Raw genomic sequence first — 72,089 nt, 5'->3', positions numbered from 1 at the left:
CTAATTTCCTATCTATAATCTCTTGCATAGCTAGAGTTAAGGAAACATTTTTTGAAATATCATTGACATATTGAGTGGTATGTACTTGTCGAGTCAAGGATATCGCTGCCACAGTGACAGAGGTAATTGCTGTTATCAAAGCTGAAATCCCTAGAATAAGTAGTCCTACAAACCGTTGGGAACACATTAAATCTTGTAGGTGTTGCAGAACGGCTAAACCACAATTGTCATACCAATAGGCGTTCACTCTGACAGGCACCATAAGATAAGGTGGACGTTGCAGTACCACAAAAGAACAAATATTACATTGAGGGGTTAAACAGGATGAAAGCATGCATTGTTCACAGTAGACTATATTTGGTCCACCTGAATGATTCATTTGTATATGAAGTCTTTTTGAATCATTAGTAAACAAAAAAACCTAAGGGGAGGGTAAAGAAGCCAGCACAGAATAGGTGGAATTGTTTTCTGGTCGAGTTAAAGTAACAATGGTGGTGGCAGCAAGGGCTCTCCAAATTTCTGGCTGTCAAAAAGTTTTACCCTTAGTTGTATAGGACAACATGGGGGGAACAAATTGATTATAATGCCATCTGCTGGGCACCAATGGCCAAGGGAGGGAATCATTATTTTAATTGCTAAGCCTACTGACAGCTCCTAGATTCTGACTTGGATTTGGATTGCTCCAGTCTTGTACCGAATAGTTTCCACCTCCCGGTATTCTATAATCTATGTTTGAATTATAAGTACAAGATTTCCATACTGGGTATCCCAGGCGGTTGTCTATAGTTTTCCATATGACATCTGACGGAGCAACATCAATACAATTTGGATATTTTGGTGGAGCATTAAGGAACAAAGATTTATAGGGGTCAAGGACCCCAGGCATATGAGCCTGTAATATCCAAACCAGCCGATCTCCTGTATTGTCTGAAAATTTTGATGCTGGAGAATCTGTCAGAATTGTTTTGGAGGCTCCAACACGTCCCTCCTTAGAGGGAGTGATGAGATCACTTGTATGACTATGGGGGAAGTTAAAGCAAAGGGGAAGGTCATCTGTTAATCCCCTAAAAGTATAGTTAAAATTGATGGGATAATGATCTTTATCATAAGAACTATAGGATCCTCCCAAGAGATGAGGCTGGTCTGTGTTGACCCGTATAGGGTCGCTGTTCCAAGTAACTACTTGGAAGGTCAGGGGACCAGGGAAATATGCCCAGTATTTTTCTCAAGTAGAGGAGGTAGCACTTGCCTGACAAGACAGTAAAGCAAGCATAGCAATAAAAACCCTTTCGGGAGAGGCTGAAGATCCCTGCAGGGAAGCTATTCCCTGTGCTTGATGACAGAGTGACTTAATTTGTCCCCATGTGGGTATGGAGGCTTGTTGAGTTGTCCGCGCAGGACGTCCTGGTGGTCTTCTGCGACGTGAAGGAGTAGGAGGCTGGGCGCCATCTTTCATGCAAAGCCATGACATCTGTTTAGTGGGTGGATCCGCCGTTGGTTCCTCCGGGATCTCTGTTGCCGGTCATTTCCAAGTCTGCTGGACTTCCCGGGTGAGTGACCGAGGCGAGGGCAGAGGAGTGCTCTTCCTCTTTTGTGGCTGAGGCTGCGAGGGAACCGGAGGTCTGGGGGACTTCGACATGGCAAATCAGTCTGTCTGGGATCTAAATTGGCGAGTCAGCACCCTGTGGGAAAATACAAGCATACCCTCGCCCACTGGTTAGCAAGGGATCAGGTCCCTTCCATAGTCCGGAAAGGAGGTCTTTCCACTTTACTAAAGGTTTCATATCTTTTTGTTCTGGGTTCCAGTGACGGAACATAGCTGTTAAACCGGCTTGATCAGCGTTAAGGTTATTGAGCACAAAGAGGGCGTGCTGCAAAACGTGGTGTGGAGAACTGTATTTGAACTGCCCTTCTTGTAATTTAGAAATTTGTGTTTTAAGTGTCTGATGTGCCCTTTCTACAATTGCTTGTCCCTGGGGATTGTAAGGAATTCCTGTAGAGTGGGATATACCGAATTGGGCACAGAAATTTTTAAAGGACTTAGATGTATAAACTGGAGCATTGTCTGTCTTAATTGATTTTGGCATTCCTAAATAGGAAAAACAGGCAAAAAGATGTTGAACTACATCTTTATAGGCTTCTCCCATTCTGGCAGTAGCCACAATGACATGGGAGAAGGTATCTACAGTAACATACACAAAGGATAGTTTTCCAAAAGAAGGAACATGTGTTACATCCATCTGCCAAAGCACATTAGGTAGTAAGCCACGGGGATTTACCCCAAAAAGCAAAGCGGGAACTGAAGTAGGGCAAAGTTGACATGTTCTAACAATCTCGAGTGCAGATTCCCTAGGAATGTGGAACTGGTATTGAAGGGCAGTTGCATTTTGATGATGCATAGCATGTGAGGCTTTAGCATCTTCAAAATCACTGGCCACTATGGTTCGGGTTAGCAAATCTGCCTCTTGGTTAAACGTATGGAGGGGTCCAGGTAAATTAGAATGAGCTCTTATATGTCCAACATAGAATTGTTTTGACCTTTTCCAAATTTGCTGTTGAAGGGTAGATAACAATATAAAAATTGTGGTTTTATTTTCCGGTAAAACAGCCGTTTCAATTTGAGGGAACAACCTAACTACATACTGTGAGTCAGAAAATAAATTAAAAGCCTGGTCTAAAAACTCTTTGAACGCCTCTATCACGGCTGTTAATTCTGCCTTCTGGGCTGATGTTTCCCCAGTATTTAAAACCCTTTTTGAAGTCTGGGTGACAATAGCAGCCTTTCCATTAGAAGACCCATCTGTAAACACCAACATTGCCCCCTCGATAGGGGAAACTTGACACCTTTCTTGAAATATCACCGGATGTCGTGAGAGGAAATTTAATAAAGGACTAGCAAGTAAATGGTGTAAAATTTGTCCTGGATAATTACCAATGACAATCGGCCAGTCTTCATTTAATGATAGAAGGGCATTTAGTTGCTCTTTATTATAAGGCACTATGATTTCAGATGGTTCTTTTCCAAACATTTCAATGCTTCTATGTCTCCCTTTAATTATTAAAGTAGCCACTAGTCCTGGATAACAGGCCACAACCTTTTTGGCCGTGACAGGTAAATGCAACCATTCTAGGGGACCCTCTTGCCAAAGCACCCCTGTAGGGGCCACAGCTGTGGGCAACACTATAAATTGCCATGCCATACTATAATCAAGTCTCTTAATATAATTTTTATCTAAAGCTTCTTCTACCTTCATTAAGGCTTCCCTGGCTGCAGGTGTCAGCATTCTAGCAGAGGTGGGGTCTGGATCCCCTTGAAGAATGTCAAAGAAAGGCTTAAGATCAGAAGTAGTCAACTTTAAAAAGGGCCGAATCCAATTTATATCCCCTAACAACTTTTGATAATCATCTAAAGTAACCAAATTATCTTTTCTAAGCTGCAAAGGTACATGAGTAACTGTTTCATTATTTAGGATTCTTCTCACATATGTTATAGGCATATTCACTTGGATTTTTTCAGGGGCCACCTTTAGGCCCCAGCGATTCAAAGTCTCTTGCAATTTAATCAAAACTTACTGTAAATAAACCCTATCCGGGTGTGCTAGCAATATATCATCCATATAGTGGACTAGATAGACATCCCGATGTTTCTCCCTGATACCTTGTAGGGCAGCGTCCACAAACTTTTGACACAATGTGGGACTATTTTTCATACCCTGGGGAAGAACCTTCCATTGAAATCTCTGATGAGGTTGTCTAAAATTTTCTGAGGGAAGACTAAAGGCAAATCTCTTTTTATCTTGAGGGTCTAAGGGAATAGTAAAGAAGCAATCTTGAAGATCAATCACTATAACATTGTAGCCTTGGGGAACAGCCACAGGGGAGGGAAGGCCAGGCTGTAAGGCTCCCATATCTTACATAGTGGCATTTATTGCTCTTAGATCTTGCAAGAGTCTCCATTTCCCCGATTTTTTTTTTTATTACAAAAACTGGCATGTTCCATGGACTATTTGAAGACTCTATATGTCCAGCCTTTAATTGTTCTCTCACTAACTGTCGTGCTGCTGAAAGTTTTTCTGAATTTAAGGGCCATTGTTCCACCCACACCGGATCAGGAGATTTCCAGACTATGGGGTCAGCAGCGAGAACAATGGCCTCTCTTATAAATTTGGATATCTTAAGCCTTGTCTCTCTCTTCTTATTTTTGGGACAACTGGCTCAATTTGTCTCTCTTGATCTTTACTCAGACCCATAAAAGGATTATAACTTATCTGCGACATCTGTGCAGCCACCTCTTCATCTGGGCAATACAGCAAAACTCCCATCTGAGCAAAAATATCTCTCCCAATGAAGGAATTACATAAGGTTGAAAATGTCCCTGGCAGTCTTTATCTACATACCAAAGTAAAATTTGTGAGCTCTTTGTCACTGAAGGTGCTCTACCAATGCCAACCAACTCATTAGCTGTGGTTTGAGTTGGCCAAGCACTGGGCCAGTCACTGCCCGCAATACAGGAAACGTCTGCTCCCGTGTCTAGCAGGCCAGTCACCTTTTTACCATTAACTAGAATTGTCTTCATAGGTCTTTTTTGAGTAACTTGTGTAACCCAAAAGGCATAATCACTTGAATCAGACCCCCTGTCCCAACACTTGGCAGCTGAAGCTGCTTTTCTTGTGTCAGCATGACAAGGTAGCATCAGCAACTGAGTTATTTTCTGTCCTTTATAGATTTGAATAGTCTTAGTGGGGGGAGACACCATTATTTGAATTTCACCAGTATAGTCTGAGTCTATGACTTCTGGAATCACTGTGATCCCATGTAAGGATGTGGGGCTCCTGCCTATTAATAGTCCCATCGTTTCTCTAGGCAAAGGGCCATGAACACCAGTGGGAACTTTCACAGCGGTGGAGTCAGGTGTTAGTATTGTTGTGACGGTGGAACAGAGGTCCAGTCCTGCACTGCTTGGGGTTGCTCTGATGAGTTCTGTGACGGGACGAAGGGTATGAATGGGTTTAATGTCGTTGCCCCAATATTCAAGCTTGAAAAGGTTTAGAAGTGTAAGCAGGGGCGTTGTCAGTTTTAAGACATTAAGATAGCACAAGTCTAACAGTGAGGGGTTATTTTTGGTAGAAGCAGAATGAGCTTTTATATGTACCATAATCTTAAATAACACTTATTTATTGAAAGATTCATTCTAAGAAAACTTTTTTCTCTTAACATAGAGAGTAGACTAAATTCCAGTCTGTTACCAATTTACTGGATAGCAAACAAACAAATTGTTTTAGTTAATCTTAGAAAAGTCTTTTTATAAATCTTGAAGAACTAGCAGTATTTTTTTAAAAGGCATGAGAGTGAAACCATACAAGGCATGTTTAAAATCTAATTAAATTGTAGCCTGGTCATTGCTGTGACTTCTAACACTTTAACGTGATAGCTAAAATTATAACTGACAATATTTTACCAGGACATATCAGATTTTCATGAATTTCACATAATTTCTAGGATATCTATATAAGTAACATCAACCATACAATATAACCTGAAGATTTATCACTCCTCCAACAGTAATTCCCATGCAATTTAACAGGTCAAATGAACTCAGGTAGTTTAATAGCTCTTTGGGATGTCTCAGGGGCCCTCTGAAGCATCCCAAAGTCAGCTAGAAGTCAAGTTATTTAGGCAGTTTTGTCAATAAATATCAAAAGGGTTTATAGTATTCTGTCAGGTAGAATCATATAGATCACTGTGAAATAATATATTTACTTAGCCAAAGTAAAAAAGATTTTAAAGGTAAACATAGAACAGACCACTTTAGAGGTAAAGAAACTTAAAATCCATTATCAAAGGCAGTTCAACGTCTCAAGAAAACTTGTATTTATGCACAAAACTCTTCCCTTGGAGTGTACTTTCCATCAAGCCTTCTTAACACTTTTTGTACCCATTACTTTGTTCTCCCATCCTGAAACAGCCACCTGTAAGTCAGACTTACTTTCTTTTCCCTTCATAAAATGTAACTTTATTTTTTATACCTTTTTTACTGAACACACACATCCTACTTTCTTTAAGCAACCAAGAATTTACCTTTATATTAGCACTCTATAGATTGGTGAACATAAATACCAGTGATAATTTCTAAAAAATTTCTAATGAACATCTCAGGATGGCATCAAACATTATTTATTAATAGTCTAAAATCTTTAGTTTCTCTGTAAGTTAGTATTCAGTAATGAATGTTTCAGAATCTTATTTTATTTGGAAATGACCAAGCTATTTAATAAACTTCTGCTATTAGTTTAGCACAACTTTAGAAATTTAGGTTACCAAAACCTAGAGAAACTGTTTTAGACAGATATTTTTAATCTTAATAAAGTTTAAAAGCTCATATCTCACTTACCTTCTTTTTTTTTAAGTTTCTGACTTGAGGTACTTTCCTTGCTGACAAACTTGTAACAGATATTACAGTATAACAACATTTAACTTATAATAAACCTAGGCATAATGAAAATATTTTACTAGATGTTAATTACTCTAAGACATGTCTATATTAGATAGGTCAACAAACAAACATTAATATCAGGTATTTAATATTGAATATTTTTTAGTTTACCTGAACCTGGAATTTATTGTTTAATTTAGAATTATTTGATTTGTAAGCACTTACCTTTTTTTTTTAAAGCCAATTAAATAGAGCTCTTTTACAAATTAATCTAAAAAATACTACCCAAAGACAAAGATATACCAAGACATATTTAGACAGACACAGTGCGAGATCTAGCTTCATATTTTAAGTTTGGTGATGAATTAGATATTATAATATAAAATTTACTAGTTTATAAAAAAGTTGAAATAAATAAAAATTTTTAAAGGCTTTTCCCCTTTTTCTCTCAGTCTCAGGAGTTAGAGATGGTCTAGATAAGTGTTCCCTGGTCTCAAGGCACAGGGAAAGAAAATCAAGTTCTAACAAAAAGCAAAATAGCCATCAAAAATCACAACACAGAACACAGAGTTAAAACACACACATATAAACCTGGCAGTCCTCATCAGACACTCCCTTAAATACAAGAATACAGTCTCTCAGAAAACCTTCTAGATAGACACAGAACTTCAGATGTCTTCAAAGATTTTAAGGAGGAAAGGAAAAGGAGAAGGAGGAGGAGGCGGGAAAGAGGGGGGCAAAAAGGGTGGCCTTACAGACGTCTCCTGCCACCTGCAGGTACCCAGGCATCCAGAGAAGGGAGGACTGGAACTCGGCCCTACCGGAATTCGAGTTCTCTGCCAAGAGGAGGTGATCAGTCTCCAATCCTCAGCTCAAGCTGAGGCCCTTCAACCAAATTACTGGGGGATTAGAAAAACGGGAGGGATAGGAAGGGCTAAGGAGAGGACAGAGAGAGGGAAGGGGAAAGAGGTCAATAAAGTCTCTTGTTCCTTACTAGTCGGGGCACTCTGGCCAGTTGTCTGTGTCAGGAGGAGACCAGGGACAAAAGGGTCCCAGTTGCGGCCGCTGGGTCTGGTCCATTGGCAGGCAAGCTGGCCTCTGAGTACCCTGAGTGGTCAGGATGTCAGTCTCAGGGAAGAAGAGTTCCCACCAGTTGCAGGAAGGGGGACCCCTTCTAGGGCCCGTAACTGAGCTCTTATAAATGAATTGTCGGAGGAGACACATGTGCTGAGAAAGCAAGAGATCTCATTGGAAAGAGCACCGGGGTGGAGGGCAGGAGGGTAAGGGAACCCAGGAGAACTGCTGTCTTCTGGAAAACAAGGACATTGCTCTTGGACAAAGGGGGAAAAGGACTGAACACTGGTCTTTTTAACTTTAATTCCTCTGTAGTTAAGAAGTTGCATTATGATTCCAATAAAAAGTTGTCTTTCTTTTAACTCACTGTTACCCATTTTTGTTGCTAATTAGAAGAAGAAAAAAAGAGAAAAAAGGAAGAGGCTTAGAGAAGAAGGAAACTGAAACGTACCCACTTTTCTTACCCTACCTTTCTTATGTAGGGGGGCCTGTAGCGCCCTAGTAGGGTTTTAAAGAAGAAACCTAAAGCCTACCCACTTTCCTCACCCTACCTATCTTATGCAGGGGGCCCTGCAGCACCCTAGTGGGGTCCTAGCCGTCCTGAAAACTGAACAATGGGGGGGGGGCTTACCTTCGGGTTCCCGGTTCGTGGTGCCACTTGCCGGGATCCAGCCTCGACATGATCCAGGGGGTACCCTCAGGATGAACGGCGTCGGCGAGAGAGAGAGAGACGTGAGACTAGCCTTGATAGGCCCAAGTCTGTGTTTTACTTTCTGACAACCGGTTTTATACCCTTTCACAGAATGTTTTTAAGGTACAAGATGTTTACTCATGATTTCACAGGATTAGCATTACATCATTTTGAATTTTAGGAAAAGCAGGATTTTTTTGCTTTCTAATTCTATAGTAATTTTTAGCACATGATCCTCTGGCCTTGAGGCTATTAACATTTTATGCAGGTCAAGTGATTGTAAACCTATTTTCCGTTTTTATGGTGACCTTAACTGAAAGGTAACAGGGTCATAGGGAAACAGTACAGAGTAGAATTATATTCTTGTTAATACAAAAAATTAATCTTAGTGCAAAAGTTGTCAGTTGCATTTATCTAAGTTTACCCCATACAGACTCTGCGGCTTCAGTGAGGCAACTTCTGCCTAGTATTCCTGGCTAACAATTAACAACCGTCTCATTGTTACCACACTAGGGCTAAGTTCTTATTTGTCTAGATCTTTAACTATATTAACAATGGTTTTTATAACACAACCTTAGCACATTAAAGGCAAAAATACAGCAAGCAAAACACAGCAAGCAAATCACAACCCAATAACCACTTATAGAATAATTTTCTTATGTTTTCTAATAGGACTCCTTTACCCCTTAAAAGGGCTCTATGTCTATTAGGGCTTTTATATAATCAGGTTCTTCATGCTATTTTATGATTAGGATATTATAAGCAATCATGCATATTAGTACCAAGCGCATAAATGCATTTGGCTAACAAAACTACCAGCAGAGGTGTTTGAATTAAAACACTCCTTTCACCCTGAATAATCTCATAAAAAACTACCACCTGGGAAACTTATTGATTAAAGTTCTAAATTGATTCTTATTTGGGAAGAGATCAGGGAAGCCCTTCCTGTCTGTGTCAGAGAAATTAGGGAGTAGTCCATTGAGGCAGGCATCAGAAAGACAGATATCATCTTTAAGGTTAGAGCCGGGGGCAGCTTTTCAAAATTCCTGAAAACCTGATCTGCCTTGCCTGTCAGGCTTTCTCCTCGTGACCTTGTCATGGGTGGGATCTTGTGAACTAGCCTTTTCGAAAACCCCTGAAAACCTGATTCGTCTTGCCCGTCAGGTTTTCTCCCTCATGGCCTTGTTAGGGGTAGGGTTTCGTGAGCTGACTTTTTCGAAACCCCTGAAAACCTGATTCGCCTTGCCTGTCAGGATTTCTCCCCTATGGCCTTTTTAGGGGTAGGGTCTCATGTGTTGGCTCCCGGCAACAGGCGGTGCTGCTGGGCTTGCCCAGGAGCTGCCTGACAGACTCTGGCTCACCCGAGCTCTCTGACGGTGCAGGGGGCAGGAACAGACGTGTGCATGTGGTTCTGCCTTGGCCTGGGAGTGTGGAGCCCCTCGCTGGCCCCCAGGCTCAGGGGCAAGGACCCTGAGAGAGGACCACCCTGAGGCGTTTTTTCTTAATAGAAAAATACTGCAAAAATTGTTTAAAGTATCTAGAAATATAGGCAGGGCCAGTGTCTGTTTTAACAGAACTAGGAGTTTATGGTGGAGTTTTCTGTATCTAGGAATACAAAAACTCAATATTTAGAATCAGAGACTATATTAATGGGGTAAGGATATAGGCAAATAACTTGAATAAGAGCATATAATTTATTTCATTGAGCAGAATGAAATTTAGTGTAAAAGACTTGTATTTTTCAACAGACCAGAAAGAAGCTTCGGCGTTTTTTAGTCCCATTTATATAAAAAAACCTCAGCTTGTGGTATAGGCTGTGAGTTGATAATGCGAGAAATAATAAATCTAGTGTTTTTGAAGAAATTTCACAGCTTACCAGAAGGATAATGATATGAAATTTTTCTACAGGATTTTAGAAAAGTTATTTGGAAACCAGTATATGTTGGTAATGTGTTCTCAAATCGAGACTTATTCGTAATAAGGTTTTATTAAAGTATAAAGGAGATAGAGAAAGCCTCTGACATAGGCATCAGAAGGGGGCAGAAAGAGTGTCCCCCTGCTAGTCTTTGGCCAGATGTCATATAACTACCAGCAGTCTGTTAATTAGAGAAAGGAAATGTCTCAAAACTGAAGAGAATAGCACCAGGCCCCTCACCTACAACATGTACTCTGCGAAAACCTAAGCACCGGGTGAGTTGTCTCCGGCCACAAAATGATTGACATGAATCTTGAAGAAAGGCAGGTTTTCTAGCAAATACACTTTCATTCACATAACTTAAGAGAACATTTGCATGAGTAAACATACCAGTTTGTCAAGTCTGAATATGAGTCTTAGGCAGAACCAACTTGAAGACAGAGTCTGGGGTAAATGTATAGCACATTAACACAGTATTTTAAGAGAAACCTCTTTGCAAATTCATATAGAGAAGAAGAAAAATTATACATACATACATATATATATATATATATATATATATATATATATATATATATATACACACTTACTACAACTGACTTCCAGTTAGCTGTGGTAGAACAGGAAAAAGAATATCCAACTCTGTATTCTTAACATTATGAAAATATTATTCGTTTTATTGTTTACAGTCATCCAATTCTAACTTTCTGAAGTAAGCATTCAGAAAAATCAAAAAACTGTCTAACTACTAGGCGGTCTCCCATCCAAGTACTAACCAGGCCCGAACCTGCTCAGCTTCCCAGATCAGAGGAGACAGGGCACGTTCAGGGTGGTATGTCCTTAGACCGAGGCAGCTGCCAGGCACCCTAAGAGCCCTGCATTGCACCTCCCTTTTTGTTCTGACCTGCTGGTCGGGCCTTGAACCGCAGCTCTCCACGGGGGGCGCGCGCTGCACTTGAGCCAGCCGCACGACCCGTGACTGGACTCCGGCCGGCCAGGCCCTGCAGCTCGGAGAGCAGCCGACGCCGCCCCAGCCCCGCACACCGCCACCCCCAGCCAGCACCCGCCTGGCCCGGCCCGGGGGCTTCTGGGAACCTGAGCGGCCTTGCGAGCCTGCGGGAGCTGGGTGGGGCAGCGAGCGGCGCCGCACCGCTCCCCCCCCACCGCCCCCCACCATCCCGTTTGCTACTCAGGGTTCACGTGGCTCCGGAGGTGTGTCGCTTTGGCCCGGGGCCGCGGTCCTCGGAGCCTCCTGCGGGACACATTTTCGGGATGGGTAGAAGCATTTCCCACTACAGACAAAAGAGCCCACACAGTGGCCCAAATCCTCCTCACAGAAATTATCCCCAGGTTTGGCCTGCCTTCATCCCTACAGTCTGATAATGGCCCAGAATTTACATCCAAGGGCACCCAACAACTTCCTCAATTCTTACACACACCCTGGAAATTTCACATTCCATACCCTCCCCGGTCCTCAGGAAAGGTAGAAAGGATGAGTAGAACAATCAAAAAAACCCTTACCAAACTAACCCTCGAGGTACATCTGAATTGGAGTAAACTTTTACCAATTGTTTTCCTCAGAATACAGGCTTTGCCCAGAAAGCCCCTGGGGCTGAGCCCCTTTGAGGTGATGTATGGAAGGCCCATGCTCCCTCCTGGACTCCCCCCTGAGCCTCCTCCCATACCAAGCTTCCTACACTCCCCCCTCTGCTGACGCAACTCCGCAATGCCCTCTGGAAATACATCAGTCACAATCTGCCTGCCCCTGACCCCCAAGCCTCCCTGCCCCCTTTACAAATTGGGGACATGGTCTATCTGTCTGATCATCCCCAGGGTGACCTAACCCCACAGTGGCAGGGACCATTCAAAGTCATCCTCCTTGCCCCAACTGCAGCTAAACTCAAAAAGGTCGCCTCCTGGGTACACCTCTCTCGTCTAAAATGGGTCACCTCCAATCCTGCGCTGCCCTCCTTAAATGACACCTATCAGGTCTCCCGCACAGCACCCACCTCCTTAAAATTCACCCAGCGACAACCCCTGCCAACTATCGGAGAGGACACTGAATGACCTGGACTCTCTTCAACCTACAACTGCTCCTGACCCAACTACTACAAGACCTCTGGATCAGCGCCCCAACAGGAACTTCCTTCAAAGACCTGACTGCACTGGTGTCTCAACTGTGGCTCCAGGGAACCTTCTACAACCTGACTCCAGACGAAATTGATTTCTTTACTCTCATTCTCTACATCATTCTACATCCTAATGAGCACTGTTCCTCCTCAGATTCAAATCACCACCAACTTGGGGCCTTCTGCCCCTCACCCTGACTGACCTCTCCCTGTCTCTCTAACTATAGCTGCACTCCTAATCTTAATCCTTGCTGTAGGCCTAGTAACTGTCTCCCCTCAGGACTGGCCACCTGTTCTTCATCTTTCCGTGGGTATCGCCTACATTGCTAGCTGGGTTCTACTCCTAGGGTGCTATTTCCTCTGTACTGTCTAACTAACAGCCCCATGACTCCCCTGCTCCTTATCCTTGCTGCACTCCCCAGCCTCCTGGCTACTCCCTGCCCCAGCTCAGACATTTATTCCTACGTACATTCCTCATGTTACAATACAGCTCCAAAACCATGCACCATGACATGAACCTCAGGGGCGGGAAGTCCAAATCCCTACTCACTGTCAAAGTACAAAAGAGAGGGAGTTTCATGAGTACCTGCCATAAGCCAAATGGAAGAAACATATGTTTCTATCCCATTACCCACTGGGGGTACTCAGACGGGGGTGGGGTACTAGATCAAAATCGGGAAAAGAAACAAGAACAAGTTACAAAGAACATAATTTCCCGGTTACAGTTGACCCCTGAGCCTTACAAACACCTAGACCTCCTTTCCCAATTACGGCCTCTCCTAAAACCTACCTCTGGCAACCAACACCTTCCCCGCCTTCTCAACTCTTCCTTTCAATTCTTCCAGTACACACCACACACATCCCAGTGTTGGATATGCATGTCACTCTCTCCCTCACCACACAGAGCCATTCCCTTACCCTCAACCTGGCTGTCACAGGGCAACTGTACTTCCCCTTCCCAACAGAAAACCACACAACTCATTGGGCCAGCCTCTGACAATGTCCTTACTCTCAGCCTCTTCAAACCTAACCTGTATTGACTACTCTAGTCCCAACTGCACTGGTCTTACAAACTCCACTCCCTCCTTCTGTTCCACTTGGGTTCTCTGGAACAGCACAAATAATTGCACCAATCCAGGAATCTTCATTCTCTGTGGGACCTATGCATATTCATGCCTCCCCTTAGAACCCCCTGGACCCTGCATCTTGGTCTTCCTGACCCCAGGCCTAACATTCCTCGAAGAGGGAGAGCTAGAACAAAGAGTTTACCCCCCAAGGGGAACTTTCCCACAGAAAAAGATGAGCTGTCATCGCCACCCCCCCCTCCTGGTTGGGACTGGCATAGATAGCAGCAGCCCTAAGGCACCGGGATGGGAGGCATCTCGACCTCTGCCCATTTCTATTACAAGCTGTCCCAAGAATTTAGTGAAGACATGGAGCAGGTAGTAGAGTCCTTCGTTTCAATCCCAAAACAAATTAACTCATTAGCTTCTGTGGCCCTACAAAATAGGCGAGCCCTGGACCTTCTCACTGCAGAAAAGGGAGGGACCTGCCTTTTCCTAGGAGAGGACTGCTGCTATTTTGCTAATGAAATGGGGATAGTCCAGGGTCGAGTCAGAGAACTTAGAGACAGAACTGAATGCCGCAGAAAGAGTTACAAAACCTTTACATTCCCCAAAACCTGTTCCCACAGATCCTCCCTTGGCTGCTCCTTTTCTGGGGCCATTAGTATTTATCATTCTATTCCTCTTATCTGGACCCTGTCTCTTTAATCTCTTTCAAAGGTTTCTCCAAGAATGGATTCGGGCCATCTCTTGAGATCAGGTCAAGACTGTTTTCTTCTTCTCGAAAACCTCACCTCAAGCTCAGAAAAAAGGAGACTGTGGGCCCTAGGATGATCCTCCATTCCAGACCCAAAACCGTCGCACCATCCAGCAGGAAGTAGCCAGAGAGATAAGGCGCCCTTCTCCCCCCCCCCCCCTTTTTTTTTAATGATTTCAGGGTCTGGAATGAAGGAGTCTTTTGGGCCTAGAAAAGAGAGTAACAGTCTCAAAGGCCCCTTGCTGAATCATCTAACTTTGGAGAAAACAAAGCATAATTTCAGTTCCATCCTGATGCTCCAGGCCAGTTGCATCTATCTGGGACTTATCACCCCCTGTCCGGAAACCTACCACCCCCTACACCCGCCCAGAAGACTTATCACCCTCTGCCCAACTATAGAGTGTCATCTCAACAAAAGAATACTTAAAATATCCCGCCTGATTGACGTTTCCCTTATTGCTTCCACAAACCTCCCTATAAGTATGAAGCCTCCCTGATCCCTCTCGGTGCTCAGCCTTGTCGTTAGGCCGACTGTCGCCCCTCCTTGCCTGAACAAAGGCAACCTACTTCTGTTGAGGTCGGCTCTCCTTTTCTGCCTGGCCGGAACTATGCCTTACAGATGTCACTGAGGGTGGTGCTTTCTGGAGATCTTTAGCGCAGCCATGGCCTGTATTGGAACGTCTTCCTCTTGGGGCTTTTGTTGTTTCCATTTTGAATGTCGGGGGCCCCCTTGGGTCGAATTTTCCGAGGAAAAAGTTTGTTGGATCCACCTGGGGAAATACAAGCATATCCTTTTCCCTGTAAGATTAGTTTCCCAGATTTCCATTGTTTCATTAACCCGTCTTGGTACCAAATGGGCAGGGGAAGAGACGTGTCCTTCAGTTCCTCAAAATGCCTTTCTGCCCTGGTTAAAATATTTCCCTGTGGCAGGTTTAAAAAATTTAAAACGAATAAAGCTGTATTAACAATAGTGATGGGTTGAGAAAATATCTTATGTTGGAATCTAGTAAAGTCTGCTCTGGATAAGGAAGACAGCAGTGTTCCTGTGTATTCCCCTTTCTTTAAGTTCTTTTTATTTGTAACTTTAGTGTGTGAGGTGCTCGTTCGACTATGTCTCGTGTCTGTGGATTATAAGGAGCACTTATAATATGTTTAATAGAAAAAGATTGTAAAAATTGTTTAAAGTATCTAGAAATATAGGCAGGGCCAGTGTCTGTTTTAATAGAACTAGGAGTTTATGGTGGAGGTTTCTGTATCTAGTAAAACAAAAACTGAATATTTAGCACCAGAGACTCTATTAATCGGGTAAGGATATAAGCAAATAACTTGAATAAGAGCATATAATTTATTTTGTTGAGCAGAATGAAATTTAGTGTAAAAGACTTTGTATTTTTTAAGAGGCCAGAAAGAAAGAAGCTTTGGCATTTTTAGTCCCATAAGAATCACCTGGGCCACTTACTGGATTTCATTTTGTTATCTAGTGCCTAGCACAGTTTCTAGGACAGAGTTGGAAATTAATAAATGTGTACATTCCTGGTATTATAGTCTAAAACTTGCAACACTAATAGTTGCAAACTTAAATGACCCTAATGGTTGTAGAATTTTCTTGCATCTACAAAAGACAGTCCTAGCTGACTGGGCTTAGGAATTTTTCTTCATCTACTTGGGACTTCTTTCCTCCTATCCCTCACTGTCAGATCCCTTGTGCTACCTGACTGCATCTATCCACAGTCTACACACCTAGTTTCTTCTTTGGCTCCAACGCAAAGTCAGAGGCTAGGAGTGAGAAGGTAATCCCCTGTGGCTACATCCCCACAGTAACACCCCCATAGGCCCCATCCTGCTCCTCACCTGAAAGCCCCTGCCATAGCTCCTGGGATGAAATGCCCCGGGTAGCCTTCCTACCTGAAGAAGGAAGAGGAACAAATACTGAGTCTAGATTTCACTTGGAAATTCAGATGATTAATGTGGGTCAGTCCTAGTCTACAGTTCATTGGAACACAGGGACATTTAGAGAAAACATTTGTGGGAGCTTAAAACTGGATTAGTTTTCCTGTTTGTTCATTATTTTTCTCATTATTATGAGTGTTAAAAAAACCCAAAAAAACCACCCAAACTTGAAATTTCACCAATGCTGGATTGTATTGAGGAGGGGAGAACTCACAAGTGCATACTCAATTTCACAGGAACCTGGGGAGCAAGGGAAGAGAATCAAGTGGGCTAGGGCCTGTGGGGAGAAACGTGCAGCTGGGGGCCGGCGGAGACCAAGTACACACAGCCTCCCAAAATGACGGTCTCAAGGGGACAGCACTCATTCTCAGCCGTTCAGGTTCTCTGCGTCTTAAGAAACTCACAACTTTGTCACTTTTAAGATAAATGATGAATGAAAATGGTAAGGGTGGCAGAGATGCAAAGCGGGGCCTGGAATGAAAGGTAACATAAACAGCACAGAAAGCAAGGGCACAGCTACACCAAGATGGAGACTCAGTGCGTGCTTCTTGCTTGTGGCACGACTACAGCTATCCAGGTTCACATGAGATGGCTCAGCATGATGCAACTTACAAATACCACATGTGCAAAATGAACCTAGAAACCAAAGAGAAACCATCACATGAAAAATGGGGGCCACAGAGGCAGGTTCTGTAAGGTTCAGAGTATGTGAGAATACATACTGAGAGTAATCCTTCCAAAATTAATGGAATGCTTTCTAACATAAATTAGAGAATAATGCTTTTTCCATTATTGACGAGTTTCAGAGATACCAAACACACTGCTTATCATGAAAATCCAGTAAAGTACGGATGACCATGAAGATAAATGAGAATCTTAATAATAATTCCTTCCTGTGTCCATCAGAAGTGACTGAGTTCAAAAATAATTACAAAGCTCCACATCATCACATCTCAAAACGATTCAAATTACGCTCCCACCAACTGTCACCCAGAGTCTACCTTGACAATATTGGCAGGAGTGGCCCATTTATTTATTTATTTTCGCCCATCTCTGGCTAAGATTTTAAAAACCCAAGTTAGGCTATAAAAGGGTAGCAGTTTCTGTCACTTAGGACATTGTCTTCTCTTGAAACCAGTCACTTGCTACAAGGAAGAAACAGATGGTAATAGAAGTTAGTGACCTTATATCCTAATTCAACAATGACAAAAAATCTTCAGGATTCTTCTATGGCATTAAGAAACATTTTTATCTTACCGAGTTCATTCATTGCATGTCTATGCTCTTCATCAAATGAAAGTTTCATTAGAACACACACAGCAGGACAGATCTGATGTTCAACAGGAGCTGGCACTGAAAAATAAAGTTGACATAAACCATAATGCTTTGTTTTCTCAAAGTAGTGATGTTTATTATACCTAAAAAATACTGAGTTTGCAGATATACTTCTCATGCATGGTAGCTTAGTGAATCAACAAGTATTTGCTGAAGAGATGAATAACTACTATACACATGGAAAGGAAAATACAGGTAAAGGGCTTTCCTTGGTTCTGTAAAAATGTTTACCCCTCACCAGCCTTTCACCAAGTCTGCTGGACTAACTCCCATGTAGGTTTATGCTATAATTCAACTAATAACTTAAAAATTATACTGGTTATTTGAAATAATAAAAACATTTTGGTATAAAACTATTTATTTATAATTTATATTTTCAAAGCTGAAAGGCACATGGCTGTATAGAAATGTATAGAGAAACCTAGTGCAACTCTAGTAGAGAAAGTTTATTATATAGACACCAGATAGTAAATAAAAATTTAAAGGAAAAGTGTCTAAGAAAATGTACTTACACATTTAGTGCTATACATAAAGTTTCAAAACTGTTACTTGAAATAAAAATTGAAACACCAAGTCTATTTTTCAGAAGTAATAGTATTTATTCTATTTAACTTGTCTGAGAACAGGTATTAAGAGCACACAATACAAGTCATTACATAATTGTGGACAGCCAAAGAAAACAATCCAGAAAGATAATGTTCTCCCAGTAAAGCAACTTATTAATTCTCCCTAGCCCTAGGACAAACAGAAAGGACATTTCTGCTATATTCTTACTGTTGAAAATTTTTTAATTTTAAATAAATTCACCTTTATACCTAACCCTAAGAGAAATCTACTAAATCTTTATAGATCAAGTTCTCATCATCAGTCTTTCTCCTGCTCCCCCAATCAAGATACTGACTCGATAGTCCTTTGCTGTGTGTATGTCTATGTGTGGGTTCTTACCAGGTGAAAGGAGGTCTTCCCTTATATACTTACTGCTTTTGGTTCTTCCTATAGGAATGAAGTAACTTATCTCCTCAAGGGTCCCAACTCCCATGATCCCTGCTCCTGGGGGAGAGGGTTTCTCCCTGAGAAAAGAGCTGGGTGGCTGATCACCCCAGCAGCTGGGGCCCCAAGGCCTGAAGACAGGCAGTGAAGTGGGAAGGACACTGGGCTGAGGGTCAGGGGGTCTGGCCTCTGGCCCTGGATCCCCCACCCACTACCTGTGAAGCCACAGGCAAGTCTTTTGGCCTCTCTGAACCTCAGTCTCTTCATCTGTAAAATGAAGATGATAATATCTTCTCTTCCTACTTCACAAGGCTGTTCTAAGGATCAAATAACAGATATAACACAGCTCTGCATCCACTGAGTAAAGCGATATGCAAATATAAGAGAATGGCTTGGTCACTCACAGCTGAAGGAACTTACGTAAAGTCACTTTCCTGAGCTTAATCTCAAGAGAAGGAGAACATAATCGCTCAAGTTCTTTCTAGATCAACTATGCTATGACTGTTTAAGTCTACTTTGATTTTCTGTTATTTTCTGGTTGTACTGTAGTGCACACAACATTTCCCTTTGCTAACTTTTTTTCCTAGGGAAATAGAGAAATTAAGCTTTAAACTATGTGAGCGGTGCAGGTGGCTAATATGAATTTCCCACTCTGATTCATAAAGACACCGTCCTAATTAAAAAACTTTTCATTTCAAAAACTTTTACATTTGCTTTGTCACATGCACCATATGGAACATACTTGGATTTTTGTCCTGGTCCATGCCTTGTTCATGGGCTTCTTGCCACTCCCAACAGGTTTCACAGTAAGCTCGTATCTGTTCCAAAAGATGAAGGACTCGGATTTCACGCCTGCCCCTCTTGTCATCAGGCTGTGAGTGAATGATGTTGTGGAGTGCTGCACTGGCCCTGGCCAGAGCCTCTTTACCGCCCCAGGAATTGCTCAACAACACAGAGTCTTTGTCATTGCCATGTAAAAGCTGGATGAGGAGAGGAAGACATCCAGACTGTCGCATGGATATACAGCTGTCTTGGGAGCTAGACATAGCTAGCAAAGTTCACGACATATCATCCTTATCATGAGTACCAAGCATTGACAACAATGAATACACCATTTCCACCTGTGGGCCAAATGAGTTTAGAAACAAAATTATGACTTTAATAGCCAAAAGCCAACACCAATGAAGTGATGAATGGGATATTAGCTGTAACTCAAACAAAAACAGAAACAAAAACAAAAATCTCTTTCCAGGATGAAGTAATGAGCGTTATTTCAAAATCCATATTGCTATAATCATTATCACCATCTTCTTTATGAGTAAATATTAGTAGTGGTAGTATATAGTTATAAGGAGACAGTAGGTTCTTGCATACCTAAACTGCTATTATCTGGATCAGTGGGTGAAAATCTGTTATCATAATGAAAGACAGTCAACTGATTTTTCTCTTTCTCACATCTCCCCCACCCACCACACACACACACACCTACCAACACATACAGAGCAAGAAATGTGGTTTATCTAAAATTCTTTACACAATTAAAAATTTTACTTTTTAAAATCTACAACCATAATCAGTAAAGAGAAAATGTTTTTTAGCAATTACTATTTACTAAGTACTGGTTCTAAGCAATTGCTAACCGTCACCAGATTATAATATTGTTAAAATTATGATATCTCCCTTATACATGTAAAAGTATTTTGTCATAAAGGGATCATATAGGGATGATCCCTGATCATATAGAGATACAAAGTCAATATTCTTATTTAATTTTTTTTTAAGCAGCTGGTAAGCATCATTACTCCCTTCCTGTAAATTCCAAGAATTTACTCAGAAGCAGATCAGAAACAGGAAATAGCACCCAGTCATCCTGTCCTGTGATCAACCGCATTTTTTAAAAGCAAGAGCTACTGTGTGAAAGTTGAGGCTATTATAGAAATGCATCATATCTATAAATTAGTGGTTCCAAACCAGGGGCAACTTTAGCCACCTTGAGACTCTTCTGGTAATGTCCTACTATTTGCAAGTGAGCTGTGTGACACAAGCAAGTTACCAGAGTTTTCTGAGGTCCAGCTGTCTCAGCTGCCAAATGGAGTAATTTACCTAATAGGGTTTTCTTTGTGAAGATTAACTAAAGTCACACATGTATACAGGACAGTAGCTGGCATTCAAAAATGTAGTAAGGTCTTAATATTATCATGCAAAAATCACTCCAAAAGGAAATGGTATTCAAGCTGCCAGTTTTCAAGCAATAGTACTCTTATATATTAAAGGTTTTCTTTACAGTAAAAACTACTCATGTTGGACAGACTGGGGTGGAATTCTAATTTAATTACCATCTTTTTGGCTTTAGTATTCTCACTTAAAAGAGGGGCAAGAATAATACATTCAAAGGGTTTTGGAAAAGATCAGAGATAGTTTACGTACAAGTCTTAGCAGTTACTGGCATATTAGTGATCCCAAGTAGTAACTATTGTGAGTTACTAAAAGGATTAAGTTTTATATTAATAATATCACTGCTACTCTAAAACTCATTTCTAATATCGACATTAGTTATGTAATGCTTTTCCTCAGAGCCATTATATTACTAAAGTAAAGAAAGAGTATGTAGAATATGCTATGAAAACAAGGAAGTATTTAGATGTAATGGAAAATATACTGTTTAAAAAATAGTCCCCGTGCTCCAAATGTAGTGCTTCAAAGGAGGCAGACACAGACTGCATGGGCAGGCGCGAGGGCCCTGGGTCAGAAAACGCTCTGTAAAGAAGGAAAGCCCAAGAAGAGCTCTGCAGGCTGGCGAGGACCCTGAGGGTCACTGTGCAGCAGGGTGGGAAGTGGAGGGCTGCACCACTGCAGCCAGGGCAGCCAGGCAGAAAGTCACGGGGAGGGGAGAGCTCAGGGGGGCGAGCCAGCTGTGGGCTGCACCTCAGGATGCTTGCAGAGACCTGGCTGTCATTTCTTTAAGAGACTGCGATGATGGAAACAAAAGAATACTTAAGCCAAAATTAAAAGAAGCATGAAGAATGTTTTAGTAGACCACTCAGAGTTCTAGCGACAAGACTCTATAATCCGTTACCTTGGTTCCCAGATGACTGGTCAGCCTTCAAGGAGCTTAATGTGTGCTACTAGAGCTCAAAACACTGGCTGTTTCATGATCTATTCGTGTACTTGACCCCTAGAAATTAAGCAAATTATAGACAGTATAATTTAGATTATAGATAAATATAGCTAGCTTCATGCTAAGATACTCCAAATGAACTGTCTTTAGGGTAAATAGCTAAATATACCATTAAAGTGTGAACATTTATAACTGCTCAAAATGAGTATTTTTATCTATAAACTTGAGTAGAATTTTAGAAAGACTGAAGGAGGAAAAAAAAAAAACTGTTGTAAAAGACAAAGTACAATGTAGAAGAAACCAAACACTGAAGACATTCTAAGAGTAATATTCTTTCCCAAATCAAAAGGCATAAAACCATATTCAGCTAAATATACACTGGCTGGAAGAAAGCCCCATTGAGTGATGAAATGCTTCCCAAGGCCCACTAGACTTCACACTCCAGGATGTCTGGCTCTAGGTGAGTGACCACACCATCGTGGTCATCTGGGTCATGAAGGTCTTTTTTGTGCACTTCTTCTGTGTATTCTTGCCACCTCTTCTTAGCATCTTCTGCTTGTTATGTCCATACCATTTCTGTCCTTTCTTGGTGCAATGCTAGTCTGTAGGAATGTAAGTGAGTAAGACACCCCCACCCTCGCTGCATATGGAACCTGGACAGGTTGCTCAACATGTAAACACACAGTGCCGTGACGAGCGCAGGTGTGCAGACAGGAGTGGCGGGCACTCAGCTCGGGATTGTAGAGTAAAGGGCTGTCTGACTGTGAACGACAGAGAGGTGTCTCCTTAAAAAAGAGGAGGGTCAGCCACACAGCAGCTCAGATGAGGCAGAGGCCCTAAGCACAGGTCACAAAGAATGTGTACGTGTGTGTGTGCCTGTGAGAGAGAGAGAGAGAGAGAGAGAGAGAGAGAGAGAGAGAGAGAGAGAGAGAGAGAGAGAGAGAGAGACACAGAGAAACTGACTCACTTGGAGATTAAGAGCTTCTTCTGATTGCAATAAGGAGGATGGAGTTGAGGGACCAAGACTCAAGATAAAGAGAGCAGGTGGGAGACTTTTAAGGAAATTTTGGCAAAGGGCTGCTTTTGATCTACAGGAGGAAATGAATGACTCCTTATGCTGAAGCAAGCATACTGTCTTTAAGGATATCTAAATACTTTGACTGTTTCTGGTAGTGAGGATGTAACACAACCCGTAAGGAGCCTTGTCTTCTAGAATTCACCACCTTGTGAACTACTCCTGTGGTTAAGTGTAGGCCAGATTTTGTGTAAGGCTTTTAGCGAACAGACTGCTATAGATATGATGAGAAGTCACTCTCAAGATAAGTTTACAAAAACTGTGGCTTCCATCCTGGACACCCTCTCTTGTTCTTCTCTGAGGGATTGCCAGATACTACACTATGAACTGCTCTTTGCAGAGGCCTTGGTGGCAAGAAATGATACCACTGGCCGACAGCCTGGACATCTCAGGCCTGCTAACAGTCATATGGTGAGTTTAGAAGCAGATCCTCCCCTCATCAAATCTTGAAATGACTGTGGCCCCAGCCAACATGGTGACTGCAGCCTATGAGAGACCCTGAACCAGAGGCACTCAGCTAAGCTGCACCAGGATTCCTGACCTACAAAGACAATAAATGGTTGCTGATTTAAGCTGCTAAATTTGTCAGGCAGCAATAGATAACTAACATATTGTTTGAAACAGAAGAGAAACAAGAGGTTACATTACAAAGCAAGGAAAAACCCATGTCTACGATGAAACATGTTCTGACATTCATTTCAGTGTAGACATCAATCACCTTTAAGCTTCAGACTTAGTATCTTTCTATATAGATTCTTGATTTTGGGACACTCTCCACTCTGCTCTCCCAAACTCTCTAGCTAGAAACCTAGATGGATTTATTATAAGGAGATTCCAAGAGAACATTCCCATACCCATACTACCTATAAGCCAGAACTTGAGTCTTGAGAATCTTTCCTGGGCCTTTTTATTATGATTAAGTCTGCACCAACATCCTTCAGAGGGACCAGAGAAGCAGTAACCTGTAAGAAATGGTTATCGTTGTTCGGTCGCTAAGCCAAGTCTGACTCTCTGTGACCCCATGGACTGCAGCATGCCAAGCTGTCCTTCACTATCTCCTGGAGTTTACTCAAACTCATGTCCTTTGAGTTGGTGATGCCATCCAACAATCTCATCCTCCTTTGCCCCCTTCTCCTCTTGCGCTCAATCTTTCCCAGCATCAGGGTCTTTTTCAATGACTTGCCTCTTTGCATCAGGTGGCCAAAGTATTGGAGCTTCCGGATCAGTTCTTCCAATGAATATTCAGGGTTGATTTCATTTACTATTGACTGGTTTGATCTCCCTGTAGTCCATGGGACTCTCAAGAGTCCTCTCCAACACCACAGTTCAAAAGCATCAATTCTTCACTGCTCAGCCTTCTTTACAGTCCAAATCTCTCATCCGTATATGACTACTAGAAAAACCATAGCTTTGACTATATGAACCTTTGTCAGCAAAGTGACACCTCTGCTTTTTAATATGCTGTCTAGGTTGGTCATAGCTTTTCACCCAAGGAGCAAGTGTCTTTTAATTTCATGGCTGCAGTCACCATTCGCAGTGATTTTGGAACCCAAGAAAATAACATCTGCCACTGTTCCCACTTTTCCCATCGACTTGCCATGAAATGATAAGACAGGATGCCATGATCTTCATTCTTTGAATGTTGAATTTTAAGCCAGCCTTTTCACTCTCCTCTTTCACCCTCATCAAGCGGTTCTTTAGTTCCTCTTCACTTTCAGCCATTAGAGTGGTATCATCTGCATATCTGAGGTTGCTGATATTCCTTCCAACAATCCTGATTCCAGCTTGTGAGTCTCCTAGCCTGGCATTTCTCATGATGTACTCTGCATATAAGTTAAATAAGCAGGGTGACAATATACAGCCTTGATGTACTCCTTTCTAGATTTTTAACCAGTCTGTTGTTTCATGTCTGGTTCTAACTGTTGCTTCTGACCTGCATCTCCTTTTCAACACACATTAGAATCAAGCACTTCTCTATCTTCTGGTCCTCCTTTATCCACCTTTCAATATCCACTGCCATCAGAGGCACTCAAATGTGTGCCGAGGGGCCCAAGAAGGACTATGCCTGGCAGTTCAATCAGTACAGCTGGGACACAGTCAATTTCAACTACACTTGCTGGGTACAAATCCCTCTTCTATTATCTACTTGCTCACTTTAGGAAGGGACTCAAAAAACAGTATTTTTCTGAGAAAACAAAACAAAACAAAGTGACTCTAAGAAGTTCACCATAAAGGTAGCAACAGTCTCCAACTCTCTGTGAAACTGTGTAAGAGGGAGAAGAAGCAAAAGAAGCAAGCACCCTCCTCACCTTGCCTTTTTTCATACAGATGGTACACGGAAGTGGCCCAACAGTAGATGAGAAGTTTCTCTTTATTAAAGTACTACAGCTAATTCTACAACCCTTAGTGAATTAATAAAGGTAGACATTAAGTATAAATGCTGTGAATATCACAAAAAGATGTTATGTGCTTTCTGGTGGAAGACCACTATGCTACCTATGAAAGTCTCAGGCATAGAATGAGGGCCTGAGACCAAATCTGATCACATTGCTAGACCCAATACCAATTTACAGGGAATACAGAAGACAGAGAGATAGGTCAAACTTCACCATGCAGATGTTCCTAGCAAAATTCAGACTATGGAAAACTTGAGAAGACAAATAACTTTGGTTAGTCAACAAATATACAGCAAAAATCTAAGAGACAAAGAAGAAATCTATAGATTAAAAGAAACTTCAAAGACACACTAACCAATCTCTGTGCATGAACTTTATCTGGCCCTTGTGTCAAATAAATTTAAAAATTATGACATTTACGAAGCAACTGCAAATTTGAAATCTGATGCTACCGAGGAACTACTGTTAGTTTCTTTGGGAGTGTAATAATGGCATAATAGTTATGTATTCTAGGTGTCCTCTGGCTGCAGGACTGCTTTAGCAATTCTGGGCCTTTTGTAGTTCCATAGAAATTTTAGTATTATTTGTTCTAGTTCTGTGAAAAATGTCATAGGCATCTTGACAGGAATTGCATTAAATCTGCAGAGTGCTTTGGGACTTCGGACAATACTACCAAGCTACAGTAATCAAAACAGCATGGCATTTGTACAGAAACATGACAGATAGACACACAGACCAAAAGAACAGGATAGAGAACCCAGAAGTAAACCCACATACCTACAGTCAGTTAATCCTTGACAAAGGAGATAAGAACACACAACGGAGAAGAGACGGTCTTTTCAGCCAGTGACACTAGGAAAGCTGGACAGCTACATGTAAATCAGTGAAGTCAGCACACACCCTCACACCATAAACAAACAAGCCCCCAAAATCCCTCAAATTGTTTTAAAGACATAAGTATAAGACATGATACCATAAAACTTCTGGAAGAAAACATAGGCAAAATAGTCTCATAGTCTCAAATTATAGCAATATTTTCTTAGATCAGTCTCCCAAGGGAAAACAAATAAAAGCAAAAATAAATAAACGGGACCTAGTCAAACTTAAAAGATTTTTTTCCAGTAAAGAAAACTATCAACAAAACAGAAACACAGCCTACAGACTGGGAGAAAATATTTGATTGACAGTCAATATCCAAAATGTACAAACAGCTCATACAACTCAGTATCAAAAAAATAAAAATAAAAAATAAAAGCAACAAAAATCAAAGGATGGACAGAAGACCTAAACAGACATTCCTTCAAAAGGCATACAGATAGCCAACAAATCATGAAAAGATGCTCAACATCACTGATTACTGAGAAATTCAAATTAAAAATGGCCACCATCAAAGCAAAAAGTCTGGAGAGCATGTGGAGAAAAGGAAATCCTTCTACACTGTTCGTGGGAATATAAATTGGTACAGCCACAATGAAAACCGGTATGGAGGTTTCTTAAAAAACTAAAAATAGAGTTACCACATGATCCAGCAATCTCACTCCTGGGCATAAATCCAAAAAAGATGAAAACTCTAATCTGAAAAGATAAATGCACCCAAATGTTCACAGCAACACTATTTATATTAACCAAGACATGGAAAGAACCCAAGTACCCATCAACAGATGATGGTTTTAAGAAGATACAATGGTTTAAGAAGTCACAAAAAAGAATGAAATACTGCCACTTGCAGCACCATGGATGGAGCTAGAGAATGCCATACTAAGTGAGGGAGTCAGACAAAGACAGACATTATATGAGATCACTTATATGTACAGTCTAAAAAATAATACAAATATATCTACATACAAAACAGAAATAGACTCACAGACACAGAAAACAAACTTACGGTTACCACAGATGACAGAGAAGGACAAATTAAAGGTATGGGATCAACAGATATAAATAATCCAAAAAATATGTATATGTTACTGAATCACTTTGCTGTAGAGCTAAAACTAACACAATAATGTAAATCAACTGTATTTTCAATTTAAAAGAAAGTATTCTTAGACACAGAAAACAAACTTATAGTTATCAAAGGGGAAATGGGAGGAGGGATAAATTAGGAGTATGGGATTAACAGATACATACACTTTGATATATATAAAATAAACAAGGATTTACTTTATAGTATGTGCATGTGTGCATGCTAAGTCGCTTCAGTCACATCCAACTCTTTGTGACCCTATGGACCATAGCCCGCCAGGCTCCTCTGTCCGTGGGATTCTCTAAGCAACAACACTGAAGTGGGTTGCCATGCCCTCGAGATCTACCCAACCCAGGGATCAAACCCGCAGCTCTTTTGTCTCCTGCACTGGCAGGCAAGTTCTTTACCACTAGCACCACCTGGGAAGCCCTAGGGAATTTTATTCAATATCTTGTAATAACCTAAAATGGAAAAGAATTGGAAAAATACAATATAACTGAATCACTTTGCTGTATACCTGAAACTAACAATGTTAGGAATCAACTACATTTCAATTAAAAAAATGTTATATTCTGTAAATACACAGTGAAGTATTTAATATTTAAGCAAAAAATGATGATGTCTGGGATCTTTTCCAAAAATAAAATCAGAGGACAAAGTATATAGGGTACCTGCAGATTACTCTATTACTCTGTTTGCCTCTGTATATATTTGAAATTTTCCATAATAACAGTTTTAAAAACATATTATTGGCAGTGGAAAAGGTTCTCCTACCATTTCATCTCTTTCCCAGTCTTGTTTGAACTTCATCACTACTTACTGGTTGTCTCACTAGAGATCTGGTTCTAAACATTAAATGGAAAAGCTGAGATCGATTCATAAATGAATTACACATAAATTTATATACTAAGCAAGTAGGGATCTAGCCCATATAATTTATTTCTAGCTTTCTCTTTTCATTTAACATTCAAGGGAGATTAATCACAGATCAAAAATCCCTCTTTCTAGAAGGGATGTTAGTTATCCCTTCCAACCTACATATATTCATTGCTATTATCTACTATTTATTTATCAGGGACTGTGGGGATATAAAAATGAATAAAACTGGAAAGAATCTTTGTCTTTCTGGAGCTTACAATTTAGTAGGGAGAACAGAAATAACCACATAAATAAATATAAAACTGCAAATGTGGTCTTCAAGGTGAGAAGAACAAGCGAGGACAGCCTGTAATAGGATGTGAACAGTTCAAGCCTCTTGAGAGAAATCACGCTAAAGTTCAGACACACACAAACTGCTGTTAACTGAGTGAAGTGGGATGAGAAGGCACAAGAGGGAACGGGCAGATGGTGTGCAGGCTGCAGCAGAGGAAGCCGTCAAGGGGAAGTCCTGAAGGGCCAGTGTGGCAGGCGTGCTGAGAGCAAAGGGTGACAGACAGCTGGCAAGTTTAGGCAGGAGCCAGGTTATACAGGTCGTAGTAAGGCTTGTCTTTTTCTGAGAATCAATGGATGCCAACAAAGGATTTTACCAAGAGGGTGATTTACTCGTGAAAGATCATTCTGGCAGAGTGGCTGTGGGCAGGAAACCAGGTGAGGTACAATGAACTTCCTTCCCCAAGGGCACTAGGGCAGGAGCTTGATGGATCATATTACTGTGATTCTGAGAAAGTCAAAGAGATTATTTTCAGTTTTGTTAGTGTCAACTGTTTTGTCTCTGGAGCAAATAACAAAAGAAATGAACAAACCCCAAGAGTCTGACAGGTAAAGGGATTTTGGCATAACTGGATCACAGTCTCACAGACACACCTCTTATCTACATTAAGATCTGGAAGTAGCTGTAGCGTCATTAATGTGATTTTGGTTTTTGTCTTGTAAGTTTGTTATGATTTTATCGCACACTAAAGTCTTACATTTTTAAATGAAGCCTATGGTTCTTTTATGGTTTCCTACTCACTTCATGATTATAAAAACTCTATGCTCATTCCCTTAACTTTTAATATTTCTAACAGTTTTCATTTGGGGGACTTCCCTGGTGATTCAGTGATTAAGAATCTGCCTTCTAATGCAGGGGATGCGAGTTTGACCTCTGGTCTGGGAACTAAGATCCCACATACTGCAAGGCAACTAAGTCCGAGGGCCACGACTCCTGGGCCTGCACGGCGTAACAGAAGATCCCGCATGCCGCAGGGAAGAAGATCTCACATGCCACGACTAAGACACAACATAGGTAAATAAGTAAACTGTTTTTTAAAGTTTTCATCTTTGACATTAAATCTAATATATTCAGAGTTAAATTCTGATATAAGAAATGAGATAAGAATTCAATTAAAAAAATAAATATTGAGCTTATTGGCTAGGTGAGGCTTTAAAGGATATAATAATTGAAATATGACCCCAAAGTATTAATAGTGGGTCTTAATCCTAAAGCAAAAAAAAAAGATTTTTGTCAAGAAGACAGAACTTCTTTCTACATATGTGTAGGAACACATGATATTCCCAGAGAACTCCCTAAGTAGTAGACAAAGAACCCAAATGTACTATTGGAATATAATTTTTTTGCCCTAATTTACCATCTGTAGAGTATTATCCAGTACAATGTGGACCAGTAATATTAAAATGAAGTATATTTTTGTTTAAATGTGGTAAATTTAAATATTTAAATTAAGTATGAGACATTTTAAGCTTTAAATTTTAATGAACTAATAGAACATATAAATAGTATCATTAAAAGTAATCTATAGGCACTAAAGGAATATTTTATATCAACAGTAAGAAAATTTCCTTAAAATCAACTTAGTTGAAACTGTATTTTAAAAAATCATTGATTTAAAACATAAAATATTGCTTGAAAAAATGTGGAGAATACAGAACACTCCAAAGAAAAATACTCATTAGGATACATTCCAATCAAACTCTAATAGAAAACTGATGGCAGCACAACAAGATAATGTTCTACATTTTAAAAAATTGTCTTCCATAATTTTGCTAAAGATGATAATAGTAAATATGACTAGGGTATTTATTTACTTTTATTTTAATGGGCATTAGAATTGTTTATTTAAATGCTAGGTTTCTATAACCCTGGAATACAACTGAAGATGAAAATATTAACTCTTTATGATTTTTTAAAAAAACACAAAAATATCTTAGAATGCCACAGAGAAAGAGCAAATCTATTCAATGCAAGCAGTAATAACTAGGTCAAATCACATATGACCAAAATGCAGCTTAGTATTTATTTTTCAAAGAAACTCTACTCACATTAATCATTTTAGGCTAAAACAGAGACACATACTTTAGAGCTATAAAATATACTTGGAAATTTGAAAGCTTCATAGTTAAATATAATAAAGAAAAATGACATAGCATTTTAGTACTGAATTCTTCTGGAGATATCCATTTAGGAAGGAAACAGGTCATGTGAGAATCATCTCACTCAGTATTTCTTTTAAAATATTTAAATAGTTAACTAGAAAAGAAATTAATAAAATAATCTATTTACCTGACTGCTACCCGCAGTTGCCATGTTGATTTCTGCCACTCCTTGACCTTCATTCTGCCGTTCGGCTTCATGTGAGCCAGCTTCATGCTTGCTCTGAGATGACCTCTGTTAATATGGAGTTAACATCAATACATACAAAAACGGTGCATGCTTTCTCAGCCCACAGCTTTCCTTCTTTCTTGCTCTAAAGCTCTGAAGGCCTCAATGACACAGGTTCACAAAAGCACGGAGCTGCACTCCATAGCCTCCAGCGGGCTGTCAGCTGCCTGTCTCGGTCACAGCAAAGTGAAGTGTGTCCCTCGAACACTAGGGCTGCACAAGACAAAGGGTTTTCTGAGACCCACAGAAACACCATCCTCCACCAGCTGTGCTCACATCACTATCGGGGACATAACCCAACTAGAGCAAATAACTGTCTTTTCTGCAAGGTCACATGGTTCTGGTATTTAATAGAGCTGCAAATATAGCAGTTACTATAGCTTATAAATACCTTCTATGTAAGTATATTTATACTTACACACACATATATTTTTATATATATCTGCTAATAAAACTAATATGAAACCAACAGATAAGCTCTTAGATTCTAATATGAATAAAACCAAAACCTTTTCTAATGTAACCACCATCTGTTAGGTAAAGTGAAAGGGCAAGATTATATCCAGTAAAAGCAGTAATTTCAAGACAGATTATATCTAGTACAAAGCAGTCACTTTGAAAACTATCACCACAGAATCAAAGAAAGAAAATAATCAAGTATCTTTTATAGAAACAATTACCAGTGTGCCTCCTCTAGGAACATTATAGGCAAAATTAAAAATTACACATTAAAAATTGTGACATAATAATGGAAAACTATGTTACAAAATGGCTTCCACTGGAATTTATTTAAACATAAAGCTTTCCTAGACCATTTAAAATGTGACTTTAAAATAATTTACATATACTATTTCCATCAATAAACAAGTGTAAGTTATACATAGGCAAAAGAGAAGTAGTCCCAATAATTCAGAAACAAGAAAAAACAGTACCTTGGGAAAGTGATACCATAAAATTCAACAAAATCATCTAAAGCAGAGAATACAAAGTCAGTGAAGAGAAAAAATGAATCAACGAGCACTAAATCTACAAAGATTTGACACTGACATCACTGAAGATGTCAATATAAAAGTAATTATTGAGTATGTGCTATGTCAGTTACTTGCAATAGGGCTGGAGAACACAGTACTGACAAACCCAGGCATCGTTCAACGCACTCTTCCAGATTTAGTCTAGTCAGGGATGCTATCAAATAATGAAAGAAACAACAGTAAAGTTAAACACTTTGACAAGCACTCTGAAAAAAGAGCACAAGTTGCTTATAAGGATACATAACAGAGGGACATCAGACATTGTGGGAGTCGGGGGAAGTGCTCTCTTAGGAAGTATTGTTTGGACTGAGATCTAAAATATAAACAGGAGTTCTAGGAAACGGGATATGGCAGAGGATGAAGGAAACAGAGACCACATGCAAAAATTTAGGGAAATAGAGACCATATGCAAAGGAGCTGTGATGGGAGAAACGTGGTTTGCTCTAGGATATCAAAGAATTACAGTGTGAAGAGTAGAACAGAGAGATGGTTAAAAAAAGGAACTTAATGATTTTGTTGAATTTTAGTGTGATTCTCAGATGGCACTCATGCCCCCACATAACCAATACTCTAAAGGAAAAAGGTGCATGTATTCTGATCGTTTAAACTCAAATTTTGAATGGTCTAAGAAGATGGGAAACACAAGAGATCAACTTGCAGACTAAATATTAAAGTAAGTGGGAGATGACAGTCCTTTACACCCAGGGAAGCACTGATGCTTGGAGACAGAGGTCAACCTGAAGGACTGCACGACAGACTGGATACAGTGAGTGGAAGAAGAGATCTGGGGTCACAAACTACTCTTCTGTTTCTTAGCTCACACAGCTGAATAATGGTGGTACCATTCATGGAGACAGATAATACTAAAGGAGAAGGAGGATTTGGAGGATGTGGGGGTCACAAGGAGGACTTAGGAGGAGACCATCATTAGTTGTGCTTTGGTTACGTTGGATTTAAAATGCCTTTAAGACAATTCACCCACTTTAAGTGTACAACTCAATGACATTGAATAAACTTACCAAGAATCACTATATTTCAGTTTTAGACCATTTTCATCATTCTAAAAAGATCCTTCATGCTCATTTATAGGTAATCCCCATTCCCACTCACAGCTCCAAGTAACTATGACTCTGCTCTGTAAACTCGTCTTTTCTGTACGTTTATTGTAAATGGAATATACGGACTTACATGTCTAGCTACTTTTACTCAGTATAATGTTTTTGAGGTGCACCTCAGTTATAGTGTGTGTCAACAATTTGTTCCTTTTAATTGCCGAGTAGTATTACATTGTAACGGTATACATTTTATTTATTGATTTACCAGTTGATACACTTTTGCATTTTTCTACTTTTGGGCTACTGTGAATAATACTTCCATGAATATTCAAATTAAAGTCTCTGTGTGGACATATGTGCTCATTTCTCTTAGATAGCTAGAAGTGGAATTGCTGGGTCATATGGTAACTATACCTTTAATACTTTAGATAACTGCCAAACTTTTCCAAGTGGCTGAACCATTTTACATTCCCATCAGCAACATATGACAGCTTCTATTTATCCACATCCGTGCCAATGCTTATTGTTTTCCTCATGATTACAGCCATCCTAGTGAGTATAGAGTGATATAGCATTGTGGTTTTAACTTGACTTCCTTAACATCCAATGATGTCGAGCCTATTTTCATGTGCTTATTAGCCATTCCTATGAATTTTTCTGGTGAAATGTGTATTCAAATCTTTAGCCCATTTGTAAGTTGGGTTGTCTCTTTATTAATGAGTTATAAGAGTACTCTGCATGGGATTTTAAAAACTATTTCTCATTGGCTATTTTCTAGAGACTATTAAATCATGCCACAATTTTCCTTATAGCTCCCATCTTTTGGGGCCCCTCCCCCCCAAATAGTATACATTTGTCAGTAAATAACCTATAGAATACAAAAGAAAGTGGTAGGACTGGTTGCCTCATGTACCCTCTTGGAACTTCTGAGATTTGAATCAAGTGCAATAGTTATATCATCTGAGTTATATCCTGCATCTAGATCTTAAACCAGAATTGTTAGCAGGTAGGGCAAAGATAGTGTTATAAGATGCTTCATGGTGGAGAAATTATTTGGCAGACATCTTTTCTTCTCAGTACTGTATGTGAACTAATTTATGAGTATCTGATCCCCAGTTTTCTCCATTTTCTAGCTTCTCCTTCTGATAGTAATAAAGAAACAGCAAACAGTAAAATTAAAAACCTTTCTTTCTTAAATAAGACATGATACCTTCTTTTAGTTTATATTCACTGAATAAATGTAACGACTTAAGGCTATGAAAAATATGGCCATTTTTATAACAAAAAGAAACAAGAATAGACTAGGTTATGGTGGTAGACAGTTGGTCCCAAATCCAATGATATAAATGAAATCTTGAACAGATAAAAAAACACAAACAAGCCCCCAACCTGCAATAAACTTATAATTGTACTGATAATGAGAACTATTATTAACAAATGACAATTTTTCTTAGGAATTTCTAGAGGCCAGAATGTTGGTAACGTTTGGAAATGTACTGAGAGTGAGTATATTATACCAGGCAAATGATGACCAAAAGAAGCCCCGTGCAGCAATACTAACAGCAAAGAAGGCTATTTAACACACATGAAAGAGTCAATCAAGTAGAAAAAATAAGTGTAAATATTGATTTAGAAATTAAAAAAAAAACAACCCTGTTGATGCAGCCAAACAGTAAAAATCATAATACAAGAAAGATGGTGAATAAAAGCTAACTATAACTAAAGAAGCTAGAAAAACAACAGCAAACACTCAAAGCAGAAAAAATATATATAAAAAGAAAATATAAATGCAGTGCTGCTCAATAAAAAACAAAAGTTGCCTCTCTAAAAACAGTTTTAAAAATAGAGTATAGTAATTTTGATCAAGGGGAAAAAAAAACAAAACACCACAGATAAACTACCCTGGAAACCCAAAGGGGCCATAATAACCAGAATGCCACATACAGCAATGCCAATGACATTGAAAAAGGAGTAAAGAGATAGTTTTGTTTTATTTTGGAAAGAAAAAAACAGTACTGAAGAGTTAATATTGCAAAAAGGACACAGTCTGTATATTACAAATATTTGGTTCATACTGACTTAAAACATCCAGATTAAACTACTTTTAGCAATATGACTATTACACTGAACTTGACTACTTAGCAAGTACATGTTTCTACATATTTCAAATTCAAATGTACTGAAGCCAAAGCTTCTAAGAGATTTAAAAAGCAAGGCATGCATGACCAGAGTCTTAAAAGACACTGTTTTCAAAATTATACTTTTTGACATTAGAATTAGTTGTCTTCTCTGTGTGTAAATGGGCTTGCACTAAGTTTCTGCCTCCAAACAGAACTGTTCATTATCCGGTCAGATTCTCAGGGCTGGCAGTAAGTGCTGTTGCTGTGGTTTACTTGCCAAGTCATGTCCGACTCTTTTGCAACCCCATGGACGGTAGTCCACCAGGTGTCTCTTTCTACTGGATTTACTAGGGAAGACTACTGGGGTGGGTTGCCATTTCATTCTCCAGGGAATCTTCCAGACCCAGTGATAGAACCTGCGTCTCCTGGGCTGGCAGGCGGATTCTTTACCATCGAGCTACTTGGGAAGCATGCTGGTGATGAAAGGACACGTCAGATTTGTTTCGCATACAAAAGTTTTCTCTCACTCTAAAAGCTGTGCAGCTACTATAAAAACATTACAAAACTGGCCAAACTAAGAAAACAAGGAGGTATTAGCAGTGGTTACCTGCCTTTTCATATTATATCTGATAGACTGTTTGTGCATATTAAAAAATGGGATCAAAGTGTACATACTATTTTGTATCTCATAAACATTTTAAAATATCAACAAGCACTTCATCATGTTTTTAGTAATTATAGTTAGAAAAAAGCACTAGGTTGATATTTCATTCTTTGCATTCTCTTCTTTTTTCCTGTATGATCTGGAATGTGAGTCTCAATCTGGCTGCATATTAGAAACTTTGCATTGGTATATCCCCAAATACTGAGCCAATTTTTCCTAGCAACAATTCTGTATTGTTCAATGAGGACTTTTATTCAACACTTTTTGCTCTTATTGCAGAGAGACAGGTCATCCTGTAGTTGACTTAAGAAGAAATACTTTATTTTCTCTGAGCCTCCCATATGCTATTTTTCCTTATTCAGCAATAGTTCATTTAAGTTCCATGTAGGTTTTCTTTTTATTTACCCATAAACAAAGTGACAAGTGCCCAAATTCAGTGGCTATAAACAGATAGCTGAAGGGATGGTTTTTTATACCCCATCCTTCTGTGTAGTGATCAAAACCAAACTTCAGCTGAAGAGCTGACAAATATGGTTTTAACCCCCTTTTTAATCCTCATTTCCAGAAGTACCTAGTGTAACCAACTCTGGAAACTTTCAGGACTCCACAGTGTAAAATGAGCTGCTTTGTGACCTCCTACTGCTCACTCTGGGGTCAGCTCTCTATCATAATCTAGAAGAATTATTTGTTTATCTGCTTTGCAGTTCTCCAAATTTTATTGTCACCTTCCCTGGTATTTGTGCTTTTTCATTTTACCCTTTTACTGTCATTTTAATGAAGTTTGTAAAGTAAGCACAGATAAATGTATATGATCAACTTTTACTATGGATTACACAAGGAGATAGCTTATTTACAAACTGTTAGTAGCCAAATTATATGTAAACAGATAACTGAAGTAAGGTATCTATTTATGGCTCTATAAGCTTTAATTGCATAAAAGTTATGAAGAAATCATACTAGTATAGATTTTTGAAATCTACACTTAATTTAATGAAAAAGCTTATCAAGTGTCTCAATTCTCTAGAGCATCTATTTCAATGACGCCATGCTAATTATACATATTTTCTTTTCTTAGAACAACCACCTATCATTATAACTACAAACAAAAGAGACAATTCACTAACCTTCGGTTGCTTGGGACTGTAAAAGCTGTCGTATACGAAGTATGTCCTTTTCTATTTGTTGAATTCTGGTTATTCTTCGCTAAAATAAAATAAGTAACCAAGTTAGATCTATTTTTATTAAAAAAAAAACATTAGTTTTTAATATTAATTTAACATTAACCATTCTATGGTTACCATTTAAAAGTAGGATTATATCAAATCATTCTTTTTTCTATGCCAAGTCATTCTTATGTGAGAATTAGATACATATACATATACATATTCATATACTGAGGACATCAGTGCATCAGTTCAACTTTTTAACATATCTAACTTTATAAAACAGATCCCTAAATTTAGGAAAACTGTACAAATGCAAGTTATGTATCTACTTGGACCATAAAGAAAGGTGAGGGCTGAAGAACTGATGCTTCTGAACTGTGGTGTTGGAGAAGACTCTTGAGAGTCCAGTGGACCGCAAGGAGATCCAACCAGCCCATCCTAAAGTCCTGAATATTCACTGGAAGGACTAATGCTGAAACTGAAGCTCCAATACTGTGGCCACCTGATGCGAAGAGCCAACTCACTGGAAAAGATCTTGATGCTGAGAAACATTGAAGGCAGAAGGAGAAGGGGACAACAGAGGATAAGATGGTTAGATGGTATCATGGATTTCAATGGACATGAGTTTGAGCAAACTCAGGGAGACAGTGAAGGACAGGAAAGCCTGGCAATGCTGCAGTTCACAGAGTAGCAAAGACCTGGACATGACTGAGCAACTGAACAACACATGATACATAACAGTGTGAAACTGGTATATAAAAGCTGTTCTCAAAAACTTTCAAAAAGAAAATTACATCTGAATTTAAACTTTTATATTAATTCAGATGTCAGTACAGTATAATGAGTTTATGTAAAGTATGGCATCCTGTAAAGAGAAAGAGCATCTGATTTTTTTTAAGAAGCACCAGTACGTAAACAATAAGAACAATCTTCCCTAAAGTTATTCCTATTACAGGTCAGCAGTACCTTTCAGAGTTAGCTTTCCCAAATACTTCAGCTAAACATTACTCCAAACACTAAACATCACAATGATGGTAGGAGTTATTGCTTCCCCCATATACTGAGATCTTCAAGTGAACACAAAGCAGTAACTACAGATCAAACAATGTGGAAGTGAAAAATGTGGGAAATGTTTTAAAAATAAGTACTGCCAATATTTTATCATCAACTGCCAGAATTCCATAGTTGACACTGTAACATTGGTATAAGAAACTGTATTGTAAGAGTAATTGTTTCAATGAGGAAAAAGTGTCAGAAAATAGACGGAGTGATTTGCAAACTTTTTATGATTATGCACCCATCAATGAAAGATTTTTGAGCATGTATACTTCAATAGATAATTAAAGTATTATAACGAATAGCTTTAAGTATATACAGCTAAAAAGCTTACATACAAAACTTACCCTTGAATCATACATAGTTTTGTTTAAATACAATGTCCTTATGATTTTATTGCCATAGTAGGAATCATTATTGTTGCTGTTTTTTGGAAAAGTTCAAAACAGATGTGCTCACCAAAAAAGAAAACTTCCTCTCTCAGTCCCTCAGTTGTATCACTACAACTATGCTAATTCTCTATCACAATTCTGAAAATAGTGAACTTAAGGTAAATAATCACACTCCTCTCTCACGCTAGTAAAGTAGTGCTCAAAATTCTCCAAGCCAGGCTTCAGTAATACGTAAACTGTGAACTTCCAGATGTTCCAGCTGGTTTTAGAAAAGGCAGAGGAACCAGAGATCAACCTGCCAACATCCGCTGGAACATCGAGAAAGCAAGAGAGTTCCAGAAAAACATCTATTTCTGCTTTATTGACTATGCCAAAGCCTCTGACCGTGTGGATCACAAAAAACTGTGGAAAATTCTGAAACAGATGGTCACACCAGGCCACCTGACCCACCTCTTGAGAAACCTATATGTAGGTCAGGAAACAACAGTTAGAACTGAACATGGAACAACAGACTGGCTCCAAATAGGAAAAGGAGTACATCAAGGCTGTATATTGTCACTGTGCTTATTTAACTTATATGAAGAGTACATCATAAGAAATGCTGGGCTTGAAGAATCACAAGCGGGAATCCAGATTGCTGGGAGAAATATCAATAACCTCAGACACGGAGATGACACCACCCTTACGGCAGAAAGTGAAGAACTAAAGAGCCTCTTGATGAAAGTGGAAGAGGAGAGTGAAAAAGTTGGCTTAAAGCTCAACATTCAGAAAACTAAGATCATGGCATCTGGTCCCATTACTTCATGGCAAATAGATGGGGAAACAGTGAAAACAGTGGCTGACTTTATTTTCCTGGGCTCCAAAATCACTGCAGATGGTGATTGCAGCCATGAAATTAAAAGACGCTCACTCCTTGGAAGGAAAGTTATGACCAACCTAGATAGCATATTAAAAAGCAGAGACATTACTTTGTCAACAAAGGTCCGTCTAGTCAAGCTTATGGTTTTTCCAGTGGTCGTGTATGGATGTGAGAGTTGAACTGTGAAGAAAGCTGAGCACCGAAGAATTGATGCTTTTGAACTGTGGTACTGGAGCAGACTCGAGAGTCCCTTGGACTGCAAGGAGATCCAACCAGTCCATCCTAAAGGAGATCAGTCCTGAATATTCATTGAAGGACTGATGCTGAAGCTGAAACTCCAATACTTTTGCCACCTCATGCGAAGAGTTGACTCACTGGAAAAGACCCTGATGTTGGGAGGAATTGGGGGCAGGAGGAGAAGGGGATGACAGAGGATGAGATGGCTGGATGGCATCACCGACTCGCTGGACATGAATGTGGGTAAACTCCGGGAGCTGGTGATGGACAGGAAGGCCTGGTGATCTGTGATTCATGGGGTCGCAAAGAGTTGGACATGACTGAGCGACTGAACTGAACTGAAGGTAAATAATACTTTCTATTTAAGACATTTTACCATGTCCAATTTTCACCATGAAAACATGCTGAAGAAGAAATACTTTTAGTAGCTCTCTAAAGATTCTGCAGAGATGAGTGATTACTTCTACATCAGACACCAAATACATCCTGGCATTACAGAAACAACAAAACTATCTACACTTATTAGTTTCATAATATTTCATTGTTTTCCTCTCTATATATAACCAGCTCCCCCTCACCAATAAAGTCCCAAGTCAAAATTTTTAATATTTAGAGGGTGAAAACAGGAAAATATACCTAACATTCCTCTTCACAGAACTGTATTTCTGTATTGCTATTAGGTCACTAGACCCTGTAATCAAGTCTGCACCTTGATGACTGCTTCCACAATAACATTTGTGCTTTCGTTACTCAACATAAAATGGAAGAAGTCAGTAGCACTTCTTTCCATTCTCTGTATGACAATCTTGAATATTTATGAAATTAAATAAAATGCAACATGCTTAATTGTTCAGGCATATAGACATGGTATGACTTTTGAAAAACTGATATAAAAATTATTTAGTAATATAGTTTGATATATATATTGAAATACCATGTAGAATCAAACCCCATACTCGCCAGAGACACTCAGAGGGCTCAAACAAACTTTATGTGCACCAGGACCCAGAGACTCCACAGAGACGGAGACAGAACTGTGTTTGGGTGTCTCCTGTGAACATGTGGGTCAGCAGTGGACTGCTGCAGAGGCAGGGGCTCTGAGTACAGTAGACCTGAGTATGGCATAAGCTGTCTCAGAGGAGGTCACCATTAACCCAACATAGAGCTGCCAGAACTCACACAGGACTGGGGAAACAGACTCTGGGAGGGCACAAATAGAACCTCGTGTGCACTAGGACCCAGGAGAAAGGAGCAGTGACCCCACAAGAGACTGACCCAGACTTGCCCATGAGTGTCCAGGAGTCTCTGGCAGAGGCAGGGGTCGGCGGTGGCCTGCTGCAGGGTCAGGGGCACTGGATGTAGCAGTGCAGGCATGTGACCTTTTGAGCGAGGTCGCCATTATCTTCACTACCTCCACCATACTTTGGCCTCAGATAAATAACAGGGAGGGAACATAGCCCTGCCCTTCAACAGAGGATTGGATTAAAGGTTCACAGAGCATGGCCCCGCCAAACAGAACAAGACCCAGTTTCCCCCTCAGTCAGTCTCTCCCATCAGGAAGCTTCATAAGCCTCTTATCCTGATCCATCAGAGGGCAAACAGACTCAAAACCACAATCACAGAAAACTAACCAAACTGATCACATGGACCACAGCCTTGTCTAACTCAATCTAACTATGAGCATGCCTTGTAGGGTCAACAAAGATGGATGGGTCATGGTGGAGAGTTCTGACAAAACATGGCCCATTGGAGAAGGGAAAGGCAAACCACTTCACTATTCTTGCCTTGAGAACCCCAACAACAACATGAAAATGCAAAAAGACAGGGCACTGAAAGATGCACTCCCTGGGTTGGTAGGTGCCCACTATGCTCCTGGAAATAACTCCACAAAGACTGACGAGATGGAGCCAAGCAAAAACAACATTCAGTTGTGGATGTGATGGTGACGGAAGCAAAGTCCAATGCTGATAGAGCAATACTGCATAGGAATGCTAGGTCCATGAATCAAGGCAAACTGGAAGTGGTCAAACAGGAGATGGCAAGAGTGAACGTCAATATTTTAGGAATCAGCAAACTAAAATGGATTGGAATGGGTGAATTTCATTCAGATGACCATTATTACTACTGTGGGAAAGAATCCCTTAGAAGAAATGTCATAAGTCAACAAAAGCACTTGAAATGCTTGGGTGCAGTCTCAAAAATGACAGAATGATCTCTGTTCATTTCCAAGGCAAACCATTCAGTATCATGGTAATCCAAGCTTGTGCCCCGACCGGTAATGCTGAGGAAGCTGAAGTTGAACGGTTCTGTGAAGACCTACAAGACCTTCTAGAACTAACACCCCAAAAAAGATGTCCTTTTCATTACATGGGACTAGAATGCAAAGTAGGAAGTCAAGAAACACCTGGAGTAACAGGCAAACTTGGCCTTGGAGTACAGAATGAAGCAGGGCAAAGGCTAATAGAGTTTTGCCAAGAGAACACACTGGTCATAGCAAACACCCTCTTCCAGTAACACAAGAGAAGACTCTACACATGGTTTTCACCAGACGGTCCACACTGAAATCAGACTAATTATATTCTTTGCATCCAAAGATGGAGAAGCTCTATAGAGTCAGCAAAAACAAGACCGGAAGCTGACTGTGGCTTAGATCATGAACTCCTTATTGCCAAATTCAGACTTAAACTGAAGAAAGTAGGGAAAAACTACCAGACCAATCAGATATGACCTAAATCAAATCCCTTATGACGATGCAGTGGAAGTGAGAAATAGATTCAAGAGATTAGATCTGATAGACAAGACTGCCTGAGGAACTATGGACGGAGGTTCGTGACATTATACAGGAGACAGGGAGCAAGACCATCCCCAAGAAAAAGAAATGCAAAAAGGCAAAATGGTTGTCTAAGAAGGCCTTACAAATAGCTGTGAAGAGAGGTGAAAGGCAAAGGAGAAAAGGAAAGATACACTCATTTGAATGCAGAGTTCCAATGAATAGCAAGGAGAGATAAGAAAGCCTTCCTTAGTGACCAATGCAAAGAAATAGAGGAAAACAACAGAAAGGGAAAGATGAGATTTCGTCAAGAAAATTAGAGATACCAAGGGAATATTTCATGCAAAGATGGGCACAATAAAGGACAGAAATGGTATGGACCAACAGAGGCAGAATGTATTAAGAAGAGGTGGCAAGAATACACAGAAGAACTGTACAAAAAGATCTTCACAAACCAGATGATCAAAATGATATGATCACTCACCTAGAGCAGACATCCTGGAATGCGAAGTCAAGTGGGCCCTAGGAAGCATCATTACGAACAAAGCTAGTGGAGGTGATGGAATTCCAGTTAAGCTATTTCAAATCCTCAAAGACGATGCTATGCAAGTGTTGCACTCAATATGGTAGCAAATTTGGAAAACTCAGCAATGACTGCAGGACTGGAAAGGGTCAGTTTTCATTCCAATCCCAAAGAAAGGCAATGCTGAAGAATGCTCAAACTACCACACAATTGCACTCATCTCACATGCTAGCAAGGTAATGCTCAAAATTCTCCAAACCAGACTTCAACAGTATGTGAACCATGAACTTCCAGATGTTCAAACTGGATTTAGAAAAGGCAGAGGAACCAGAGATCAAATTGCCAACGCCTGCTGACTCATCGAAAAAGCAAGAGAGTTCCAGAAAAAACATTTATTTCTGCTTTATTGACTATGCCAAAGCCTTTGACTGTGTGGATCACAACAAACTGTGGAAAATTCTGAAAGAGACGGGAATACCAGACCACCTGATCTGCCTCTTGAGAAATCTGTATACAGGTCAGGAAGCAACAGTTAGAACTGGACATGGAAAAACAGACTGGTTCCAAATAGGAAAAGGAGTACGTCAAGGCTGTATATTGTCACCCTGCTTATTTAACTAATGTGCAGTGTACATCATGAGAAATGCTGGGCTGGATGAAGCACAAGCTGGAATCAAGACTGCTGGGAGAAATATCAATAACCTCAGATATGCAGATGACACCACCCTTATGGCACAAAGTGAAGAAGAACTAAAAAGCCTGTTAATAAAAGTGAAAGAGGAGAGCGAGACAGTTGGCTCTAAACTCAACATCAAAATTAAGATCATGGCATCTGGTCCCATCACTTCATGGCAAATAGATGGGGGAAACAATGGAAACAGTGACAGACTTTATTTTTTGGGACTCCAAAATCACTGCAGATGGTGACTGCAGCCGTGAAAGGAAAGACGCTTGCTCCTTGGAAGAAAATTTATGACCCACCTAGACAGCACATTAAAAAGCAGAAACATCACTTTTCCAACAAGGGCCCGTCTAGTCAAAGCTATGGCTTTTCCAGTAGCCATGCATGGATATGAGAGTAGGACTTAAAGAAAGCTGAGTGCCGAAGCATAGATGCTTTTGAACTGTGGTGTTGGAGAAGACTCTTGAGAGTCCCTTGGACTGCAAGGAGATCCAACCAGTCCATCCTAAAGGAAATCAGTCCTGAATATTCATTGGAAGGACTGACGCTGAAGATTCAACTCCAAGACTTTGGCCACCTGATGCGAAGAACTGACTCATTTAAAGACCCTGATGCTGGAAAGACTGAAGGCGGGAGGAGAAGGGGACGGCAGAGGATGAGATGGTTGGATGGCAACACTGACTTAATGGACATGAGCTTGAGTAAACTCCGGGAGCTGGTGATGGACAGGGAGGCCTGGTGTGCTGCAGTCCATGGGGTTGCAGAGTCCGACATAACTGAGCCACTGAACAGAAGTGAACTGAATAGTTCAGTATGAATTCAGGACAGCTCTCAAGAAATTAGGAATAGAAGGTAAATTCCTTAACGTGATAAATGGTATCAAAAACCTTAAGTAAACAGCATACTTAATCGTGAAATTTCAGAATTCTCTTTAAAGCCAAGGTGAGATGAAGAAGACCAATTATCATTGCTTTATTCAAAGATGTATTACATTTCTTATATAATACAAAGAGGGAAAAAAGGACTGGAAAAGACAAAACTGTCATTACTTGGAGACAATTTAACATCTAAATGAAAAAATCCAAGAAAATCTTAAACTACTGAGACAATCTAACAAAAGAGTTCAGGAAGACTCCTGGATACATCAAATTTAGTAATGTAAACTAGAGAAAATTCCATTCACAATAGCAACAAAAACTAAGATATCTAGGAATAAATGAAAAAAAAAAAGATGTGTAAGAGGATCATGAAGAATATGGACTACAGAGAATGAGATGTTTGGATAGCATCACAGACTCACTGGACATGAATTTGAGCAAACTGTGGGAGAAAGTGAAGGACAGGGAAGTCTGGTATGCTGTAGACCATGAGGCTGTAAAGAGTTGGACATGACTTAACAATTGAACAACAAGGGTTTTATGAAGAATGTTATAAAGCTTTTCTGAAGGGCATAAAATAAGACCCAAATGAATGAGATACAAAACGAGTAACAGTACCTAATATTTACTTGGAATTTGCTAAACTCCAAGGGTTTTATGCATATTAACTCATTTAATCCTTACATTTTTTACAGGGAATCATTTTCTACATTTTACCAATGAGAAAACTGAGGCAGAGTTTAAACAAGATCACTGTGCTGATAAGTGACACGGAATTAGAATCCAGAGACCAATCTTTCAACCAAGATCCAATCTTCATACTGTAAAGATATAAATTCTCCTGAAATTAATTTATAAATTCAATGTATAACTAATCAAAAGTCAATAAGGTTTTTCCTTGAAGAAAATAAGCTGATACTAAATTTCAAATAAAAGAGTAATGAAACAGAATATAAACACATTTTTACAGACGTAAATAAGTAGGACTCATACTACAAGACTTAAGATTAATAAAATTATAGCAAATAAAACAAGTGTGGTATCCAGAGAAGCTAAAACAGACTAATGGAACAGAGTTCACAAATATTCAGCAAATACAACTTCTCAAATGCCAAAAACAGCATTACTAATCCATGGGGAAACAGAGATGCATCCAATAAATGTTAATGGAAAATTCTGTTAACAACATAAATATATATCTATCTGTGTGTATCTGTATGTCTGTATATATCACTAATTATATAATTATTGAATAGAAATTATACTGCATATAACATATACTATATACACACATTTAAAAATCATATGCATGAGTGTTTATATATATATATACATAAAATTAGATTCCTACCTCTAAAACTAAAAGATGATGCTATGAAAGTGCTGCACTCAATATGTCAGCAAATCTGGAAAACTCAGCAGTGGCCATCGGACTGGAAAAGGTCAGTTTTCATTCCAATCCCAAAGAAAGGCAATGCCAAAGAATGCTCAAACTACCTCACAATTGCACTCATCTCAAACGTTGGTAAAGTAATGCTCAAAATTCTCCAAGCCAGGCTTCAACAATACATAAACTGTGAACTTCCAGATGTTCAAGCTGGTTTTAGAAAAGGCAGAGGAACCAGAGATCAAATCGCCAACATCTGCTGGAACATCGAGAAAGCAAGAGAGTTCCAGAAAAACATCTATTTCTGCTTTATTGACTATGCCAAAGCCTCTGACTGTGTAGATCACCACAAACTGAGGAAAATTCTGAAAGAGATGGGAATACCAGACCACCTGACCTGCCTCTTGAGAAACCTGTATACAGGTCAGGAAACAACAGTTAGAACTGAACATGGAACAACAGACTGGTTCCAAATAGGAAAAGGAGTACGTCAAGGCTGTATATTGTCACCCTACTTATTTAACTAAAGTGCAGTGCTCGCTTTGGCAGCACATATGCTAAAATTAACTAATGTGCAGAGTACATCATGAGAAACGCTGGGCTGGATGAAGCACAAGCTGGAATCAAGACTGCCAGGAGAAATATCAATAACCTCAGATATGCAGATGACAGCACCCTTATGGCAGAAAGTGAAGAACTAAAGAGCCTCTTGATGAAAGTGAAAGAGGGCAGTGAAAAAGTTGGCTTAAAGCTTAACATTCAGAAAACTTAAGATCATGGCAACTGGTCCCATCACTTCATGGAAAATAGTTGGGGAAACAATGGCTGAGTTTATTTTTTGGGGCTCCAAAATCACTGCAGATGGTGATTGCAGCCATGAAATTAAAAGACACTTACTCCTTAGAAGGAAAGTTATGACCAACCTAGACAGCATATTAAAAAGCAGAGACATTACTTTGCCAACAAACATCCGTCTAGTCAAGGCTATGGTTTTTCCAATGGTCATGTATGGATTGTTGGATTATAAAGAAAGTTGAGTGCCGAAGAATTGATGCTTTTGAACTGTGGTGTTCAAAAGAGAAGACTCTTTTTTTTTTTTTTTTTATTCCCCATCCCGATCCCCTCTCCCACCTCCCTGGAGAAGACTCTTGAGAGTCCCTTGGACTGCAAGGAGATCCAACCAGTCCATCCTAAAGGAGAGCAGTCCTGTGTATTCATTGGAAGGACTGATAGTGAAGCTGAAACTCCAATACTTTGGCCACCTGATGTGAAGAAATGAGTCATTTGAAATGACCCTGATGCTGGGAAAGATTGAGGGCGGGAGGAGAAGGGGATGACAGAGGATGAGATGGCTGGATGGCATCACCGACTCAATGGACATGGGTTTGGGTGGACTCCGGGAGTTGGTGATGGACAGGGAGGCCTGGCGTGCTGCGGTTCATGGGGTCGCAAAGAGTCGGACATCACTGAGCAACTGAACTGACTTACTGACCTCTAAAACATATATAATAGCAAATCTGAGATGAATTAACGATCTAATTGAAAAATAAAACATTAGACTTACTAGAAAAAAATAGGGTATATTTAAAGATAGGAAAAGATGTAAAAATAGGTTGAAGAAAGCACAAATACGACAATATAACTAATTTAGCATTACAATAAAAAATAATTTTTTGTTATCATTAAGCAAAAGTAGGTAACAGATTTGGCAGGGAACAGTTATGAAATACATCATGTATAACAGATGGGTATTAAGAGTATATTAAAATATCTCTCAAATATAAATGAATAAGACATCTAACAATATGAAAAAAACAGCAAAAAGAAAATCTTAAAAGTCTAATACATATATGAAAAGATATTCAACTTCAGTAGTACTCATGAAAGTATAAACTAAATGACAAGATAATGTTTCATATGCTCATTGATTGTTAATTATAAAGTTTGACTCACACTTTCTGAAGGAAAAAAAGAAAACAAGAGTCAAAGGAAACAGAATTCTCATATACTCCTGGGAGAAACGCAAACTGATAAAATCATTTTGAGGGCAATCTGGCCAACACTATTCAGAACACTCCTACCTTAGGACCAGCAATTATGCTTTCAGGTATGTGTACCGGAGCAGAGGTCAGCAAGTTAAGGCTTGCCAGTCATCTGTTTATGAATCATGTTTTACTGAAACACAGTCATGCTCATTTGCTCATATACTGTTGTCTATGGTTGCTTTCTTGCTACAAAGGCAGAGTTGAGTAGTTGCAACAGACCACATGGCTGACAAAGTCTAAGCTACTTACCATACAGCCCTCTAAGAAAAAGACTCTTGACCTAGAAAAACTTTTGTGCACGTTTATAGGATATGGATAAGTATGTTTATCAGAGTTGTTTCAACAGTGAGAAATTATAAATCACCTAAATATATGTCAAGCAGAAAACAGGTAAAGCTACACAGAACTATGTCATCCATGTATTTATAAAACATTACAGCAGCACAGAAGGATAAGTAACTTTTGTTCTACCAATCCCCAACTCCCAGAAAAAGCTCTTATGAATAAGCTGATGTACATTTATCCAACCTTTTCTTACACGCATAGAGGAGAGTAGGGAGCACCATACTATGAGCCCAAATTTGTGTTGAACAAATAAAGAAACAAATAAATAAATAACCAAACTGTTAATGGAGACAGGCAGAGACTAATTCAAATAGGCATGGGCAAGAGTGGATTTTGTTTCAATTTCCCCAAAACTGTTCCACAGTCATTTGTATGTGTTTTATTGGTCATCTGCATTTTCTTTTCAATAAACTGAATGATTACATCCTCTGCCCATATAAAAAGTTGTCTTTTTCTTCTTAGTTTGTAGAATTCTTACAGTACAGGGATATTAAACCTTTCCCCCTTGATGTGTCACAAATAGTTTCCCGTATTTTTTTTTCCTGCAGGATGAATGCTTTAAAATTTTACAAAATAAATCCTGTCCCCTCCTATTGCTTTTGAGTTTCCATTCTTAATTAAGATCTCTCTTGTCCTATATTTTCTTCTATTAATTTTATTTTTTACATTTAGATATTTAACTCACCTGTAACTCTTCATGTACAAGATGTGAGGTAGGGATCTAATTTAATTTCTCTACTACTAGATAGGGCTTCCTTGGTGGCTCAGTGGTAAAGAATCTGCCTGCCAATGAAGGAGATGTGGGTTCAATCCCTGGGTGAGGAAGATCCCCTGGAGAAGGAAATGGCGACCCATTCCAGTATTCTTGCCTGAGAAATCCCATGGACAGAGAAGGCTGACGGCCTACAGTTCACAGGGTCACGAAAGAATCGGACACGACTTAGTGACTAAAAAACAACCACCACCAGAAAGGTTCCCAGTTATCATCTATGTTCTCACTGAGTTATTTACCATTCCCCCCCCCCCCAAACTTGCAACTTCTATCATTAAAAGATTCCAGATTTTCTTACATCTTTTTCTAGTCTCTATTCTGTTCTATTTGCCTATGTCTATTCCTGTGCTATTAATATCATACTGTGATTACTGCAACACCTTTACAGCAAATTTTACCAAATGGTAAGGTAAATCCTCACTCACTATAATTTTCTTAAATACTTTTGGAAATTCTTACTTTACAAACTTAAAAATCATTTTTCCGGGCTCTAAAAAAATTAAGATTATGACTAGAATCATATTATATTTCTATATCAACTTTTTAAAGAAAGACATTATTAGGATATTAAAATCTTCTCACCCAGGGATCTTATTTATTTTTAGCAACAGAGACATCGGTGGTTTAATGGAAGGGGGATCTTACACACCTGAAACAAAGTCCTGGAGTGATACCCTACCATGTGTGACGGATGGCAGGCAGGACACGCAGCAGGCTTCCCTCTTGGGTGGAAGGGGAGAGTGCCAGTTACACAGTGATGTCAGGCTGGCTTATCAGTTGCCAGGGAAAGCCACAGAGGGGGAATGCCCTTCACTGCCCCAGTGATCAGCACAGACAATAGCTGGGGCCAGGGGCAAGTGTGTGGGAAGGTCAGGCTTGTATGCAGGGTGCAGGGGAAGCAGGCATTCACAGGATGTACAGACAGCAAGAGTGGTCTGACTACTCACTTCACTCCTCCATACCCTGCAGGACCTTACAATCTTAGTTGGCCCCTCTTCTGTGATATCCCTGGCATCACTGCAACCAGATAACACAAATACAATGCAGAGAGCCACACAGGCTTTTCTACTTCTAGGGCCCCATAGTGTGTCCTTTAGCAATTTTATATTTTTCTTCATGTGGTCTGTGTTTGGTATTTTAAAATTTCCTGTCATTATGAAGAGATCATTCTACCCAATTTCCATTTCCAAATGGTAGTCATTGCTAATAGAGAAACCCTAATGTATCTTAACTCCAGCCACCCTACTGAGTTCTCTCATTAGCTGAAAAACTTTTTGGCTCTTCACCATGGTTTTTCTAGGTAGACAACAATGTAGTTTACAAATGACAATTATTTGCTCTCTTCCCTTCTAGTTGGAAAATAGTGCAGTAGTTAAACAATTTGTTTTCTTTCTACCTGAATTAGTGGAACCTCCAAACAAAGTTAAGTAATAGTGATGAGAGCAAGCGGCAAACCATGTTAATGACTGCAAAGGTAATAATCTAATTATTTCTCTATTTTCTCAATCTAATATAATGTTGGCTTCTGTTTCTGGTACATGATTGTTTTTTAAAAAAACTTTCACTCTATTTTTATTTTACTTGGAATTTTTATCCATCTTTTCCTTGCAAAGGAGGTAACACATTTTTTTCTCATGGCCTCAGGCCTTCTTGGAATTCACTTTCATGTTCGTTAGCTGACCATTCTAGTCTTACGTGCTGAGTCACTCAAGCAGAGTTATGAGGGAGAGAATTACTATGGACAATTATTTTCATTATTCCCATTACCTAATTATTAGTGTTTGTAAGAGTTGCATACTACTAATGTAATAATTTAATAACTACCCAAATGGTGGACACTGCAATCGTCTCTCTCTCTGTCTTACAGTGTTGTGATGAATAGCATAAAATCCATACTTATATTCTTGCTGCTTTAACTCGACATTCCTGGAGGACATATTCTGAGAGTCTTACAGAATTACTATGTCAGAGGGTACAAACATTTTAACTTTGACAGGTAGTGCTACAGAGTCCTTCAGGACTGTACCAGTTTATTACAACAGGCAGACAACGATGCTTCATATTACAATCTCTCAAAATCTCACCAGTATTACATGACACTAAACTTTAAAGCTTTTGCCAGCCTGATAGGCAGAAAATTAACCAACCAAACAAGAAACCACCACCACAAACAAAAAACAACATTATTGTATGTTACTTTTCCCTGATAACTAGTGACGTTTAAGTATATTTTAACAATGATTTATTAACCACTTGTACTTTTGTGATGGGACTACTCATACCTTCTGATTATTTTCCTCTTTGGTTGTCTTGTTTTCAATTGATTTGTAGGTGCTTCCTGTATATTAGGGATAGTAACTCCTCATATGTACTGCAAATACTTCCATTTTTGCTTTGTGTACAATATCTCTTTAGCCCTAAGCTTAATATATTTCCAGAATAAATGAATGTTTGCTGTATTTATAAAATATGGACTAAAAATTCCTTAGAATATTAACTAGCAAAAGAACACTATATTCCAGAACAAAATTAAAATGAATACATCTGCACATATCTGGACAAAATGGCCAAGAAAGAACTCAAGTTAACCTGTTCTAGAGTAAGCTGTCTGGAATATACTTATTTATATTTATACATTAATACAGACATTTTCATATCAACATCTCATTTCTTAAGAACCTCTAAAAGCAAACACATTAACAGATATAGAAAAACATGTATACAGTATTCCATAAATTCACATTCTAAAAACGTAAATTCATATAAACCAGAGTAAAATTTCTCATAGTTTTTCTATCAACAAACAAAATCTGCCTGGTATTTTAAAATAATTTCATGAAAACACCAACTGTTACAAATACTAAATCTGTATTAATTGTATCATATAATTTAAAGTATCTTTGGAAATTCATTATATATTCTTGATTCCATACCACTTATATGGTGATAAATACCTTCTCCCAATATGTAACTTATCTTTTCACCTTTTTATTTTCTTCTTTTGGCCGTGCCATTTTGGCTTGCGGGATCTTAGTTCTCTGACCACAGACTGAACTCAGGGCCTGGCAGTAACAGCACTGAGTCCAAACAAATGGACAGACAGGGAATTCCCAAACATGCTTTTTCCCCTTTTCATTTTCTTTAAGGTACCTAATATAAGATAAATTCTTAATTTTAAAATAGTAGAATTTTACCAGTCTTTATAATTAGTCTAATGTCTTAAGAAATCCTTTCTTATGCCAATATTCTTTCTTTACATAGTTGAGGGTAGAAACATGAGAATGTTCTCCATTCAATTTGTTTCTCTTCCCAAGGTTCTTTTTATATGTTTCTCTCCTCGAATGAGACTTTCCTTTTTTCATTACACAAACACAGAAGTAAAAATCTCAAAGGATAACTGAAGTTAGCTAGCAACTAATAAGATGACCAGAATTGAATTCTTCTTCCCTCTTATAATTCCAAGGCATAGCAGAACAGTATCCGAGAATTGAAATATGAAGGCAGAATTATGTGAATACTGGTTATGCTTCCCAGCAGCCATAGTAAACTATTCTTATTTTGAACTAGTGCCAAAGTAAAGATAGACTTTAAAAAATCTTTAAGAATAAAACTTAACCAAAGTTAACAGAGCTGTAATTCATTAGATTCTTCATAGAAATCTAGCTACTACTGTTTCATAGTTTAATAATAAATATGTTACCTGTGCTCGTTTTTCCATATCCTGGCAACTACCTAGTTGTTCTTCCATTGCAACTCTGATTTGCCTTGCCTCGTATTCCAACTGCCTTCTGGTCATATCTGTTTGTAAGGAAAACTAAAACCACAAGTAAAATGGAAATGTTAATATCTTGTGTTTATCAGTAAAAATAAAAAAGCATATAAGTATCCATAAAGAAAATGAATAAACAAATACATAAGTTATCATAAGAAAGTTATTTTTAACTCTAAGAAGTCCTAAAACTTGATGATCACTGCTAGGCTCAGCCTGGCTTTCTGATGTGAAGTGAAGAGTTGAAACACTTTTACTGCCCCACAGTCACAAATAGTTTTAATTAAATTGTACTAGCTCTTTAAAATATATATATTTATCCAGTTAAGGTAAGCCTATTTTCAGTTACCTTACAATTCTTCTGCCCTGAAGAAGCACTACTTTGAACTGTTAAAAATTAGAATATTAATGTGGACAAAATAGAAAAATCAAGGATCAGGTCCATCATCCTTAAGTTTATACCTCACTTCAGGATTCTTATGTACATGGAGACTAAATAGAGAGAACTTTCCCACATGTAAAATAAAGAAGACAGAATAAAGAAAAGCTTTTATATAAAAATAAATTGCAAGATAACACAAACTTTTTGGTAAAAATATAAATATGAACCAAAGTTGAAACAAACCAAAAAAAGTACTTCTTCATGGAGTGGGTGTTAGTGCATTCAAAACTTTATTAGCCCTCTTAACTACAATTCCAGATGTTGTGGTAACTGCTAGGTATAAAAAATGAAAAAAGGAGAAGGCAAAGAAACTTACAAAGACATGCTCCAAGGCTAAAAGAACAGCTGGACAAAATAATGAGTGACAGTTATAACAGACCACGAAGGGAATAAGGAAGTGCTGTAGATTCTTCATGCTCTGTAAGTCCAATAAAAAGCTGCATGTGGGCAATTCCCTGGAGGTCCAGGGGTTAGGACTCCACACACTCACTGTCAAGGGTGAAGGTCTGATCCCTGATCAGAAACTAAGATCCTACACACACACACACACACACACACACACACACACACACACAGACAAAAGCTGCATGTGTATGTGTCTGACTCAGAATAGCATTCTGTAGGCCTAAGAATCCCAAAATGTGTTGTCAGGTTAAGTTAGAGAAGCTTTCACCCTTTCCCCTTGCAATATACAGACGACATATGCAGGATGCGTTCCTATAGGCATATCCACATTATGTGTTGCAACACAGTTGAAATAGTCTCCATGCTGTGAGTCATGTTATAACTACACTTATTTGTCCTCCACTTCCAAAAATCCCTTGCGCAAAAGGTTGAAGATGACACATTATATTACAATAACGTGGTTTATATTTGATGTTTTAAGCAATGCCTGGTAACCTGATAAGTATTTCTATATGAAAGCATTCTTAACCTGCCTTCCCAATATAAAATAAAAATTTTGTGAATTTAAAAATATTTATGAAATATAAGCAATTTACATTTGCTAATGTTGCTTAATGGTCTATAATGTCTTACATATCCTCTTAAATAAATGTGACTGACTATATGGTAAATTAATATGGGAATGAGCTGACAACTGATCTTTGTTTCAGGTATTAACCAATTGCTCTTGAACTGTTTCATACACAACTGCATGCAGACAGCTAGACTCTAAATACTGTACATTTTAATTACCAAAGTGAATGTTAAGCAAAACAGTGCTTTAATATTAAGAGCAACGATCCCTCCAAACCCTACTGAGTTCCTAATCCTCATACGTCCACACTCTCTATGAACTGTTCTTTCACTTGTGGTGTCTCCTTAGCTCCCAAAATGATGTTAACGACATTGTCAGGAAGGGAGATTCTTTCCCTCTCACAACCTGGATAAGTTTGTGCTCAGGAGGCTGACCACTGAAGTTTCTAGTTCTAGCTCCCGCCAGACAATGCCCACCCACGCAGGAATGTGATTAACTGCGTGTTCTGGAAAAGGTTTTTCCTTCATTGTTACTTTTTCTTTTATAATGTCCTCTCAAAACTATTAGAAAATGAAAAATCTAAGCTAAGAGTGGAAGATTAATTTTAACTGGCCTATTTCTAAAAAATTGTTTTAAAATTTATGGGTAACAGTTAAAATAAAGTCTTATTTAAAATTATTAATGTATTTCAGAAATGTTCTTATACGTGTCACCCCATGAATAGAACAGTTGACTTGGAGAGCTTGGGTGGGGAGGGAGAGGCTGACAGAATTAAGTTATTTTTTACATAGTTATATTAGCAAAACAAACAACTTTTAGTGCTTGCAAAAAGCTCTAACATCTGTGCCAACAGCTACTGTCATTTACAATAACTAGAATAGGACTCAGGTTATCTCAAAGATACTTTCACTGCAAAAACCATCTGGCACAAGTCCTGTAATATAGTTCAAAAAACAGACAGATGGTAATAAACATTTCTACAGAGTATCTTTGGTAATTCAACACGTCAAATAATAAAACACCTAGTTGAATCCTGAATCTTTTAGTTTTATCATCTCTACATACAAAATTCAGTGACTATATATTTATGTTGAAGTTGGATAAAACATATTACAGTTTACAAATAACTATATAGTTATAAACTTATATACACTTTCAGATATAAAAATAAGTTATTTTGTCAAGTTACTTACATTTTCAGTTAAAGGAAGGCTATCTGTTCTTTTAGTGAGATTCTGAAGTTGAGCATAATACCAGTCTTTTTCCTTTTCTTCTTTGTCAAGGTCAGCAAGAAGCAATGATCTGTTTTTCAAAAAAAAGTTAAGTTTACACAATGCTAATATGGAGCACATAACAGCAACTCTCATAAGCTATAACTGTAATGTTTTCTATTTAAAGTAATATAATAAATAAGTGAGAATTTTACTAATTTTAGATTTCTGAAGGTGGGACATAGATTACAGTCATTAAAATTTGAATATTAAAAGTTTTAAACTTTTTCAGCTAAATAAGATGGCAACCATTCTTACTAGAATATTTACATTTCAACCAAATGCTTTCTTCACATTTAGAGTCTACGAATTTGATGTTGGTATACAGTTAAAAGTACAGATTTAATAAAACTCAAATATAAGAATAAAAAGTATAATAAAGGAGCAAAGAAAAGCAGTAATTATGCAAAAAATAAATTTAGAGTATAGGGAACTATTGCACGTAGCTTTCAGCTTCTTATTAGTCAAAATAAGAAATATATTATCACTGTGTGGTAACAGGAGGTTGTTCTGAGGGAGAGAGACATTTTCTTAGGCTTGGAATCTGAAGATGAACTTGTTACATAATTTCTGACAACCCAATCGATGATGTCCTCAATAACAACCTATATCAATATTCTATATCAATACTCCGTATCTGATCAATATAAACATAAATGCAAAATAAAGGGTTAAGAGGAAAAAATCAGTAGGTACAAGAAGTATATATGATCTATGTCCTTTTTTGTGACTCCTTCCCTAAGCGACCACTATTATTCTCTTATATTTATTTCCAGAGACATTCTATAAAAATGAAAGAATATATGTGTACATATGTACATGTACATTTTAAAACATAAATAATAGCATATTATTATCTGTGCTGTCTTATAACTTTTTACCACTTAAAAGTCTATCTTGGAGATCATTCTTGTACCAGAATATAAAAAGGTCCTATGTGGTTTTTTGCTAGCTGCAAAGATATTTATGAATCCATAAAAGAATAAATAATAACTGGTTCTATGTTAGAGGGCATTTAGGGTCTTTCTAATCTTTTGCTATTATAAACAGTGCTTCATTGAATATACTTATATATAACTTCATTGTACAAATATGCAAGCATGTGTAGATGACAAATTCCTAGGATATGTAAACTTTTAACTTACTGTCCTTACTAGATATTGTACCAATTTATGCTTCTGCCACCTTTGACAATATAAATGCTTCATCAAACCTTTTAGATTCTTTTACATTTCTAGGGTTTAAAAAATGGTATATCATTATGGACTTCCTTGTTTTCAGCCACACTGCACAGCTTGTGGGATCTTAGTTTCCAGACCATGGATGGAACCCCAGCTCATGGCATTAGAAGTGCGGAGTCCTAACCACTGGACCAAAAGGGAATTCCCTATCACTATGGGTTTGTTTGTTGTTGTTTTTTTTTTTCACTATGGTTTTAATTTGATTTCTTTTAGTATAGGTAAGTGTAAGCATTTTTCCAAGTTTAGAACCCATTTTTATTTCCTTTTCTGTGACTTTTTCTTATTTATAGGACCTCTTCTGTATTAAGAATGATAGTACTCTGTCAGTTATAAATACATTTTCTCAGTGAATCACTTGAATATGAGGATATTTTTTATTACAGCTTCTGGGCTTCACTCTTACCGAGTCATTCCCCACTCTGACTCGGTTATTAATACTTTAAAATTCTATTTGATTGTATTTTCTTGATGAATAAGTATGCATGTATGTGGAAGGTTCTACTCTTGCTAAACTTTCCATTCTTTACTGAGAAGCAACTTAAAAAATAAGAATAAGCCTTCACTTTTTGCTGCGGCAACCTCAGTAGTGGGGGAATTCATGGGAAGAAGCCAGCTCCTGGTTACGATGTGCCAACCTGGGGCAGAGGTGCTGACCAATGAGAAGCTGCCCTCTCCCTTCCATTTTTGACAACAGGAGCAGGAGAAAGCAGTGCAGAAATCCTGAACCCCTTCCACAGGCTGGGTATTACCACTAGCAAAAACATGAGATCTGATCCTATTTTTTTAATGATCCCTGGTGAGCACCTGCAGGACCCACCAGGACCAAGGCAAGGGAACAAGGGACAGAGGGAGATGCTATTTCTTCTGATTAATCGTCAATAAATTGGCCTATTTAATCAAGATCTGGTGCTAAAAGTGCTCAAATGAATAAGCTAATTTTAGTGATGGTACTGGAGTGAGAAAAACGTTAAGGAGAATAGGGCCAAGTTGTTGCTATCAAGTTTTAAGACTGAACTCTGGCAAAATACTCTTGGGAAGCCAAAGTCAAGAGCCAACATGGTAACAAGTGGCTAACTGATAGGAACTGATCTTATAACTCAAATCACTGTATTTAAGGCTCAAAACTGAAACAAGGCACAGACTCAGAAGCTGGTGGGTCTTTGTTGTTTAGCATATTGAAGGCGTATTTAGTGACTGTCAACAGTCTTCTTTAAAATGTAAATGTTAGCTAGGAAGTTAGACATAAACAAGGGGAGGCCTGGCTGAAAGGGATGCAAACTGATCTCTGACCTCCATCCCAGACACACCCATGAGAGCTCACAGATGCTACAAAATAACCACAGAGACTTTTCAACACATGGGCCCTGGGCACACAGTGGACAGAAAACCACCATAGGGACTTCTCCAAGTAACTTTAGGCAGTTAGGGGACCATTAAGGGCTCATGAATATTCTACATCTAATTATAAGATGGCATTAGGCGAAGACACATGGGAAGGCATAAACAACACAGCCTGCTGTTATATAACTTGAAACTGTCAATCGGCCTTGAATGTTTGACCATTTGCATTCCTCTCATTGATTGGTGGCGGGTACAAGCCCTACTCTGCACCAGGCATGTCCAAAAGGAGGAGACTGGACACATAAAAGAGGACCAAGAGGGATCCACAGGGAAGATGAGGAGGGCTCCTTTGGGAGTATCTTACTAATAAAAGGTCTGTCCGCTTGAGCTGAACTGAGCTGTAACTTGCCTGATGTTCTATACCTTTTGGTCCATTGCTCCAAATTTTTGCTGCAATGAGACAAGAACCAAGGAAGATAAATAAACTGATCTGACATAAATTTCAAGTCTTCTTAGTCCTCTAGCTAACTCAGGATCATCTAGAAGAACATGGCACATGTATCAGGCATTTAAATATTTGTTAAAAAGTATTACTGGCTAATGTGACAATAACTATTTGGGTGTATCAGACAAGAGTACTAAGGAGTTTTTTAAAAATATCTAATTTCATCCTCACAACATCTTTTAACTGGAAAACTGAGGTTCAAAAAGGTCATGGAGCTTCCCTGGCTGCAGAGCGGTTAAGAATCCTCCTGCCAGTGCAGGGACTCAGGTCTGACCCCTGGTCCTGGAAGATCCCACATGCCCAGAGGGTAACTAAGCCCACGCATCACAACCACTGAAGCCTGTGCTCCCTAGAGCCCGTGTGGCAGAACAAGACCCCATTCTCTGCAACTAGAGAAAGCACCTGTGCAGCAAGGAATACCCAACACAGTCAAAAACAAAAATAAATTAAGAAAAAAAAAAGGGTATGCATCTGGGCTTGAGTTCTGGCTTGAGTGTTTTCTAACACTTACGTCACTTAAACTTACTGTATCTATAGGTAATACAGAGAACAAGGAAAAAAAGATACAGAGATAGTTCTCTGACTTAAGGGATGTCTAGAAAGAAAGAACAGAAAAACAGAGGGGGTAAAATCATCAAAGAAATAACAGAATTTTCAAAAGTTGAAGAAAATAAATTTCCAGATCAAAAGGGCACAGTGAGTAGTATCCAGTATGATGAATCAAGAAAACACATATCAAGGTACTCTAAAAACTTCAGAAAAATGACTTCCTGCAAAGGAACGTGAATTAAGACTGATATGCAATTTCTCATCAGTGACACTGATTATAAAGAAGGAAAATGAGTTTGAGCCTAGACCTAGCCAAACTATCATTCAAGTACAAGAGCAAAACACAGATTTTGTCCCATAAACAAGGGCTAAATCTACCTTCAAACAACGGTGGGAGCCAGGAGGACACAGGGTATTGACAACTACATACACACACACTCTTTGTGAATAAAATTAGGCCTTTATCACATAAAGCAAAGTAAGTTCTTAGGAAAACTGGCATGCTCACATGCCTCTTGACAGAGTTCAAAGGGGACAAAGCGATGGAAGAATGTACACTCCAATTAGCTTCTGGTTTTTCAGGACACTGTTTCCTAGACTCTCAGAAAGAGTCCTGGTTCAAGATATGAAACAGAGATTCACTGAAACTCAAGAGATTAAAGAAAGCTTAACACTATTTCTGGCCCATGATTATTGTTATTTTTAGAGATGTACACATCTAAAACCAGAGAGAAAGTAGTAAAAGGTCTTTTGCCTCTCAATGAGATATGCTGGGTATTTTCCATATGTTAATATCCATTGTTCATAACTCCACAAGGTAGAACCATATTCCTATTTTACAGAAGGAAATGACACAAAAATTTAAAGACTTGACCAAGATCCCAGAGAATTTATACATTTGGACATTTATGCAAATTAACATTTATACATTTGAGTATTTCTTGAAAGTCTAATAGAACTTTTAGGAATATCAATATAATATGGTATTAATCATGCAAAAGGAATTTATAATCTCATAGGACGTACAAAAATACTTGACCAAGTGCTTGGTAACTATATATTCTGATACTTGTAGTGTGATGATTTTAACTTCAAGAAGAAAAGAATTAACACACTAGCTCTTAGAAAGGAGAACTGATTCTCTATCAGGCAACATTTTTTTAAGAAACCAAAACTGATAAATTGCTTCATTTGTGACTCCTTGAAATAGGTCTTTAATAATGGAAACCAGTCACCTTATACTGAATCTGGTAGTCATTTAATTCATTTGAAAAGATAACCAAAAAGTCAATCAAAACGCATTACATATTTTAGCCACTGTGATTATGCATACTATTCGTACATTATTCACTGTACAGAGCATCTGAGCACTGGAGTCCCAAGAAGCTGCCTCCTTCACGTTTTCAGGTGTAAGGTAAGGACGCCCAGTAATTCATCACTCTGAGACAATGAATGGAAAATGCTAAGTGCTGCTTGTGATCCTCCAACACACGCTTCATAACTCCTATTCTGTATTGCCACAAAACGACAAAATCTAGCAAAAATTGGAGCATAAAAGTTTACTACTTAATGAAGAAATGTTACCTCTCTTTTTCAAGTTCTTCCAAATAACCGGTATTTTCTCTGCTTCCATTTACAAACCCTCTTCATGGAAATGAACCCATAGGAACGGGACTGCACTCTCCTGAGTGACTAGATACAGATCCTTCTCGGCTTCCGTAAGAATGGAGGGACATTTTTGGACCGTAGTTTCACTCCAGGGAAATTACTGCTATCTAAGTTAAGTTCTAAATAAAATACAGACAAGTTTTTAATAAAACAACTGCTTTAAGTGATCTAAAATATTGCTAATGTATTATATTATCTTTTAATAATGAAACCTTAGGTTCACATTTAGCCCTCAAATTTTAAACCATTTTATAATTGAAATACATTATATATATATCACATAAAGTATGCAGGAGTACTAAATTATTGCAGTTATTGAGCAGCAGATCTATACAGGGACAGAAGAAATCCTTATCTCAAATGCTGATGACCAGAAAAGTTCACTGACTACTGGTTCTAAAACAGAAACGTCCTGAAAAAAAAACAAAAAACAAAAAAACACCAGGTCAAAGCACTTATAAAAGGGTACATTTGTGGTGGTGACCATCTTGCAATATACACAAATATTGGGTCATTAAAAAATAAAAAGTGTTCACCTTTTGGTTTAGAGGCCTGCAACTATAGATTTCTATCAGAGAAAGCCACAAATGTATATGAGTGAATGAACAATTATTTATGAACAGAATAGCTAAACTTTCCCTCCAAGATAGCTTGAGTCAGTCTGGTGGGGAAAAAGTATGTTAAAGAAAAATTAGACAGAATGTGCTTTCTTAGATTCCTACTAAGTAATAATATATTTGGGGATCCAAAAGTAATTTCTCTGCCCATCTTCAATTACAATTAAAACTTACTGATTTGACATTTGAATTTTTAAGTGATAAAACAAGAAAGACATTCTTTTAAAATTCTATTTAAAATGGCTTAAAATCAGTGTTGTGTGTATATAAGTGCAAAGATAAAGCACTTCTATTCTGAATGGAACAAAGAAGGGCACTGACTCCTTCAAATGAAGCAATGGGTCCAGTCTATAGCATAAAGCTTAATAAAGGCCTACTTAATGACTGGCAAAAGAGCAATGCGTTTTAGAAAGAGCTGAAAATTGTCAAGAAAGGTATCTAAAATAGTTTATTTAAAGGCAGTTAAATGTTATAACTGAAAAAATGACAAGCAAATAGACTTTTTACGTATTTGTACTTTAAAAATTACATCCTAATGCATGAGGCTAAGAAAATCCAACACCAACATTCTAATCAAGAGAAGCTGTATTTGGACACACACACCTAAAGCTGACAACTGGAGCTTAAAAAAATTACTTTAAAACACTTTTAAAAAATTTACCTTTAAGACGCTCTAATAAATCAATCTGTCCAGAAGAAGCCATAACTTCATCTTCAATACTTCCTTGTAGTTGTTTAAGTACTTCCTGTAAAAAAGAACACAGTATCTCAATATGATGAAATTCTAAATGACTTTTTGAAGATATGATTTTAACTTTCTTGGCATTTAGGTCTGCTGGGGGAAAAAAGTTATTTCAGATCTATCTGAAAACATATAAAATGCAAAGTACTTTACATATATTACCTATTACTAATTATAAATAATAAATTACAGCCCAACAACAACAGTGATACTTTGTGGTGATGGTGATTACAAATAGTCTCCATACAGTATACACGGAATAGTTAAGATATTTGTAACTTCTGAAATAACATAACAAGGTGGATTACTCTCATTTTTCAGACAGACCAACTGAGACTCAAAAGATTTGCTGAAGACAGAAAAACTAAGCTTGTACCAACATGGCCATGAAAGACAGCAAATTAACACATTTAACACCCCAATAAATACCAAGCAGTTATATACTAAATTTATATACATTCTACTACATTGATTTATACTCAGCAGTTAAGTGACTGTATGCTGTCTCCTGACTTTTGGTCCATTGCTTCCTTTCCCATCTAAAGCCTTCTCTCAACAAATTTTTGTCAGAGGAGGTCAAAAACTTTCACTTTCTACTAGTTTTTCTGTATATTCCTTAACAATAATTTATACATATTTTTACATTTTACATATTCTGAGGCATCCCACTCTAGTTCACAGCAAAATCTTTGCTGGCCAAGTAGGATTCCAAATGCAAAACAATGTATTTGAACAGTTACAATCCTATAGCTATGGGCAGTGTTCCTCTATGTGAAAAAGGATCCATAAATAGATTGAAAAGAAAATCTGTCAAAAAGAGTAAATATAGTAAAGACTATGTCAGTGGTTTACCTTGATAGTGACATTAGAAGCATTAAGAAAAGAATTCCTATGTTAACAATAAGAAATAGCCTGTGACCTTAATGATCTGACCTTCAAATAAAGACCATGTTGGAAGTTAAAAGGCTTAGATAAGTAGATGTGGGAACGTGGAGGTGACTGTTATTTATAGTCAGAAATTGTGTCAGTGTATCACAACTGTGGGATAGGAAATAAATTTGCACAGGGATGTCTTTCTTGAATGAATGTAGATTACTATAAACATCAGGACACAATTCTCTTCCACAAAGTTTGAGAATTACCACTGAAAACTACCTGCAGTTTTCAGGATCCTGGGTCTCCTTCCATCCACTGCAGCTTGTAATTCAAAGATCTTTTAATCTTATCCTATTTCTTACAATTCTCAGGCTCACAATTCAACAGCTACCTTTCTCAAGGAACTATCAGTGGTATGCATTCTAGGCTTAATATCTCTTATTAGCCATCTCTTCTCTATTTTTATGTCATTATCCTGACTATTGACCCCACCAAAACTACTAAAATAATCTCCTAAATGGTCCTACCTTGCATAGAACTAACAGATTAATAAGACTTTTAAAGCACAGCTCTGATCAGGTCTTTCTTTATAGATGATCCTTCTCTACAGCCTATCATCAAGGTGTTAACAGTGAGTATTCTATAGAAGTTGGGATTACAAGCAATTTTTGTTTTTGGTTTCCTCATTTTAAAACAACAGATATTATCAAAACAAATACTGTTTTCAGAAAAAGTACAAGCATTTAAGAATTCAAAAGCAACAATTAAAAGAAATCCCTGTATATGTCATAGGACATATACTTAATTTTTGAAAATTATATGTCATAGTATATATGTCATAGGACATATACTTAATTTTTGAAAATTAATGGCACATTATTGGTTTTTAAAAAACATATTAAAAAGAAGGAAAAATTAAAATAACACCAACAACAGAAATGAAAAGGCGATGTACAACAATAAAGGATTAAATAAATTTATGGCATTAGCCGAACAACGGCATATTATACATCTGTGAAAATACTATAAAATACTTAATGACATGAAATGATAGCTATATTAAATTAAAAAGCATGCTGCAAAATATGATCCCATTGAATGCATGCTTGCATAAAATGCAGAGAGAAAAATATACACATTATCAAAGGTTACCAACATTAAAAAAATGTTTTTAAATGGGTGAGCTTGATCTCTTTCTGTCTGTATTTCCTAAATTTTAAAGATAGTGAATATACATAACTTGTAAGTTTTAAGTTTCTGTGCATATGGCTAGAAGTCTATTGATAAAAGCAATAACCATAAAGTAAATAAAATTATGGAAATTTATAAAGTTTAGAAAATTAAAATTTCAAAGCATCTATCTTGGAAAAGCTACTTATTCCAATGTGTTCTCTTAAATTATTCTTGTAAATTCTGAGTTATGAATCTCAAAAATACGCAGTTCATTTATAGATCCAGTTACTTTGTCTCAAGATGACACCACCCAGCATGACTACATTACTATTTTCTTGTGAACAGTTTGTGTCTATTCCATAATAAAAATTAAGCTCATTTCTTTTCTGTTTTACTGAGACAGAACATACATGTGAAAAGCACGCCAATCTTAAATTTCTTATATAATCCAAGTATCCATGTAATTGCCACCCAGGGAAGACACAAAACATTTCCAGTATCACAGAAGGTTCCCTTTTGCCCCTTATCAATCAGTATTCATTCTCCAGAAGTAATCAGTACTCTGATTTTTGTTATCAGTTAGTTGGCCTCCTTGTGAATTGCATATAAATGAAATTATACAGTATACAGCCTTTTGTGTCTCGTGGTTTTTGCTCATCAAAATCTCTATGACACTCATCCATGCTGTTGTATGTATCAGTTATTTAATACTGTGTAGTTGTCCACTGTATGAATAGATCTCCACTGATACATCCCTTATCCTTTTGATGGGCATTTGGGTTGTTGCCAGTTTGGAGGCTATTGTGAAGAATGCTACTATGTACGTTCTTGCACTTATCTCCAGGTGGACACACGTACTCACTTCTCTTGAATATATATCTGGAGGTTTAAACCCTGAGTCACAGTGATTAAAAGAAACTGCTGAGTGGTTTTTCAAAGTGTTTGTGCCATTTTATACTCCTACCAGCAAGGTTTAAGTTTGAGTCTTCTTAATTATAGGTTCCAATTCTCTGTTGAGATTTTTTGACTCTTTATCCACTTAATCCATCATTTTTATCAAAACATTTAAAATAATTATGTTAAAATCCTTGACTGTTACTTGCTTACAACATGTGGATCATCTTGGCATTTGCTTCTATTAACTATTTGTTCTGTTGGTTATCAGTCATTTTCCTATTTCTTTGTATTTCTTGTAACTTTTAACCGTATGCCAGTCATTATACATACAAGAGCAGGAAAGACTTGAAATTAGAGTTTCCCTTACAGAGTTTGCCCTTTCCACCACTGGGGTCTGATTTCCTTCAACCAATAACTGAAAATGGGTTGCAGATGCAGTTTAAGTGAAATTCATATGAGATTCCCTAATAGCTCAGTTGGTGAAGAATCTGCCTGCAATGTGGGAGACCTGGGTTCGATCCCTGGGTTGGGAAGATCCCCTGGAGAAGGGAAAGGTTACCCACTCCAGTATTCTGGCCTGGAGAATTCCATGGACTGGATAGTCCATGGGGTTGCAAAGGGTTGGACATGACTGAACGACTTTCGCTTTCACATCTGATTTGGTTTGCTGAGTTCTCTGAATGTATCTCTTCTCTTACACTGAGGCTGAGACCTGCTTTAGCAGGACACTGCCTCTTAGTGATCTGCTTCCTAGTCCTCCCGGGCATCTTCCCCCCAACAAGACTCAGCTAACACCCCATGCATTTGGAGAGAATGTGAGACACTAGTCATACACTTGGAGCCCTGCTAAATGTCAATGCTTTGCACATGTCCACGTCTTTGCCCAACGGTTTCCTTCCTCCAGTGGAGTCTCAATGCCTGTGTCAATGATTAATTATCGGTGTGTTACAGAATCAGTAAATACCCCTGGGGAAGAAAATTACTGGTGATCTCAGCTCATCTAGAAAGGACTCTTTCCTCTTAGGAATTTTAGTTAGTATAGTTCTTGATGATTTCACAGTTCTCCAATGTCTTTAAAAGAATGGTTTTTGTTTTTATCCAGTGTTTTCTAATTGCTGCGGTAGGGCTGATCAATTGCTTGGGGTTGCATACTGAATACAGCCTAAAAAGAAGTCCTTAATTTCAAAGAGGTTTTTAAAAGATGCAGCACAACTACAAAGCAATTCCAAACAAAATATTTCAAAAAATGTTTTGAGAAATGACAGTTTTTAAAATAAATATGTAATTTTAAAGGAGAGAATATTCATTTGTATTTATAAATTCTGGAAGTTTGGTTTTAAAAAATTAATCATATAATCAAACATTATTTTTAAAAAGTTAAGATTTTAGAAACATGAGAGAATTAATTATTACAGACAAATATACTGTGGTCATATAAGTGAATAGAAAATATGAATGAGTAACTGTGTCATTTCAAGGGAGTTTTCAACTTGATCCACTTCTGTTTTCCTCACTATGTCACAGTTACTGATATTTTTTATTACTAGATAAAAGTATACTTGGTAATTAAATCTTCAAAATAAATTATGAACTGTGCCAATTTGAATTTTTACTTCTCATTTTTTTCTTACACTCTGAAAATACAAGATACTCTCCATATACATGGTTTTATAGTTAAAACAATTTATAAATACTTCATTTTGCTAAAATACAAGAGATATAAATGGTTGGTTAATATTTTACCTAGATATATTTTTCTACACCATGCCATCTTTCAATTTAAATGCTTCATACTTCACCATATTTTGGAGAAGAAAATGGCAACCAATCCAGTCCTCCTGCCTGAAGAATTCCGTGGACAGAGGAGCGGGACAGGTGCAGTCCATGGAGTCACAGAGAGTCGGATACGACCGTGCAACTAACTTAATTTTTCACCATATTTATCATGCTGCGATGCTCAGCATTTTAAAGTAAATCACATTGACTTCCTGCCCTGGAGTAAGAAGTATACTATATAATTTCCCTTAAGTTTAGCTATAATTGCTGCATTCTTATTCTAAATCCCACAAAATCTGCAGTTTATTTTAATCACAGAAGCATCAAGTATATCCATAAATGTAGAGAATAATGTAATGAACTCCTATGTATCCTCATGTTAGTTCAAACATTATCAACTCATGGGCTTCTTTCATCTATGCTTATAACCACTTCGTCCATTCCCCCTCAACCCAAATTTATTTGAAAAACAAATCTCAGTCATCATACTGTTTCTTCTCTAAAAAAATTCTACATGTATATTTAAAAAGGGATTCTTCCTAAACACAACCACAATGCCATCATTAGAACTACAAAATAAACATTTTCTTAATATTCTCAAATACAGTCAATGCTCACATTTCCTTAACTGCTGTACACATATTTCCCTGACTGTCACACACACACAGAATATTTTTATACTATCAATGACATGTAATCAATAACAAAGCAGTATTCTCTTTTGCCACTAGATGGCACTACTGTATAAATTTCAGAAATCCTGAAATAATGTAGTTGAAAGAGACACACCTTGCCATCCACAGGGTGGACACATTACACAGGAACGATCAGCAAACATAATACAAGATCATATGATGTATTACAAAGTCTAAAAAGTTATTTTTTTGAAAAATAACCATTGTTTCGGATTAACTTTAATCCAATGTAGTAAGTTCCAATGTTTCCAAGTGTCTTCATTCACACATCAGTATTTTAAGACAAAATAAACAGAGCATGGTTTCCTGTTAGTACTATAAAGCTGCTGCTGCTTCTTTTTTTTCAAAAAGCTTCTTGAAAGGAGATACATAAATAACTTCAGTATAAGGGCATAACTGCTATGATACCATACACTAAATCCTGAAGAAATATGTGGATGGCTTTGCAAGGATGTCTGTAAAAACACTCACTGAGCAGTAATCAATTCATGGTTGAATTCAGACATATCTTAAATACTAATATTCATGATGTATATTCATGACCTCATTCCTAAGAGGCCAACCTGGTATTCCATTGCAGAAACTTAAGGATCTGCCTTATAGTGTTACTCTGAGAGACATTCCACATTTCAGCATTTCCATCCATGGAGATAGATCTAAAGGTATGTTAAAATGTTTCACCAAAATGAAGTTTCAATTTGCTCAAGTAGTTTATAAAAATAAAAAACTTGAAAAAGGGACTCAGAATTCTGCACAAGAGACATTCAGATAGGTGTGCTAGGAAGAATTCTCTACAAAATATACTTCTGAAGCAGATAAACCATTAGTCTTGCTGGGGAATTTAAATTTTGTATCTTTAAACTTTTAAAACGACGTGTCATGAACAATAATTTTAGATACATTATGCTGATCAGTGTTAAAATATCAAGCTACGCTTTTTTAACCTAGTAGGTAATTGATTCACAGCTGTTTTCATGGTTTGCAGTGAGAAAAAAAAAATGCTTCTTTATAGTCTATAGAAAAAAATATTTCTTTATGAAGGATCTGAGATCGGTATCTTGGAGATCTGTCATTGCTACTGCCACAGAAATAGGCAACACAGTAGAAAAGATTTATGCATAGAAGAGAAAGAGAGAGAGAAAAAGAAAGAAAGGTTCAAATGAGTAAAAGGCTAAACTGCTTTGATAGTGAATAAAAAGGCAAAAGAGGAGCAGCTCAATAGTTCAGTAATACACAGAAGCTTGAAGAATAAGAGAGACCTCAAAATGCATGGAAAAAGAAATAGAAGAGAATAATAAATGAATAAGGAATAAGAGTAGTAAGCAGACAGGAAGAAGAGGGTCAGAAACCCAGATGGTAAAATGGCCAAGGCGCAGAAAAAACACGTAGCAAGAAGGATTTTTTTAAAAGAGAAGGAGGTAACAGTTTTGTTGATGACCTCCAGTTCTATTAAATTCAGTGAGAGGAAAATCTGCCTAACTGGAAATTAAAACAGTTAAAGTTTTGACTGCAATTATTTTGAAATAAGAACATATTTTCCCAGTGAACACTGAATATTTTATAACTTTTCATGGAGGTTATCACAGCTTTGCAATGCTATACAGCAAACCAATTTCAGGGCTTGAGTGTCGTGGACATCTTCTGTTAGTGCAATGACTACTTTTTCAAATAAAGCAATTTAATTCCAGAAGGGCACCCGACAGTCTGTAGCTCAGCTTATGGCAAAACCAGAAATAGAATCAGGTACTAATCTTCACTTCGGGACTCTTCTCATTAGGTCACCCCAAATTTCTTGACGATCTATCACTGCAGCACTTAAGTGATGACAAGATCTGAGGGGGTTGGGGATGATGACTATGCTTTGTTTTAATCCTTAAGATAAATTTGGCAGCTGTGAGGCTAGTTTCTGTGAATTACATAGAATGCTCAGCCTCACTATAGTGATGGTAAAGTTGGTCTCTCATTTTTAAGCTTAAAAATAACTAAGGACTAACTACTTAGTCACTGTGGTTTTATAATCATTTTCTTTATATGATTTGCTGGATGAGTTAAAAACATCTGGACTGAAAATATCAATGTTAACTTTTGCAAGGAAGAGTTTACAGATTACTGCTTAACTTAAAAAATACACTTCTAAGTAAGTGAAGTGTCTAACCCAAAGTTTACAGGAAGAAACATGGAATAAAAATGGATAAACTACAATTTAAAGTCACAGTCTTGATACCTTCATATTAGATGCCTCAGTTTCCAGTTTTGTAAGATGATTGAAATTATCTTCTAGCTCTTGTCAAAGATTTGAGTTCTCCATCTTCAGGGCCTCAACTTGCTTTAACAACTGACCATAGGAAGCTGCAGCCATCCTTGGCTACCCCTGGACCTATAAGGTTAAAAAGGATTTTGAAATTCACTACTGAAAAAATAGAGTGGCTGCTTGTTACAAAGAAAGGGATAAAGAAATAAAACCTCAGAGACATTTAACAAGAACTGTGTTAATGTAGCAGTTTCAGTACCAAAACAACACTGTGTGAGTGGCAGGGCCTTTCTGAGAAGCCGAAATACCGGGGTTTAATGAAAGACAAATAAGAGTTAACATAGAAGAGAACGTCAGTAGTGTTTGAAAAACACCTGCCTTTTCACAGGTGGGTAAGATTTCTATCAAGTTAGAATTTTTCTGAGGTTTCAGAGATATTTTAAATGGTCTTACAGACAAGATTTGGGAAATGCAGTTATTGATAAGAAATATATTGGTCATATTAATTTATTTCTGGATTTTGCCCAACAGTCACATAATTTTATAGCCCAAATAGATTAATGAGATTAGGTATTGCAGTCTACCACTTTTCATTTGATAAAAGGCTAGTCTTAAACATTATCCATGGGGAAATATGAAGTTCCAAAAAGGCCTCATTAAAAAGGCGGTCATTAAACAAAACAGACACAAGGGAGAGGATTGGATTGAGACTTCAACTCTTTTGGAAAGAAAGATGATAAAAACTGCTAATATAAATTATATTACATTTATCCAAAAGGATGAATACAATAGGCCATGTTATGGCATACGTATCACAGGACCCACTGTGCTCACATTGAGGCTGAAAGACACTTGAAGAAAACAGATGATTTTAGGAGTAGAGACTGTCAAAGAGAAGCGAAGCACAGCCTTGCTATTAATTACATTACCATGAAAGAAAAGGGGAGAAAAGAAAGATACAGATGATAGTCAGGTAATAAGAGGTCCTTGGCCTGAAGAATTAGAGAATGTTAGAAATTATGTTCAGACTACCGAAGTTCCAAAAACCCAGATCCTCTTTGTAGTTTAATTTCTATGGAATAAAATTCTACCTATCTCTTAAGAGTTAAAAAAGTATAACAGAGTCTGTACTCAAGCAATACTTAATAGATCTGGACATAAAAAAAATGTTTCTGCAGTAAAAATCCACTATACGAAATAAGACAGACAAATTACAACACTGGCTAGTCATGACAATATTGTAGTTCAGCAACTGGAAGGGATACCCTAACAAGGGAAATCAAGTGACACAGGTCTCCGTCTGTTCTCCAACAGCTAGGGACAATAAATCTGGAAGGAAACAAGAGTCCTGGGTGGTGGGGATCACCCTCAAAAACCTTCATGACTGAAAAGAGTGAGCGCTAGACTAGTATTTGGGGATCCGGGTCTCAGTTTCAGTCTTGGTCGTGCCTTCACCTTTGCCCCTGAATTTTAACTCATTTCACCATTCGTAAAATGGACATTTACTACCTTTTCTAATATAATTTACAGGGATATTGTTAGAATTGAGAAACAAAAGGATGGTCTAAAAATAAAAGTCCTGTGTAAGTTATATCATGAAAATACACTTACTATGTAACTTCCTTAGTAAGACCTAAAGTTAATCTACTGTTAAAAGCCTTAGTCCTCTGACCAATCGACAAGAGGTGAAGAAGTAATTCACTCTTTTGAAAAAGGACTGAGAAGGTACATGAGAAACAAAGGAGAAATTCATAGGTGGGATCACTTATCTGTTTTGTGTGCATGCATGCTCAGTTGGGTTTGACTCTTTGCAACTCCATGGACTGCAGCCGATCAGGCTCCTCTGTCCATGGGATGATCCAGGCAAAAATACTGGTGTGGGTTGTCATTTCCTCCTCCAGGGCATCTTCCTGACCCAGGGATTGAACCCCAGTCTCCTGTGCTGGCAAGCGGTTTCTCTACTACTGAGCCACCTGGGAAGCCCTATCTATTTTATACCATACCACTAAGAAGCAGCTCTACCTACAAAGAGGCAGTACATTAAAAATCATGTGACAAAGGTGGGAATCTGACAGCATTTAGTAACGTAAGACCTAAAATTCCTCACTCCAAATAAAATCCTAACAGGCAATTTTCCACTAAAATAGTATAAATAAGAGAAAAAGTAATAATACAGGGAAAGAGAAAATTACTGGAATTATGTTTAGACACAGAGGCTATAACCACATACAATCACAAAAAGAGCCAGATGGACAAAATGAGCAAGAGACTACTAAAAGTGCTTTTTACTGGAACAAAAAAGAATTCAACCCTTTAGGTGGACAATTAAAACATACCATTATTTTTTTTCTCTCTCCCTCCAGAATCAAAACATTTAAGTCATTTCTGCTTTAGAAAACAGGATGTTCTCATATAATTTTATGAGAAAAATAAGATGTTTCGAGGTAATACTTTGCCTTATGTCCTTTTAATATGTTGCTGCCATACCTAAGTCAAAATTGCTTAATGCAAAATTTAAAAAATCATAAATTTGTTTTAGAAAGCCTTTTAAACAATCACAAGAATTTCATACCAAATATATCATAAATGCAACTCACCCAGCATCATTTAAAAAAAAAAAAAAACCTCAAAATTTATCTGATGAAATGGGAAAAATCTCTGAATTTTTAAAACATGCTTCTCAGTAAGCGAAAGGGTTAGCTGCTCAGTCCTGTCCAACTCTTTGAGCGCCATGGATTGGAGCACGCCAGGCTCCTCTGTCGACGGAATTCTCTAGGCACGCATACTGGAGAAGGGAGTCAATCTCTTTTTCAACGGATGTTCC

General features: G+C 38.1%; 2 long non-coding RNA genes across 2 annotated transcripts; both read right to left on the bottom strand.

Annotated features, from left to right (window-relative positions):
* Nucleotides 1-14,382: 14,382 nt before the first annotated feature.
* LOC136155267 (uncharacterized) lies at nt 14,383-17,605 on the bottom strand. The gene is made up of 3 exons (XR_010660753.1): nt 17,271-17,605; nt 15,915-15,968; nt 14,383-14,833 (listed from the first exon to the last, which is right to left on the bottom strand). It is a non-coding gene; the product is annotated as an uncharacterized lncRNA (long non-coding RNA).
* A 12,423-nt stretch (nt 17,606-30,028) lies between these two features.
* Nucleotides 30,029-52,287, bottom strand: LOC136155266 (uncharacterized). Its single transcript, XR_010660752.1, has 3 exons — nt 52,174-52,287; nt 36,486-36,564; nt 30,029-30,704 (listed from the first exon to the last, which is right to left on the bottom strand). It is a non-coding gene; the product is annotated as an uncharacterized lncRNA (long non-coding RNA).
* Between the last annotated feature and the right edge of the window lie 19,802 nt (nt 52,288-72,089).

This window comes from Muntiacus reevesi, unplaced genomic scaffold, assembly GCF_963930625.1.
Source record: "Muntiacus reevesi unplaced genomic scaffold, mMunRee1.1 SCAFFOLD_55, whole genome shotgun sequence".
Classification (NCBI taxonomy): Eukaryota; Metazoa; Chordata; class Mammalia; order Artiodactyla; family Cervidae; genus Muntiacus; species Muntiacus reevesi.
Note: the sequence above shows the minus strand (reverse complement) of the source record. Positions and strands in the feature narration are given on the sequence as shown.